Source organism: Musa acuminata, chromosome BXJ1-1, assembly GCF_036884655.1.
Source record: "Musa acuminata AAA Group cultivar baxijiao chromosome BXJ1-1, Cavendish_Baxijiao_AAA, whole genome shotgun sequence".
NCBI lineage: Eukaryota > Viridiplantae > Streptophyta > Magnoliopsida > Zingiberales > Musaceae > Musa > Musa acuminata.
The window spans coordinates 15,147,114-15,219,202 of record NC_088327.1 but is presented as its reverse complement, the minus strand read 5'-3'; the positions used below and the strand labels follow the sequence as shown (position 1 = coordinate 15,219,202).

Sequence of the window (72,089 nt, the reverse complement as noted above, 5' to 3'; positions counted from 1 at the left end):
CTCCCCGGATCACTGGCTTCAAGCCCTCAATGAAGGTCGTCAATAGCTGTTTTTGAGACCAATCATGAGTTTGATTAGATAACTTTTCAAACCTGGTTTGGTACTCCTGAATGGTGGAGGTTTGTCGGATCTTTGCTAATTGTCCGTCAATATTCTCGTAATCGGTTGGTCTGAAGCGGATCAGCAATCCTTCTTTGAATTGTCGCCATGAAAGGACTCCATAAGTGTATTCAAACCAGTCAAACCACTGTATGGCATCCCCTTCAAGATGTATAGCTGCAATTTTCACCATAGATGCATCCGCGGTTTTATGGTATGAAAAATATCGCTCCACACGCGAAATCCAACCAATCGGGTCTCCTTCTTCCCATCTAGGGAAGTCCACCCTCATGCGTGGATAGTTGGGATCGATCATAGAACCTCCCCTCTTTTAGAAGTCATCTCTTCGGGTTTGGTGCGATTGGGCAGAGCTCTCTCCTTGATGTGATTTCTTCGGGCTTAGTGGTCATCCCAATCTGAGTTCAGTAAAGAGTGTCCGAATCGTATCCTCCATTCGTGCCTCAAAGGCTTCGAATTTAGCATTGATTGCCTCCTCAAATGTCATAGTATATGCCTCCAAATCTGTGATGTTATGATCTCTCTTTTGTTGTCAGGTTAAAGGTGTGTATAGGTTGAGAGAGGTGATGGTCGAAAGGGTTGGTGGATTGGTCGATGTAGGCTGCGGTTTAGGCTTGTTTTGTGGCTGTTTTGGGTGCAGTTTGAGGGTGTGGTTTAGTGGAGTTTTAGGGCTGTGGATAAAAGTTTTGGATCTGTGATAGATGGTAGCAAAGGTTTGATAGAAATAAGTAGAAGTTGCAGCAAGTATGTGCTGTCTTGTAAGAGTAGAATTGTCATCGAAGAAACAACGGTTTCTCGACGTAATTTCTACCAAAAACTTGAGAGAATTGAGGAGGGAATTAATAAAAAAATCACAGTTTATATGACAGTAAGGATGACTAATTTAATCAAGAAAATTTCGGCAGTATAACAGCAAGGAAATTGGTGCAAATTGCGATAGTAGAATTCTCGTCGAAAAATTTCAGCGGGTTACGATGAAAATTTGCAGCAACACAAAATCGTATTTAGAGATGAATTCCTCAATAGATCAATCTTAGATGGAAGCCAAGATGATCTATAAAGCGTATAAGAAATTTCATTCAAAAAAGATTGCAAATAGATGGGTTACGGCAACAATATGCGGCTGAAATTTTCTGCAGCACAGATTTTTAAATATAGCAGATTGGACGTAAAAGATCAGTAGTTTATATTAAGAATTTTTTGATGAAACTAAAGGGAAATCTACTACTAAGAAGTGTCAAAGCTATCATAAAAATTTTATAGAGATTTGGACAGAAACAACGAAGTATCAAGATCAAATAAACAGTGCTATGCGGCTGAAATTTTACGATGCAGATTTTCAAGTATAGCAGATTAGATGTAAAAGATCAATGATTTATATTGAGAATTTTTTGACAAAACTAAAGGGAAATCTGCTGTTAGGAAGTGTCAAAGATGTCATAAAAATTTCGTAGAGATTTGGATAGAAAAAATATAGTAGCAAGATCAAACAGACGGTGCTATACGGTTGGAATTCTGCAATGTATCTTTCGTCATAGAGATGAAAACTTTATGACAAAAAGTTTATGCAGTAATATAGGAATAATTTTTTTGAGATTTTCAAATAATGATAACTAAATTGCAGCAGCAGTAAGGTAGAAAACCATAACCTGTTGCAATTCACGGGGAGATCAAAGGATGATCCGCGGTGGTGGAGATGACGACGGAATTTGACGACGATCTTTTAAGCAATTGTGGGAATTGCTTTGGGCGGTTGTGGAGGGTTGATGGATGGCTGCGGAATGGCAGCGAGATGCCAAGAACGCTGCTCTAATACTAGGTGTTAGAACCCTTGCAGATTCTAAACTTGGGGTTGATCTCTTTAGGGGATCGGCCTCCTTGGAACTCTATAGGGGTTCCTCCCTCCAAGTTACTGCTCAAAGGCTGCAGAAAAGATTCATCTATTGCTTATCAAAAGAGGAGGAATACATGACTATTTATAGGGCTTCTAAACCCTAACTCCTAATAGGACTCCTACTCAAGACTCCTATTCCTTTACAACTCCTTATTCTTCTCTAAGAAACAACCTCCTAACCCTAGCCAGCTTCTTCACCTCTTTAATAGGGGTCAGCTTAGGTAGGTTTTACATGAATGTCCCTCTCAATTAGGACTCTTCTAGCTAGAGTCCTAACAGTTGCCTACCTTTTAGGCTTAGTGTGATTGGTCGAGTCCCTCGAGGTTACACTAAAATGTTGATTGGATCCTGATCCCCACTAGAAGTCTGCCGGAGACTTCCGTTTCACGTGCTGAGGGTGTCGCATGACTCATTAGTAAAATAGTAGGAGCATATTAAGATAGAAGTCCATATCTTGATAGTTTATTTCTTACAAAATCTACATGTTATTCATTTCTGCTGCATCTTTATTTTCAGAAAATATCGTTTTCAAATCCCTTACGTGGCATACTTGATGTCAACCGTCTCACTAGTCCAAATTATACGGATTGGCTCCATAACTTGAGAATTGTTCTCAAGGCGGAGAAAATCGTGTACGTCCTTGATACAGTGATGCCTGCGCCCGAAGAAGGGGCAAGCGATGATGAGATCGCTCGCTACGTGAAGTACATTGATGACTACACTCTTGCTCAGTGCTATATGTTGGGCTATATGACTCCTGAGTTATAGAGACAATATGAAAAGATGGATGTCAGATCCATTCTCCTACATGTCCGTAAATTGTTTGAGGAACAGGGAAGGACTCAGCGATATGAGATATCCAAGAGCCTCTTCCGTGCTAGGATAACTGAGGGGACACCGGTTCAGAACCATGTTCTAAAGATGATTGAGTGGATAGAGAAACTCACAGGTCTAGGAATGGTCCTAGAGGATAACTTGTGTGTGAACATTGTACTTCAGTCCCTACCAGATTCCTTTTCACAGTTCATATTGAATTTTAATATGAACAAGCTTAAGGTGACTCTTGTTGAATCTCAGATTTTGATGATGAAACTAATTGATTTTGTTTAGATATTTAAAAGCACTTTGAGTGATGCAGGTCTACTCGATCAGGATTAGACAGTTGACGCAGGAGGAATTGACGTTGCGCCGGAGGAGATCACGTCAGGATATTGGACGGCAGAAGGCTTCGGATGTCGGGCATCGGGCCAAGGAGAGCGGAATTGCGCCAAGGATATCAGGGTTGCGGAGGTCAACCACCGATTGGGCAACAAGCCGCAAGAGAGGACGATGCGCTGAAGAATCGGACGAAGCGCCAACCAATGACGTGCCGGGCAACAGAATGTCAATTCGCGTTGTAATAATTATCTAGATCGGAGTAGAGTTTTAGTTTATGTGTGCAGGAATAACTACGATAACGACAAAGATATAAAGCGAAACAAAGTGTCGGAGTTAAGCGCGAGGATTCGTTGGGAGTTCGAGAGTTCGACGGAAGTCCGAAGGTTCCTCGGGAATGCTGTTGGAACTAGCCGAGAATGAGTAGGGAGCTTGCTAAAGGGTTTTTTGGAAGCTCGCTGGAAGGTTCGTTGGAAGTTTGTGGAGCTCATTGAGAAAGATCGGAGCTTGCCGAAGAAGCTCATTGGAACTCGCCAAGATCAAATCGTGAAGTCTAGGAGCTTTCCAGGAGTCCGCAGAATGGTTTCCGAGAGTTTATCGGAAGACCGCCGGAAATTCACTGAAAGAAGTCTTGACTTACGGACTTTGTAATAGCTTAGGAAATGTCTTTAAATTCGTAGTTAGTACGTTAATTAGGGTTAGGATTAGGTGTTAATCCTATAACCCAAGTAGGGGCCAATTGGGCCCGAGTTCAGACTGGTTTGGGCCAAGTTTGGAGCCCAACCAGTGAGCTGAAATAGTGTAGGCGGTGGCACCGCTCAGAACCCGAGAACTGAGCAGTGGCACCGCTGGACTGAGCGGTGGCACCACCCAGCACCCGAGAGGTCCGGCGATGGAACCACCAGCCTCGGAAACCCAAGAGAATTCAAAATTTGGAGCCCAAATTTGAATCCTCTTGGGGCCTATAAATACCCCTCAATTCTCAGCTGAGATTACAACGAGAAGCATTAGATTGAGACAAAAGCCTTTGTAAAGTCTTTAGCAAGTCGTTTTCAATTGCTTGAGTGTTCACCTCCTTCTTTCTCTTTGAAAATTTGTAAGAGAGTGAACCACTTGTAAAAGGTTGTAAGAGGGGTATTTGTCCTTTCCCTTCAAAGTGATTTGCTAGTGGAAGTTGGGAGCCTCATCGAAGAAGGCTTCGCAAGTGGATGTAGGTCGCATGACCAAACCACTATAAATCGGTTTGCATTTATCTTATTGTCATTTATATTACTGCAAACCATCTTCACTTTGATGCTCTACTTCTTTGTCTCCTTCTTACATATGCCTTCAAGTTAAAATGCAATCGAAACGGTTTCAAACGAAACGTTGCTTTTATCGTACGAAGTTTCCAGAAGTGTTTAAATTATCGAAAGTTTATCGTACTTTACCACTACACTAATTCACCCTCCTCACCCCCTTCTTAGTGTTGCTCCAGTCCTAACAACTCTCCCAGAGCTCCTCAATATGTTGAGGGAGGCAGAGAGTACTATTAAGAAAGAGAAGCCAGTTCTCTACACTGGTAAGACCAGAAAGAAAATGAAAGCAGAAAGGTCCCTTAAGAAGGGAAAGGGCAAGGGCAGACCAGCTAAAGCAAAGGTTGCTAAGAAAGACCCAGCAAAGGACAAAGGCCAGTGCTTCCACTGTGGTAAAGATGGGCACTGGAAGAGGAACTGCAAAGAGTACCTTACAGAGAGGGCGAAATAGAAGCTTGGAGAAGCTTCAGGTACATTCATGATCAATCTCCAATTGTTAGATTTTTGTGATAGTGCATTGGTATTGGATACCAGTATTGCTGATCACATCTATAATTTATTATAAATTCTAGCAAAGCCGAGGGGAGATTGGCGAGAGGAATATTGCATAAAGGTTTGTTTATGCTAGACACTACTCCACATATCATGAATGTAAATGTGTCCAAGAGGAAATGAGATGAGATGAAAAGTGCATACTTGTGACATTGTAGGCTAGGTCACATCCATGAAAGAAGGATTCAAAAGTTGCTAAATGATGGATATCTAGATCCATTCGACTATGTGTCATATGCAACTTATGAGCCTTGCCTTCGTGGAAAACTGACCAACTCTCCATTTTGTGGAACTGGAGAGAGAGCCACTGAGCTGTTGGAACTCATACATAGTGATGTATGTGGACTTATGTCAACTCATGCCATTGGTGGTTACTCCTACTTCATTACTTTTACTGATGATTTCTCAATGTATGGATATGTTTACTTAATGAAGTACAAGTCCGAGGCCTTTGAGAAATTCAGAGAGTATAAGAATGAGGTGGAGAACCAGACTAGAAAGAGTATCAAAACTCTTCGATCAGATCAAGGAGGTGAGTACTTAAGTACAGAGTTTACTCAATTCCTCAAGGACCATGGGATATTATCCCAATTGACACTTCCTTATACACCTCAGCTCAATGGTGTCTCTGAAAAGAGAAATCGTACGCTATTAGACATGGTACGGTCCATGATGAGTTTCGCTGACCTACCCATCTCATTCTGGGGATATGCCCTAGAAACCACAGCTTACCTTCTGAACAGAGTTCCAACTAAGTCGGTAGTGTCTACACCATATGAGATATGGAAAGGGAAGAAGAATGATCTTAAGGTTGTTAAGATTTGAGATTGCTCTACCCACGTTAAAAGACACAACCCCGATAAGTTAGAATCAAGGACAGAGCGATGCAAATTTATGGGATACCCCAAGGAAACTTGTGGGTATTATTTCTATCATCTCGAGGACCAAAAGGTCTTTGTAGTTAAGAGAGCAGTGTTCCTTAAGGAAAACATTCTTGGCGGAGATAGTGGGAGAATGATAGAGTTGAGCGAGGTTGGAGAACCATGCTCAAGCACCACTCTACAGCCCGAGTCTGTTCAGGTACCTAATACACAAGTTTTAACTTTACGTGGGTCTGATAGAGTATCCCATCCTCCTGAGAGATATGTGGGACATATTAGAGGAGAGGATGTTAAGGATATTGATCTTCAGACCTACAAGGAGGCTATTATGAATATAGACTCCGGGAAATGGCAAGATGCCATGAATTCTGAGATGGATTCTATGTACTCCAACAAGGTTTGGAACCTAGTTAATGCGCCCGAATGTATTGTACCCATCGGTTACAAGTGGATCTTTAAGAAAAATATCAGAGTAGATGGAAAGGTAGAGACCTATAAAGCAAGGCTAATGGCTAAGGGGTATCATCAAAGGTAAGGTGTTGACTACGACGAAACCTTCTTACCCGTAGCAATGCTAAATTCCATTAGAATTCTATTGGCTATTGCAGCACACTATTATTATGAGATCTGGATATGGATGTGAAAACTGCATTCCTCAATGGGAACCTCGAGGAGGATGTGTATATGATGCAACTTGAGGGATTCATGTCCAAGAACTACCCAGATAAGGTGTGTAGGTTGCTTAGATCTATTTATGGACTAAAGCAAACTTCTCGAAGTTACATAAGATTTGATGAGGCAATCAAATCTTATGACTTCGTTAAGAACGAAGATGAGCCTTGTGTGTACAGGAAGGTAAGTAAGAGCGCTATCACCTTTTTGGTGTTATATGTAGATGACATTCTGATCATTGGAAATGACGTAGGAATGCTATCCATAGTAAAGGCTTGGTTATCTAGATACTTCTCTATGAAAGACTTAGGGGAAGCATACTATATCTTGGGGATTAGAATCTATAGAGATAGATCCAAGAGGATGCTTGGCTTGTCCCAGTCTAGGTACATAGAAACCATTGTCAAAAGGTTTGACATGAAAATTTTCAAGAGAGGTCTCAAACCGATGAGACATGGGATATCGCTTTGTACGAGCATGTCCCCAAAGACTCCAAAAGAAAGGGCGAACATGGATATGATACCGTATGCCTCAGCAATAGGGTCTATCATGTATGTCATGCTATGTACTAGGCCTGATATAGCGCATGCTCTGAGTGTCACGAGCAGGTATTAGGCAGATCCAGGCTTGGAGCACTAGAAAGCAGTAAAGTGTATCCTTAAGTACTTGAGAATGACTAAGGATCTTTTACTAGTATATAGAGGTAATAGCCTTAAGGTTGAAGGCTACACGGACTCAAGTTTTTAGACTGATGTCGATGATAACAAGTCGAATTCAGGGTATGTGTATACCTTGAATGGAGGAGCAGTGTGTTGGAAGAGTTCCAAGCAAGATACTACTGCTAACTTGACCACAGAGGCGGAGTACATTGCTGTATCAGATGCAACAAAGGAGGGAGTCTTGGTGAAGAAGTTGATCACAGATTTGAGAGTCGTGCTGGGTAGCGAGGAGCCGATCTCCTTATATTGCGACAACAACGGGGCGATTGCTCAAGCGAAGGAACCTAGGTCTCATCAGAAATTTAAGCATGTTCTGAGGAGGTTCCATCTTATCAGAGAGATCGTAACTCGAGGAGATGTAGCAGTGGAAAGTGTTCCATCCGAAGATAACATTGCAGATCCACTAACAAAGTCGTTGTCTCAGATTATCAGACACATAGGTGATTGGCTTTAGGTCAAGTGGGAGATTGCTAGTCATAGGTGCCCAGCAAGCCAATCATGTGAGTGATGACACTTATGACTTTATACAGAATCTTTTTGCTTATTATATTTTGGCATATATCACTTTATAACTATTGCATATATGCATATATATATTGTGATGTCCTTGGATTTGTGCAATAGGAATCGGATCGTGATGAGATCAGGATAATGAGATCGATTCACCTTTAAACATAGATCCTAAATAATCCCGGTCATAAGTTACTCGAGAGGGACATCGTGATAACCGACAGACTAGTGTGCTGTATATCCGTCCATATGATGGATGCAACTGGTCTCATAGTTGCTCGTGTAGGGACACTAGGGATACAATACAGGTACTCATTGGAGAATGAGTTCACTGATTGATCCGCTTAAGGAATGTTGAATGGTTGATGATGTCTTATTGTCAGACAGCGATTTCGTAGTCCTAGTAGTGTATTTGGTCCTTAGACTTGAGTCACCAAGGATGTCCTGTATGAGTGCTCCACTCTTTGATACCAGACTTATAGGTTTGGCTGTCTCAGATCTAGTACAACTGGTCATTGGGAGTGGTAGTCGACCTTACGAGGGCTATTGAGTGTCGATAGAGGATCATCCACTATCGGCGTCATGAGAGGAATATCCCATATGTTCTTCCTCAGACAAATCCCTGGCCAGGGTCATTCAGGTTGAGAGAGAAAGAGTTCTCCGGGAGAATCCGATTAGAGCGAGACTCAAGTAGACACCGTATGGGTCTGACAGCACCATGCTCGATATACGGTCTCTGGGATATTAGATGGATGAGGGACTATAGGTACACAATAACTGAGGATAGACATGTCCAATGGATTGGATTCCCCTGTATTGTTTGGGGACTACGGCGTAGTGGCCTAGTACGTCCGTAGTCGATGAGTCAAGTGAATTATTACAGAGATAATAATTCACTGAGTTAGAAGGAGTTCTGACAGGTATGACTCATGGCCAGCTCGATATTGGGTCTAGAGGGTCACAAACATATGGTAGGCATTGCGATGAGTAGAGGTTCGGATATGAGATATCCGACGGAGCCCTTGTCTTATTGGATATCCAATAAGCCCCTGAATTATTGGATCTCGGGATTATTGGATCCCATGGACGAGATCCAATAAGAGCCCATGAGAGATTATTGGATAGAGATTCACTAATCTAAAAGGCTTGGGTTATTGGATGTAGATCCAATACCCATTAGGGGAGGATCCATTAGGGTTTGACAGGGGACCCCTATAAATAGGAGGGATTCAGAGCCTCATAGGCTAGAGCCTTTGCTTGCCTCTCCTATTCTCCTTCCCCTCTCCACCTCAGAGCAGGCTTGGAGTTTTGAGGAGCGTCGTCGCAGCCCTGCTGTGTGGATCACCGCTAGAGAGGAGGACGCTTGACCTCCTTCACCCTCTCCTAAGGATCTGCAAGGAAACAGGGATATACGATCTCCCTATGTAACACAATCTATTCTATACGCAGTTTTTTCAGTTTCGCGGATTTTGCGCACCAATCTTCGCACAACGATGAACATCTTTTTGGGAATCGGGGATTTTATTTTTCTTGTTCTTCCGCTGCGCATCTGATGTCGCCCCCAAGATTTCCCAACAATCTGGTCCTGGCCACCCGATCAGCGGAGTTAACCCTTCCCAAGGCACGGGGCGCTGCCTCTCCAAACCGCCCCACGATGAGCCAATCTAGCTTCCCCTCGCAAGCAATCAACACAATCGCAGCATTCCGACCCAGGCATGCCTCTCGCCCCCTCAGGGACCCCACGGCATGCCTTGATGGGGGGGGGGGGGGAAGTGATAAGGTATATTTTGGGTCCGAGACACGTCATAGCCAATGCCACGCCGTGCTACAGCCGAATCAGAAAGGGGAGCACACTCACACGCCAAGTCAGAATCCATATCGAGGCGCTGTTTGGTACGTCCACCACGTCAACCCGCGTACCACCACGCCAACCCTCGTACAACCGACCCTTGTATAGTAGTATAAAAGCCCCTGGCCGACATCAGGTCAGGGGGGACAAAACAATTCAACCCACCACTGACTTGCTCGTCGGAGGGGCCAAAGTCGAGAATCACTCGACGAAGGCCATTTTTGTAGGCAAGTGGTCATCCCCGAGCCACGAGCACCTCGACCTGGGAATCACCATCTAGCGAACGAATGCGAGCTGCTAACCAGCTCGGGAAGGGAGAGACGTTGCTCAACGCAGATGGTGCCCAAACCGAGAAACGCTAATCAACACCCGTCGCGAGGGTCCGGCGCGTCCAACTCAGCCGATAGAGAACTCCCGACATCGACCCGTGAACCGAGCCATGCTGACTCACTAGCCACGGTATATTTGTTTACCAACAGATGGAGTATAAAGATAATTCTTCTCAAGAAACGAAGTTAAACAAGGATTTTGACAAGGTACATTTCTATATGTTATTATCAAGAGGAGAGTTGTTGTAGGGAAGAGCTGAACTTTGTGATTTGCTTAGAACTACCTTTCTACCTGAGATAGTTCCAAGTTCAAGAGCTCTCTGGGTAGATATTGTGATTGAACCAGTATATCCAATCTTCTCTGGTGATATCAGTTGTTTTACCATATTTGATTTTGTATTGATATCAGTTATTGTACTGTTCGTAATTATGCAATATATTTAACTCATATGTCAATTTGGAGTCTCCTCTTTTTCCAAATTCTGACTAGACTACATGCTTAACTTCCACAATATCTATCAAATAGGCAACTAAATATATCACCCTCAACTATCATCTTCTTCAGTCTGAAACATTTTAGAACAGTAGCATTTTTTTTCTGTTTTATGAGATAGTGAACCAACATTCAGACATCTGTTTTTTTTCTCACCTACATCATTCATTTGTTTATATGATCCCTTGACCTATAACTTTGATATACAAATTTTTTTATTATAGTGTTTACTGATCATTGATCTGAAAAATTATTTTTTTGAGTTTGTGTCATCTAAAAGGTTTCAATTAATTTTGAAATCAAAAATTTCCCCCCTAGATAATGAACAAATTATCACCAAACTAATCTTTTTTACACTAGTTTATCTGTCAGGCACTTTGGAACTCAATCATTGCTATCTTCTTGTACAGGTTGAGATGATTCTTCAAGCTCTAGAATATGAAATGCATGCACTGATATACGCAAATCGCATCAAGAAGCTAAAGAGAAAAATAACGAGGGATGATATGCGCATCAATGACTTCTGAACTCGTGCTTCTATTTTTCATTCATACGTAGAACAATGTCTAACATATCTTATTTTTCATTGATATGTGGAACAATATCTAACATATGATATAAAAGAAGGTCATTGTGAACATGAAGCATGATGCTCCATGACATAGGTGTTATCACCAAACTAACCCATACTTAAACCCTATATTAAAAATCAAACATCTCAATCTCTATATATATAACACTAAAGTCAAAGGCTCTGTTTGTTGCCGGCTGTCAGTTTTCATCAACTTGGATGAAAAAGATGATGATGATATTTAAGTAAACCCATTTCATTATTCTTGAGATACAAGTCTTGACTTGGATATAGACCAAGTCAATTAAATCCCACTAAGTTGGGTATACTGTAGCTTAATCATTTTTGTCGCATTTTCCCTAGCTCATATCATTTCTTATATTGGATGCCAATTTACAGACTATGTTATCCTCGTCACCCCTGTTTGGTCAATGACACATTACTCCATCCTGGCTTTCATATATAATAAGGGTAGCGTGGAAGCAGTGAATAAACAAAATGCTTTGTGCTAAAAAAGTTTTCTCCATCATTTGCCATTGCAACAACAATGGCAAGCCTTCCGATGTAGATGACGAGAGCTTGATGGAGCTTTACGAACCCTGGGTGGATCCAACGGTTGAAATTATCAATATGTTCATAATAAATTGGATATATCAATGTGTATATATTTTATGTATATAATAATAATAAAATCAGAAGTCCAAATTGTATATTTTATGTTTAATATTTATAAAATTATGATTAGAACTCTCGAACTAAGTTAATAGCCTCGTCTATATTTTAGATACCTAACGATTACTCTCTTTCAGATCGAAGCATATTAATCTCACCAAATCAAATTGATTATCAAATTTGACGAAATCAAAATATTATATAAAATCTATTAATAAAAAAGAACCAAATGCATATACTAAAAAGTGAGAAGGATGAGTTGCTCCCGAGGCACGTGCCTCCCAAGAAAAGTCTGCCGGGAGAAAGAACTGGAGGGCTACGAGGTCACGTGACATGATGACACTAGGAGGGTCCACTCTGGGGCCCAATGGATCGACCAATAGGAGCCTCTCTGCTCTCCACCGTGCGTAAATTTGAAACCTCTCTCTCTCTCTCTCTCTCTCTCTCAATGTATATTTACTCCCTCTCTTCCGACCCCCATCATAAACTGATCTCCTCTCTCTCTCTCTCTCTCTCTCTCTCTCTCTCTTCAACTCTTCTTCGTCCCCTTGGTTAGAGTACGAGAGGGGAGAGATGATTCGCTTCCGCGACGTGTTCAACAGCATCATGTTCGTCGTGACGATCCCAATCCTGAGCGCCGGCATATGGCTGGCCGTGCGAGCCACCATCGAATGCGAGAAGTTCCTGCAAGGGCATGTCATCGGCCTCTTCCTTCTCATCGTCTTCCTCACTTGTGTCGTCGGCACCTGCTGCCGCAACTCCTGCCTTCTCTGGCTCTACTTCTCGGTTATGTTTATCCTCATCTTCTACTTCATCGTGTTCGTCTTCCTCGTCTGTAACATTATGAATTTTTTTTTATATAGGATCAAAACATATTTTCACAAGTATGTACAGAGTTAAATAAATAAACATCATTTTATTAATATACATAATTTATAAATATTTATTATAATTTATTTATTCATCAAATTATAATTTAAAAAGTAGTCATAAGTTTTATTAAAAAATATAATAATGCTAACTCGAAAATAAATCCAAGTAACTCTATTTAGCGATTGAGAAAGGTTTGTTGTCCATTGAAATATACTACTTGGAGGCTATTTTAAAAATTTTAAAAAAATTCAATAATACTAAGTAGGAACCCCTATAAATCAACTATAAAATGATTGCATGATCAAAAGTCAATAATCATACTAGTTTATATCAAATACCCGAAAAAACACTCCCTCAATAGTAAATAAAGAGGCTTTATCATGTAAGATAAATTGTGTTCTCCCAACAACGATGGAGATAAACTCATATCGCACTCCCAACAACGGATAAAATAGTGCCCCTCACCCGTTAAAGTGGGAACACGTTCATCCTAATAGTGAATGGAAAAAACTATCTAACAAGCATGTCTAAAGGCTTGTTAATCCTCGAAGTGAGTCACACTACCTACCATTGATAGGGAAATAACATTATCTTATACTAGTCATGTTTATATCAAGATGAAATATCACATTAAAATATTTTTTAAATATCATTAATATCAAATAATATCAATTAACTCTCAATTGAAATGAACCCTAGTTCAATCGATCTAATTAAACTCGATTTAACTAAAATATGCCTGAACTAATTTCTAATTCTTATTTAACTAATTTAGAATCACTTTAGACTAATATAATTTGGACTAGATTGGGTTTAATTTAGGTTAACCAAACTTAAATAAGAAAGATAATAAAACATACCTCTCCTCAATAGGATGTAACTTCTTATTCCTCTTATTACTGTGCCTGGTTTAGTGAGGAACGGAGTAAGGAATCCCTCTCCTAAAATAGGAGGAAGTAAACCTTCCGTATAAGGAATTTTATAATTTTTATATTTATTTATTATTTAATTTTATTAACAAAAATGATATTGTCCTACTTGAAATGTTAAATATTTATTTTCTAAATTTCCTTAACAAGAAAGGAATAAAAAAATTATGCTTAAATTTGGGATTTGGTTATATTTCTCCGATCCTAAAGGAAATTTGATCCTTAAATATAACTTATCTCAAGAAAATAGGTAAGGATAATACTCTATCTCATCTTTTTATCTTTCCAAATGGTATTATTGTCGATGGATCTTTACTAAAGGTATAATTTTATTCTTTAAAACATATTTTTTCTTTCCAAGATATTAATTTGTTGCTCTAAAAAGGTGACATTGTTTCTTATTTATAAAGGTTGATAAGATATGATATGAGATGAATCCTCGATATATATCCAGAGTATAGAGATATGAATACATCATGGATGCCAACCAAAACAGGGGGTAATGACCATATGTATGCCACATGTTTAACCTTCTATAAGATTTCAAATGTATAATGAATCTAGGGGCTAACTTTTCACGTTGGTCAAATCTCATGGCTCTCATGATTGGTGACACATTCAAGAAGACAATCACTAACTTTGAACTTCATATCTCTTCATCTTTGTATAATTTTTTTTGGGCTATTAATAATATCTAACATATAGTTCGAATATTATCATCATCTATTTGAATCGATTAAGGTCTCAAAAGCTTACATTCGCCCACCTTATCCTAGTACATAGGTGATCTACACTTTCTTCCGTAAAGAGCTTCAAAATAGGGCCATTTGTATATTATAGTAATAATCATTATCGTAAGCAAACTCAATTAGGGGCAAGTGTATATCCTAACTTCCACCAAAGTCCAAGGCATAAGCTCTTAAGAAATCTTTAATAGTTTGTATTGTTTTCTTAGATTGACCATGGGTGAAAGACTTTATTAAATTTTAATTGTTTGCCTAAAAAGTTTTGTAGGCTTCTTCAAAACTTAAAGATAAACCCTGGATGGATCTGCTAGTCATAGGTGCCATGCAATATAATCACGTGAATAATGACGTGTGACATGACATATAGTCTTTTTACTTATTATTATTATTATTATGATATTTTCTTACTTTATATTGTTTGATGCATAAATATATTATGATGTCTATAGATCTGTGGAATGTAAATCAAATCGTGATGAGATCATGATAATGAGAACGATTTACCTTTAAACATAAACCCTAAATAATCCTAGTCATAAGTTACTCGAGAGAGACATCGAGATAATCGGACAGACTGATTGTTGTATACTCGTTCATATGATTGAGGCGGCTAGTCTCATAATTGTTCATGTGAGGACACTAGGGCTACAGTGTAGGTGCTTATTGGAGAATGAGTTCACTTATTGATCCGCTTACGAAATGCTGGATGATTGATAATGCCTCATTATCATACAGCGATTCCGTCATCCCAGTGATATATCTGGTCCTTAGACTTGAGACACCAAGAATATCCTGTATGAGTACTCCACTCTTTGATACCAGACTTATATGTTTAAAAGTTTCAAATCTAATACAATAAGTTATTGGGAGCTACAGCCAACCTTATAATGACTATTAAGTGTTGATAGAGAATCATCTGCTCTCGGTGTCATGAGAGGAATACCTCATGTATTCTTGCTTAGACAAATCTCTGGCTAGAGTCATTCGGATCGAAAGAGAAAAAGTTCTTCGGGAGAATCCGATTAGAGCAAGGCTCGAGTAAAAACTGTATGGACCCGACAACACCATACCCGGTATACAGTCTTTGAGATTTTAGATGGATGGGAGACTATAGATACATGGTAACTGAGGACAAATATGTCCAAAAGATTGGATTCCCTAGTATAATTTGGGGACTGCAGCATAGTGGCATAGTATGTCCGTAGTCGATGAGTCGAGTGAATAATTACGAAGATAATAATTCACTAAGCCAGAATGAGTTAAGTTGACAATAAGGAAAGAACCAAATCGTCATGAGCTAGACTTTTTGGCTGTTATTTTCTCCTCCCTTCTCCTCCTCAGATAGTAAGTGTGAAATTTTGGAAAACGGTTCGAGGAGCGTCGAAAGACATTATCATGACGTCAATGTTTTGTTATCAGAGAGATTTTGTAATGAATTAACTCCATCGAGATTGGTCATTCGTACGATGACTTATCAGTTTGGATTACCCATGAGACTGTAGTTAAAGATAATTATTCTTTCTACAAACAGAATAATTGTGTTCTAGATTCCAATGGATACGATTGTCATACTTTATGAAAACATTTTATTGGTCCTAAAATCTACAACTATTCCACAAACGGTTGCTATAAACCCCATCAACTACAATTGCAACTCATCAAACCTACCTATTATGTTGTAATACCCTTGAAACCATATCACGCTTGTTCTTTGAAGTGTGGGATTGCTTGACTCAAATTCTCCTAACCTAAGACGATGGCTTCGAGTTCATGATTTATGATCAAAATGACATATTGAAAACAAATCACTTATCCATTATGAAGCATTGACACTTAATCTACCATGCATTTGGACAACGATGAATGACATAAAACCCTTCTAATCTTAACTGACATCATTCATAATTTTATATTATTTTTATCAATATAATCAGGTAATCCATTTGTAGATAAATCTATCTTTTTATGATTAGATATCTTGAACTAACATGAATTTAGATAAATCACTTTCATGATTAGATAAATCTATCTTTTCTTTTGAATACAAAAAAATGACAAACATGAATTTAGTAAACCGTCAAATGGAGGAATTAAAATTGTTAAATTTAGTAATTATCAAGTAGAAAAATAATGAAAGTGACCCACTAAAAGTTGATCATAGGAGTCACCTTAAGTCTCCACAGTATCGTCCAACCAATCAATTGATCTAATAGGTGCAATCTTTGTAGTGACAGTACCAATAGGATGAGGCTACTAAACCTTGTCATTTCGATAATATTAATAAAAATATATTATATATTCTCAATATTAATTTATATATTCTCCCAATAACATATAGTAAAATCATATCTCAATGATTTAGTAAACCTTAAGGAAAAGACATCAAATAATTAATTGGGGAGGGAAAGAAAGAAATATATAGTAAAATGTGAAATGGAAATAAAAATGATAATATAATTGCACCAAAGATGCCGTGAGACATTTCATGTATAGATAAATGGCGGCTTCCGCGATGCATGCGCGCTTATCTAAAGCCTAAAGAGGGAAGGCTGGAAAGGAAATGGGTGGGAGAGGCATCGTCTGCGCTAAGTCGCTGCTCCCTGTGCTCTCCACCCGTCTCAGTCCCCTCCGTCGGATCTCCCATCTCGCGGTCCGCATGGCCTCGCCCGATCCCCCCGCCCCTCCCCCCTCCTCCTCCTCCGCCGTCGATTTCCTCTCCCTCTGCCACCGCCTCAAGGTGAGCTCCCCTCTCGGACACTCCTTTCTTTCTTGAACATGGCGTTCGCTTAATGCTTGGGGGTCTCGGCCCGGTGCTCCTCAGACCACGAAGAGAGCCGGATGGGTGCGGCGCGGCGTGCGAGAGCCGGAGTCGGTGGCCGACCACATGTACCGGATGGGCATCATGTCCCTCGTGTTCCAGGACATTCCCGGGGTTGATCGAGATAGGTTAGGGTTTCCACTATCCGAGAGCCGCCCGCGGGTCATGTTTCCATGGATTCTCTAACACTTTACGTGGCTCTTCTTGTTGATTAGGTGTGTAAAGATGGCGCTCGTGCATGATATCGCCGAGGGTAAGACGGTAGATCTTTGGTTTTGGATAATCCCTTTCTTTTGTTGTCATTTTTGTGCCATTTGATTTTTATTCGCCTGTTCAGATCCACCAATTAGTAACTTAGGCGAGCCCCAAAAGTCTGCAACTACATTGATTTAAAGATTATGAACTTTTCTTTCTTGTATACTTTCTACGTGGTGTAATCTAGTATTTGGGACCTTATGATTTGTTATTATTGTTGGTATGCTTAGAATCATGGCACTCTTAAATCATGGCTCGGTTCATTTTCCTTTAGTTATATGTTTGTACTTATTCTATTGGAGGATATGCTATACTATGAACAATCTTACTTGATAAAAGATTTTAAGGTTGGTAGTATTTAAACAATCTGTAAAAAGCGAAAAGGAAACTGACAAAATATAGACCACAAATACCAAGGTATTTTTGCTTGATGCTTTTAATGATACAATGTTGCCTTGTATATATATTTATCTTGTCAAATTGGTAGATACTAGTCTTTTAGTGGTCAAATTGATGATTTTGAAAGTAACAATGCTAGGATCTTTATTAAGACAGCATTTTGTTTTATTGACCTCTACTGGTCCTACCTTCAAAAACATATTGCTTTCTTTTTTGCTTTATTTGATTTCTGTTGTTTTGATCAACTTTTCCATTAGCTATTGTTGGCGACATAACTCCAACTGATGGTGTACCAAAGTTGGAAAAGAGTCGAAGGGAGCGCGAAGCCTTGGACTACATGTGCAAATTACTTGGTGGGGGATCTAGAGGTATATGAAGGTCTTTTCCCTTGTTACATATAGAGATCTAAACAGAAGCTATGGTTCCAAGTCACTATTTTCTTTGTGTCTTCTTTCTCAGTGTTGATTCTAATTGAAAATAAAGTGAAGTCAGCTTTGACAAGCATTGCTCACTGATGTATGCATGCAAAATTTGTTGAAGCAGTTTCAGAAAATGTATTCCAGTTTTATTATCCAATATATATAACCACAAGTTCTGATCATATATGTTCTCAGTAGTTTATTTTTTTCCAACTTTGGATGGGGTACCCATGCTTTCTAACAACATCGGTTGATCCATATTCTATGTTTGCTTGTTTGGCAAAAACTACCAAAATATCTGGCCTGCAACAAACTCACTGTCCCCGCTGTTAGCATATAATGTTGAATGTCCAAAATGTTACAAAATGGCAAAACATGGTTCACAAGTATGACCAAAGACCACTGTTTAACCTATGCGAAATAGGTAAATGGTGTTCTTGACCAACTCGAACACACATAAAAGCACTGCATTGCCAACACCAAGAGAAGGAGAAAGATTGATGCATGGACTAGTGATGAACATGAATCATAGGACATGTTAAACAAGTCTGAAGAGGAATATCTCCAAGCAAAGCTCTTGTTGACATTCTCTATAGTGAAAGATCTTTTAGTCCTCTATTGCTTTTGGTTGCATGAAAACATGATGCAAGTCCACCATATGATAAACAAACAATACAGATAGTGACTTTGTAAGAGCAAATTGCATCATCCTCTATCTCATTCTTAGCATGTCAATTGCAAGTAAATGTTGGTTTGATATGAATAACGCAAATTGCCTTGTGGTATACTTTTTCATGCACAATGTTGAATGCCTTTTTTCTGTCAGCTGTACAACATAATAACTAGTCTGCTTTTCATATCCCTCTTATTTATTTTAGCACCCATGACTTGGTATTGAGATCAACATTATATGAACGTGTGAATAAGGTTTGTTGTACTGTAATGTACCACTCGGTATAGGCGGTATATACTGGTCCGATAGGAGACTGGTATAGGCGGTACATCGGTATACTCCCATGTATCGTGTGTCGTTATGCTCGGTATGGCTCAATACAGCTCGGTACATATCGTACCGACAATCGGTCGATACACCGGTATGGATCGGTTAGGCAAACCATGCGTGTGAATGCTCATTCATCCTTATATACTTTCTCATCTTGATATTTTCAAGTATATTGTGGAACATACTGTCACGGCCTTAGCTGGAATTGCCTAAGGCGTGAGGCACCCTTGCAGCCAAGACGCGAACTTAGCTTGCGTTGCCTAAGTCGCGAGGCACCCTTGCGGCAAAGACGCGAACTTAGCTTGCATTGCCTAAGTCGTGCTTCGCCCTTGCGATATTGCTTCGCAAAGATCAGCCCACTTGTAACCTCTCGCAGGTCCTGAAGGATCTGTAAAAGAGAAATTTGATTAGTTCGAAAGAACGAGCGACGGACAAGTCCCGATATCTCGCGAAAAGAGGGGAAGCTTTACAAGCAATTCAGCGAGCACCTTGCGTGCACGAGAGAAAAGAGGGAGAGGGGGGAAACAAGGACTTTAGAGGGTTGAACGAATAGCTGCAAGTCCACAAACAGCTGCTCACCGGGTGTCGGGCGTGACAACAAATTCCCGTCAAAGGTAACGTGCGAACTTGCGAAAGGTTGTTCAACGCCCGACACTATACCGAAGCCCCATCCAGCCCTGTGCCACTCGGGGGGTTCAAAGGGGCTGAGATGGTTGACGTTTTGGTGAGCGGAGGCGGGCTGTAGAAAACAGCCCGCGACACACGAAAATGGAGCTGTTTTGGGGTTGTTTTGCTCGGTTCGGTGAGCGGTCGCTTTGTAGCGCTGCAACTTGTTTGAACTTACATTTTTACAAGCAAAATGACTCAAAACCAAGGCAAAACAGGCTGCCAAGTAGCTGTATATGTAGATGAGAGCGACGAACGGTTCGTTGAACGGAGTTGTTGCGGGTGCGCGACGACCGTTCGTGACAATACATTGCTGAAGGTCCAGAATTCATTTTTGCTTGGTCTTACAAACAAGTTGAGTGGTAGATCTAATTCCACAAAGAATGTTTTCATTATTTATTTTTTAAATCTAACTTGTTTCAGTGGTATGAACAATATCGGAACAAGTTCTCCCCAGCATAGTGTTCTAAAGAATGTTATCATATTTTTAAGTATGATTTTAACTTGTTGCTTCAGGTTTGCAGCAAGTTCTTGTGTTTACATATTTTCTTATACTTTGCAGCTAAAGAAATAGATGAGTTGTGGATGGAGTATGAAGATAATTCTTCTCCAGAAGCAAAGTTAGTCAAGGATTTTGACAAGGTACATTTCTACATGTTATTATCAAGAGGAGTGCTGTTGTAGGGAAGAGCTGAACTTTGTGCTTTGCTTAGAATTACCTTTCTAATAGAGATAGTTCCAAGTTCAAGAGCTCTCTAGGTAGATATTGTGATTGAACCACTATATCCAATCTTCTCTGGTGATATCAGTTGTTTTACCATATTTGATTTTGTTAGGTGTCCTTTGTGTTGATATCAGTTATTGTACTGTTCTTAAGTATGTAATATATTTAACTCTTATATGTCAATTTGGAGTCGCCTCTTTTTCCAATTTCTGACTAGACTACATGCTTAACTTCCACAATATCAAATAGGCAACTAAATATATCACCCTCAACTATCATCTTCTTCAGTCTGAAACATTTTAGAACAGTAGCATTTTTTCTGATTTTTGAGATAGTGAATCAACATTCAGACATCTGTTTTTTTTCTCACCTACATCATTCATTTGTTTATATGATCCCTTGACCTACAACATTGATATACTTTGCTTGTAAAATTTTTTTATTATGGTGTTTGCTGTTCATTGATCTCACTAGTTATTTTTTAGAGTTTGTGTCATCTAAAAGGTTTCAATTAATTTTGCACTCTTAAATTTTGAATTTTTTCCCCCTCAAGGTGTGTATGGTAGCTCTTAAAATTTTCCCCCTAGATAATGATCAAATTATCACCAAAGTAATCTTTAAGTTCATTCTCTCACTACTTTGTGCACTAGTTTATCTGTCAGGCCCTTTGGAACTCAATAATTGCTTTCTTGTACAGGTTGAGATGATTCTTCAAGCTCTAGAATATGAAGATGGTAAGGTTTTGCACATTTGTTCTGGTAATTGAATGACTGTTTGCACTTTCTTGTGGATCACAATATTCATGTACTGAACAATTGACCTGAGAGGAATATGACATGTTAATTATAAAAATGAGGTGTAAGAGGTTGAGGATTTTTGTTAAGCTTAGAACCGATAGGTATGGGGAAACTGTTTGTGACTACAAATTTAATAGGGACTATCTCCAACAATGTTCATTAAACCAGCCCAGTTTGAACTATATGATATTCATATGTTATTTTATTGCAACAAATCATTTTGGACTGGAATGTTGAACTTTGAAGCTATCATCTTCAAGTCTCTTTCAACTTCAAGACATGCATAAATTTTGTGCATCATGTGAAATTTCAACGACATTGTCAAAGTGACATAAAGCTTAGAAAGGAATTAGCTCTTTCTCCTTGGCTTGCTCACTGGCAGCTTATATGTTGTGCTGCACTTGCTTTTTGTGCAAGTCTATGCAGCTCTTGTATAACTTCTATTTAGTGAAATCACTTATCCGAGTATGTTTTTTTTCATTATAAATAAACAATATTATCTATCCTCTAAATTTGGTTGAACTTTTCTGATTTGTGTTGGATATTAATCAATGCAGAGCAAGGAATTGATCTGGAAGAATTTTTTGAGTCTACTGCAGGTATGAGCTTTGTGCCCACTAGAGAAATTTTAACAGTTAAATACTTTTGTCAAGACCTGTACCATCCATGTTCTTTTCTGGCATTGGACCAATTTATTTTATAATAAAGGCAAACCTTGCCAAAAGAAACCTTTATTCTTCCAAGCTTTTAAGAACAAATCTCTTAGGAGAACTAATAAAATAGAAAAAAACAATAGCAAACCATAAAGTCTAAATTATATGGGTTGGCTAATGGATGTTTTCTGGTGATTGAAAGTTGTTTAGGGCAATATTACCAATCAAACCGAAAAGCAGCCATATGTTTTTTATGGACTCTTATAGATTTTCTTTGGTGTTCTCCTACTTTCTTTGCACAACAAATCTTAATTTAACTCACTCGCTTCGTCTTAATCCGAGAATCTGCATCTCCTCGCATATATCCATACTGTTTAAAATGATTTCTCTTATTTTTATTGTTACTTTAATAATATTATTTGTTATTAAAATTATGCATGATTCATCCAGTTTCAGTCCTTGATATTTTAAAATTGATAGTTTCTAGTGTTTGTTTCATATCTTAAATTTAAGATTAGTCCCAACTTTTATCAATCAGAACACATATTTTATGCAACTATGAAGGCCAAACGACCAAGTCTTTCCGTACCGAATGCATTAGTTTGATCTTAATGTACAGCGCTCAGTTCTTAGTAGTCTTTATGTATAGAAAAGAATATGGGTTGATCTTTCTTAGACCATAGTGTGTATTTTAACCCTCTCACTCCTTTGGGATTTTACATGAGTCGGTTTTTGGAGCTGCAACTCTCCTAAGTAAAAGATGCTTGTTGAAATTGTCCATCCTAAATTTCTCTTCCACACTAAAATGTCATATGCTTTGCAGGTAAATTTCAGACTGATATAGGCAAAGCCTGGGCATCAGAAATCGCATCAAGAAGGAAAAGAGGAAAATAATGAGGGGGATGATATGGTATCAAGGACTTAAGAGCTCGTCTTCCCCTGTTTTCCATTGATATGTGCAATCCTCTGACGTCGTGGTATTCTGGCCGATTAAGCCGCTCCTGTAAAGACAGCTGAACTGAGGAATTTGACGGCAAATCACATTGGATCCCATCTACCCTATGTACGCTATTTCTTCTGTCTCGTCACATATTCTGAACTCCTACATCACCTAAACCACAAGCAAAAGAAAATGATGACTTATTCTACATCATGGAGCTTAGAGATAACCATCTAAACATCTACATTGAATTCTACATCAGAATTCCCTCTCCTGACTTTAATTGTCTTGAATTATTATCTGTGGAAGTCGCTTTTGTTCATCTTTCAAGTTTTGACTAGTAGAAAATGCAACCAAGTGTACTTGGATGAAGTGAGAGCACATGCCTCTCCATGTGCATTTGAATGGACCTAGTCATTGTGTGTTATGGCGTTTGGGAGAGCCTTTTTTGCTCCTCAAAGTATGTGTTGTTTTAGGTTTGCAGCGTAGTTGAACAGTATTTGAACACTTTATCTTTTGCCGAGTCTCAACTTGATGTTAGGCCTCAAGATTCTTGACTAAAATAATTATTTTTAGTTTATATAAATTAACAAATAGAATAAGATTCTCTACATATGATATTGTGATAAAACAAGCCTATCTATGCGTGTCATCGTGAATATGAAGCATGAGGATCCATGACATTGATGTTATCACCAAACTAAATCATGCTTAATCCTTCATTTAAAATCGAGCATCTCTATCTCTATCTCTATCGCACCAAAGTCAAGACGGTGTTTGTTGCCGGCTGTCAGTTTTCATCAACTTGGATGAAAAGATCATGATATTTAAATGAAGCATTGATTAAGTCGTCGCTCTTTAAATTTATTTTTGTAAGTAAACCCATTTCTTTAATCTTGAGATACAAGTCTTAACTTGGATATAGACCAAGTCAATTAAATCCAATTACGTCGGCTATACTTTAGCTTAATCATTTTTGTCGCTTTTCCCTATCTCGTATCATTTCTTCTTTTTTATGGCAATTTACACTCTGATATCCTCGTCACCCCTATTTAGTCAATGACTCGTTACTCTATCGTGGGCTTCAGATATAATATGGGTATCGTGAAAGCGGAGAAAGCAGCCTACTGACGTCTTCCAAAGCGCGCGGTCAACGCCAACTCATCTGACCCAAATCCATGAATAAACAAATTACTTCACAATAATGGCAAGCCTTCTGACGTAGATAACGGGAGCTTGGTGGAGCTTTACGCATCTGGGTGGATCCAACGGTTGAAATTATCTATGACTATTATCTCACGCAGTTAGCTATGTTGAGCATCCCGATCTTTACACTTTAAAAAATTATATAAGAATTTCTATACTTAAACAAGTAAAATATTTAATCCTATTTTTTCTCACGTCGACGATTCTACTAATGCAAGATACTGCAAGTATGCAAAAAATGATGTCAAAAAGGAGATTAAAAAGTAATTTTACGATTGCTATTTCGTCCTCCCCTCAGACTTCGTTATCCTCAACTATCTATTGCAAGGAGAAAGCTTCGATTAAATCTCAAAAACTTATTCATCAGAATAAGGTCATTGAGGGTGGCTGTCATCTTGCCGATGCTACTTGGAAAGTAGCCATGGTTCTTGTTGCTGCCAATGACGACGACGAAAGCTTTGGAGTTAACAAAGTTGTCGGGTATCTAAAAGCTAAAATAGTTATCATTCAAGAATATAATGTCGAGCTCTTTGTCGAAGAATGCCGACGACAATGCTCCCTCAAAGTCATTGAATTGAAAGTCAAGATACTTAAGTGACGGCAAGCGAATGGCAACGTCCCGAAACGAGTCGACGAAACGATTATTGCTAGCATCAAGGTCATGGAGGAGTTTGAGACGGGAGATATTTTGAAGGATAATGTCACAAAAGTGATTGGAGTTGACGTAGAGGAGGGTGACATTGGTCAAGAGGCTAAGCTCCGTAAGGAGATATAGAGCAATATCGACACTGTTAAGGTCAATGTCAACGATGATGTTTACACAGGGATCACCAAGCGCTACGATGCAAAAGATATCGTGATAACCACACACGTTGGGGCTGACCTAGTTGTCGATGAAGTTGTGGGGGTCGAAGCATATAGCCTTCTTTCATGCTTTCAGAGCGATGTTGGTGGGGATTGGCGATGGTAACATTGATCTTGACACTGAACTCAAAATCATCGAGGAGGTCTCCCTTCTCCAAGATGGCTAAGAGTCGATGGTGCATGATGGAGGCAACCTCAACGTTGAAGATAGCTAAGGAAAAGGCTGTGAAGAAAAAGAAGTATAGTAGGATAATAAAACCAAATGAGAGGACGAAATCAAAGAAAGATAACGAAGGATGCTCTTATGTAAAATTAATATCTTTGGACGATAAGAATAGCAACTGTAAAATTATTTTTTTATTTCTTTTAACTTTATTTTCTGTGATAGCATGTGATATTTTTCATCAGTAAAATTGACGATATGAGAAAAAATATAATTAAATGTTTCATTTTCATAAGTATAGAAATTTTATTATAATTTTTTAAAATATAAGGAATGAGACGCTAAACATAATTAACTATACGTGGTAATCTATAATTAACCTTGTAAGATTCCCTTATAATAAGCTGATGTGTGCTTAATTGGATTGGGTAAGACTAATTCTTTGTTCACTTTTTATCTATCATTACCTCAGCACTACATTAGCGGTCGTACTAGATACATCCAATCAAAACATTTTGTTAACATTATATCATAACATATTGGAATGCCTCGTCTCATTACATTACAAGGATTGAAATGATAAGAATGTAGAGATATTTAATAATTTATTTTCATTTTCGTGGCACTTCCCATCAAGAAGAAAGAAAAAGGAAAGTTCACAGAATAAGAACTCAAATCTTTAATCCAATGATAATAATAATATCATATATCTCAATTATATATTATATATTTAATATTTATAAAATTATGATTAGAACTCTCAAACTAAGTTGATAGCCTTTTCTATATTTTAGATACCTAACGATTACTCCTTTTCAGATGTGATGGTAATCGAAACATAAATGCGGTCGAATCAATCTCACCAAATCAAATTGATGATCAAATTTGACGAAATCAAAATATTATATAAAATTTATTAATAAAAAAGAACCGAATTTATATACTTAATTGAGATGGATGACTCGATCTCGAGGCACGTGCCTCCCAAGAAAAGTCCGCATGCGTCGTCAGCCGGGAGAAAGAACAAGAGGGCAACGGGGTCACGTGACATGACACACTAGGAGGGTCCACACTGGGGCCCGATGGATCGACCAATACGAGCCTCTCTGCTCTCCACTCCGCGTAAATTTACGACCTGCTCCTCCTCCTCCCACTTTCTTACCTGCACGCACCAACCGTTGCCGCAGCATTCTTCGCTATCCATCGCACAGTATTCGAACTCTGAAACCTCTCTCTCTCTCTCTCTCTCTCTCTCAGTATATATATATATAGACTCCCTCTCTTCCAACGCCCCATCCTGAACTGATCGCCTCTCTCTCTCTCTCTCTGTCTCTCCGACGCTTCTTCGTCCCCCTTGGTTAGAGTAAGAGAGGGGAGAGATGGTTCGCTTCAGCAACAACCTGATCGGGGTGCTCAACATCATCACGTTCGTCCTGTCGATCCCGATCCTGAGCGCCGGCATATGGCTGGCCCGGCGGGCAACCACCGACTGCGAGAAGTTCCTGCAGTGGCCCGTCATCGCCCTCGGCGTCTTCCTCCTCCTCGTTTCCCTCGCCGGTGTTGTCGGCGCCTGTTGCCGCAACTCCTGCCTCCTCTGGTTCTACCTCCTCGTCATGTTCATCCTCATCATCCTCCTCTTCTGCTTCACCGTCTTCGCCTTCGTCGTCACCAACAAGGGCGCCGGCGAGGCCGTCTCCGGCCGCGGGTTCAAGGAGTACCGCCTCGGCGACTACTCCAATTGGCTCCAGAAGCGGGTCGACAGCGACAAGAACTGGAGGCGGATCAAGAGCTGCCTCCAGGACGGTAAGGTCTGCCGCAGCCTTCAGGAGAAGAACCAGACCTGGGATCAGTTCGTCAACTACAACCTCTCCCCCATTCAGGTCTCCCCCTAAAACTCTCGTCTATGATTTTGTTACGATTAGGAAATCTCGATTCATGCCGATCGCCATGTTCTTACTGTTGTCGATCTCCATTCTTTATACCCTTTTCCCAAGAATCTATGATTCCACCATGAAAACTCACCCTGTTCTCTCTATTTTTCGTCAGAAAATGGGATCTTCTAATATGCTATCTCTCTTCTTGCTTGCTGATTACATCTCAATATTGCTCTGAGATCACTAACAAACTCTGAAAATTTGCTGAAGAAAGAGAAGAAAAAAAACAAAAAAGTAGAAAGCATGGAACTCGTCGCTTATTTGATTTTTAGTTCCATTTATTATGGCTTCGATTTCTGTTCATTGAAATTGGCGTTTTCTGAAGACGGGTTCTGTTTTCTTGCTTCGTTAATTGTTCAGTTACTAGTGTGGTTTAATTTGATTAATTGAATTCGCTTTTTTATGCTGTTTCTTTCCTTGTAATACTATTCTTTTCCATGATATTTTCCTTACCATGTCATTTATTATTTCTGATGCATCCTCATATTCCCTTTTTTTCCCCTTTTATATGTATTATTCTTGCTCATTTGTCTATTTTGTAATGAAAATTTCTCTTTTTTCTTTATCTTATATGAGTGGGTACGATTAATTTGGTAAATCTAAATCAATCTACAATATTTAAGTATCTCAAAGCCAAAAGTGCACTTATAAATCAATTCAATTCTCTTTATACTTCTGACATAAATTAAATTGAAGATGTGCTCTTATTCTATGATTATGATACCTAGGATCAAAATTGCAGCTTTCAATTGTGTTTTCAACAAAAATGAAATTATTTGGATGCACTTTCAATCTAAGTGCAGGGCAACTTAGATTAATCTGTCATAAAAGACAGTCTTGCTATTGTATCGTTTAAAGGAAATCTAAAATAATGAAAACCTTATTGCTTCTTCAACTTTGGTACCTAATGTCATTTTCTTTAATTTTTGCGACAATTATTTGGATGCACATAAAATGCTTTCCAGAATGTGCACATGTTAATGTTGTTTCCATGTTATTGTATTCTCGACCTTTACAGTTATAGTTCTCCAAGTATACATTCGAACATTGCTTTCAATTTTTTGATATGCTTGGCCCTTCTTGTCATAAATGCTACATTTATCACCCCTGCTTATGTTTTCGCATGTTTGTAGTACCGAATATAATGTCCTTTACACTCGTTCAGGTCATTTTGGCTCTACCTGCGTGTTGTCATCAAGATTTAGGTCTGGAATAGAGATAGGGTCTTCTCTTTTGACAATGGAGATAGAGGGAGATTTTTTTTTTTTTTTTTTAGCGTGGAAGTAGTTGTATATTGACTAAAGTATTTTGGATTATTTTCGGGGAGGAGTTACGTATTAAGTTAATGTGTTAGTTATTATTGGACTAAATTAAGTTGTGAAAACTTATTTAGGATGTGGAATTGTGAAAAACTATATATAATATGTGCTAGGGTTAATTATATATTACTCTTTATAGTTAGATCTTTCTAATATCTTAGTCTTAGACTTAAAAACATTATATTGAGATTTTTATATTTATATATCTTTATATCCCAATATCTAGATTTCAAAAATTTATGTTGAAATTCCTATAGTTATAAAAATGAAACATTTTATCTCATTTATCTAAAAGCCAATGATTTTACCGACGAAAGATATAACACGTGATAACACATAGACAAAAGATGATGAGCAAAAAGATAATTTTAACTCTATTTATATCTTTAATCGCTAAAATTTATGATAAATAAGGTTAAATATTTTATTTTTATAATTATATAATTTTTTTTAAGTCTAGAGATTGAAATACTAAAGAGGTCTAACCATAGGGATTTCAATATAAATTGTTTAAGTCTAAAAACTGTTATACTAAAGAGGTCTAACTATACGAAATAATTTATAATTAGTCGTATATATTATGTTAATATGTTATTAGAGTTGCACACATGATACCTATCTTGCCAAGTTAATGAGTAAGGAATTTCTTCAAATCTAATTATGACATAATCAGATGTTAGAAATTACGGCAGGAGAAGATAAACTAGACAAAATGAGATGTTAGTCTATACATCAATTGTATCATATTCTTTGCACTAAATGAAATGGGATCTCTTGTCGTAGTCATACTCACATGGTGTGTTGTGTTGTCCTGTTCGAACAGTCTGGGTGCTGCAAGCCTCCTACAGCTTGCAACTTCAGCTACGTGAATGAGACTTCCTGGACCAAGCCCGTAGGCTACAATACATCCGTTCCAGACTGCAACGCATGGCAAAACGATCAATCGGTCCTCTGCTACGACTGCCAGTCCTGCAAGGCCGGCGTCCTCGCCAACATCAAGAGCGACTGGAAGAAGGTCGCCATCGTCAACGTCGTCTTCCTCGTCTTCCTCATCGTCGTCTACTCCATCGGATGCTGCGCCTTCAGGAACAACAGGCGGGACAACGCGTACACGGGATTAAAGACATACCCTTAGAGAATCTAATCTGCCTTTGGACCTCTCCAATTTTCTCTTTTGGATATCATTCCAGGAGAGTGAGTGTTAGGATGATACATTTGCATACTTGGTTGCTTGGTTTTCATGTACATCATTCCAGGAGAGTGAGTGTTAGGACACATTCAGATTTGACTTTGCAATGATCTTCTTCTCCTCGCATACTTCAACCATGATATTTGTAAACTAAAAAATATGTATACAAGATTTATGCAGTTCAGTATTGCCTACTTATGTTCGTGTTGAAAATTAAACTTCTTAACATACAAAAAAAAAAAGAGTAGAGATTAATTTTATTTTATAAAATATATGTTTTTTAATACTTAGATTCCTAATCCTTTGGTAATTATTAGTCACCCATAATAATTATCAAACACATCATAACTTTAGAAATTAATCTCAACATAGGTTGTGTGATTAGGTGATAGCTTCTTATTTGAGGAAGCAAGCGTGAGGTGGTTGGATCAACAAAAAATGTGTAAATAAGTTTCTTCCATCGAGTCGTGTCACAGTCAATTTTAGCAATTTAAACCCCATAATTGCTATAGTAGCTTATACCTACCTACATCATGCAAATAACCTCTTTAACTGTGCATATTGTAACCATTGGCATAGTTACATCAACATGTTTCCTTCAAAAAAAAAAAAACCAGATCAAACTTTTGTGTTTTTTTTTTTCCTTAATGTTCAAACACTTGCAAGTTTGTGTTGGGTACACCAAAGAATAGATCACTAGTGAGCTGCCAGGCCAGAGTTTGGGCCTCCTTTCCTCATGTCTCCTTTGCACAAGACAGAGGTATAGATTATGTCTTTTCTCCTTATTATTTCTTCACTCGTGCATTGGTATCTCATTATAACAATATTTATTATTACTATTGATAAGTTAATATTTTTATCTGGCACAAACAGATTCACGAGGAATTATCCCTTTTAGATGAATACACATGATTTTATCCTTTCAAGGTGAGCCTCTCAAAAAACATACGTAAGGATGTGATGTTAGAGGTTTATAAATTATTGATTCTTTTATTCCTCAATCAATATAGAATTAAATATTTTTATCGATTCTCATATAAGAAAGGTCGTGATAAATGTCCTCAGCTCCTCCGTTACGGATATTGATAAGTAAATTTAGTCTCATATTACTTGAAGAATAAGAAAATTAAAGATTAATAAACCTTAACATCACTTTTATCACAAAATTATATGGGTTCAATCAAAATGGATAAACAAAATATTCACTTATCAACAATTATTATAATATTTAGTCTTTACGATGACACTTTAATTATCCATAATACTTGTAAAATGCAGCAGAAGAAGTGTGTTGCCTAGTTTTTCATGCAATGGGTAATGCATAAATACAGGTTATTATTGTCATTCTGTCGGCCACCACAAACATATAATGCACCAATTTCTCTCTTCGTCCGTCTGCCACACACATTAAAAAGAGAGAAAAAGAACCCTCAATGCTCCATTTAATTTGGTCGGTTACAGTTATCAGCCACTTAATGACATTATGGTTGGGTTAACTGTTTGGGCTGCTGAAACTTCAATGCGCTGATGATTTTGCTATTAATAATGCAAAGGGATTTCATAGATAATAATTTTATTCGATAAAACTTATTGCATACACTGATATGATATGATATGATATGATAGTATATCAAACATGGAGACCTCATCTAATTAATTTTATAAAAATATTGACGATTAATAGTAAGAACCTCGTGAACACAAACATAAAAGATATTCGAGAATATAGAATCGGTATAACATGAGATCGAATCTGATCTTTCTGACATGGCTAAGATGCTGATCAGAGTCAAACAAAAAAAAAAGAAACAATGCTTCTTCTTTTCTCCACGAGTTTAAATAAATAGATGCCTTTCTCCACAATTGAGGGCGTGAAAGGATATTTTTTTTTATAAAAAAAAATAATAATCTAAAATTTTAAGGTTTTTTAAAAGTCTTGGAGATAGATATTCACAGATGCCATCTTTGATACTCGTTAATGCCGATTAATTTGGATAGTTGGTAATAATTCAAATTATTTTTGAATTAATTTATAAATTATTTTAGACACTGTAATTTTGTTCCAAAATACAAAAATAGAACTCAAAATTTTGATCTTTTATTTTCAAAATACTTAGATATCCGTAGATATCATATCGTTAAATGTTTGGTTTTGCCTTTTGAACTCGACTAATAATCTCGATCGTTTCGTCGGCCACACTAGTTTAGTAATAATTCAAATTATTTTTCAATGAATTTATAATTTTTTAGGTACCAGTTCAAAGCATTATAATTTTGTTTCAAAAAACAAAAACAGAACTCCGAATAGTTCAAATCCTAACATACTTAATTATTAACCTTATTATAGATTATAAGGTTTCATAAAATGATTTGTGTGAGTGTTGTGGTCATGGAGAGAGAGAGAGACTGTGTGTGTGTACTATCTATCTATTATTATATTACACATCCAAGAGAGAGAGAGAGAGCGAGAGAGAGAGAGTCCTATCTATCTATTATTATATTACACATCCAATGGGGCATGTCCATCACATCTGCAAGTGAGTGAGTGGATGTCCGGGAACAATGTTCTTCACCTTTGATGTCGGACCAGTACAAGGGATTAAAGGTGGACGGTCACCCTCCCCCATCCCTTGCAGTCACGTTTCCCCCCATGAAACAATGCCCGAAGGCAGCATTACGAGAGGAGCGGCTCATTGATTCCTCTCCACCACCGTACGAGTGTGTCTCCCTCACAAAGTTAGCATCGCGCCCCCCCCCCCCCCCAAAAGCGTTTCACCTTTCTTTCTTTCTTTCTTTCACAAGCTAACGCATGGGATAAGATGCATCGAATCCCCTTCTTCTCTTTCTTTCTTTCTTTCTTTTGCACCATCCACCGCTCTCATTCAATTCGGCATCACCATCACCGTTTGCTTTATTTTGATTTATAGTCTCTTTTATCTATATATTCTTGAGTTATCACATTCGACATAAATTTTCTTTCGTGTCTCGAAGAATTTACATTTACAGAAAAATCTAAGAGTACCAAAAGAATTTATCACGTTTTGCTTTCTTCCATCAAAATTTAAAGATATATATGATATTTATAGAAGAATTAAATCTTGATTAGCAAAGTATTCTTTCGCCACGATGTCTTCTTTTCGTACTATGATTCTTTATACTATAGGGACACTGGTTATAGGAATTCTAAAATACTTATTAATCCCAATACAATATAATCTTAAATAATATAAGATTGAAAAAATAATTGATTAAAATAATATTTCTTTAACAACTTATTAAGAATTTACTAGAATCTCTTTTTCCATATGGGTTTAGAGTTTAAAAGGCTCACACGAAAAATTAAAATATAATCTCTCATTGGGACATTGGCTATAGAAATCCCAAAATACTTATTAACACAATATAATCTATCTTCTAATATCAAATAATATAAGATTGAAAAAAATAATTGATTAAAATAAACATGATTTGAGATTTTCTACACGTCTTCTATATTGTGGCAACACCAATATTGGACAACAAAATAACGTGAACACATCTTAATATCGTACGTTGAAAAATAAATGAGAATTTACTATAATCTCTTTTTTGCATATGGGTTTAGAGCTTATTATAAGGCTCATAAGAAAAACTAAGCAAATAAAAAAAAATAAAAAAAAATAAAAGCTAAAGGTTGACCACAACCAAGTAATAAAAATGGATTAATCACCCTTATTAATAAGAGAAAGATGATTAAGACATATATGAAGATAGGGAGATGCTAAATGAAGATTTATGCTAAGAGTATAAATGATGTACATTGACCGATCGGATGCATGTTAATCTTAACTAGTTTGACTTGGATAGATGATCCAAGTGGTGCTCTTCTCGAAGAAAAGGGATCATCTTCACTTTACACATGAGGTAGCCATGGTGACGGAGTTGCATCCAAGTGGTCTTCTTCTTGAAGAGGCAGGCAGCTTCGAGCTGCAACATCAGCTGGCATTAAGAGATGACAGTTGGAGTTTTCGATCGATTCGGTCCCCTAAGCTATTGGGGTAGAATGAGTTCTTCCTCCTATCTGGCAGTTCATTTTTCGAGAATATGCTCCATTGTTGACGAGCATCGAAAGAAAGATGCCATCTTGATGGAATCCAGTTGAAGTGGAGCTTCTCACCACTTCAAGTGGGTCTAAATTGATCGATGCCGATGCTGAGGTGTTCTTAGTACTTTCTACGTAAATATATGGAGCTTTTGTGTGGAGTATCGGTAAGGGCGATTATTTCTTAATTATTTCTTAGTTATTTCTTAATTATTTCTACGTAAATAGTTATTTAAGTTGTGCGGATGATTCTCATAATAAGAAAGACTTATTTTGAGAAATTTTTTTTAATTTTGATGACACAATGTTCTTTTAAGAAGTGGACTCGACTTTGTGATATGAATCTCGATAATTAATTTTGATATTAATAATTTATGATTTTGGCATTGATAAAAATAGAATCGCAAGTCTTAACTATTTAGAATCGACACTATGCATTTTTTTATTATCATTGAGATCTTTTAACACCAACAATTATTTTAATAAAATTTATAAAATACTTACCTAACATTTGCTGGGACTATATCAATTAATTATTTATGTTAATTTATAGTTAATACATCACTCAAAATTATATCAATGGATCATGAAAACAAATTTATTAGCTAATAACTTTTGAAAAAAAAAAAGCATTGTTCTTTTTATCAGTAATATGTATTCATTATTGAACATTTATATTACCCAAAACTTATATTATATTTTTTTTTCTATTTTCCTTGTTCACCATAAAAAAAGAAAAGAAAAGGAGAAAGGAAAAAAGCAGTTTTAGAATACCACATACCAAACTATAATATAGTTGGGAATCAATCTACCTTTTAGATTTCTCTTGCAAGATGGTGAAACTTTAGGAGGAAGGAAAAGTTAGCTTTTTGGACAACTTTAGAAGAGCACTTTTGCATTTGCAAGACCTGACTGCAAGAAAGGTGGCATGCTTGGGTTTGAGTTGGACTTCATCCACTCTACTTTTGTTCATTCTGGGCACTGAGAAAGGATGGATAGAAGTTATAGGCAACTTTTGGAAGACTCCAACATGCTTCATGAGGTGCAATTCTTCCATGCATGATTAGGTTTTAAGTTTTTGGTCTGAGTTGAGTCAGTGGTAGAAAATGATTCCATCTGCACTTTGTAGGATAAGCCTTTTCATTTGCACTTTCCAGTTGAGAGCTTTCTTTCCCTTTGTTGCTGACAAGCTTTTAAGGAATCCTAAGCTTGACAGGGAAGTAAACAAACAGTGAAGAAAGGAGGAGACTACTAAAAGACTAATTCAGAGAAACAATAATAAAATAAAAATTCAGAATAATAACAAACATAAGATTTATATTATTATTATTATTTCAGAGGCTATATGATGAAGACAAGATTTAATCTCAGAGTTTTGCTATAAACAGTTACTTAAGGTGTTTATTATTATCTAAGATAGGTGACATCTTCAAAATTTATAGATATAAAATTCAAAGTTAGGATAATAAATCATCATACTAAATTTTTTTTTTTACATATTTTATATAGGTTCAAACGAAAGAAAAATCAAATTATAAAGGTTTTGAATCAACAAAGTTGGTATAGTTAGCAAAATGTACTTGAAATTTTTGCATGTTTTTATATAAATTAAAGTAAAAAATAAATAAATTGAAAACGAATTACAATAAAGCTCAAAATTCAAGCATAGATGCTAATACTTCTCTCCATAAAAAGAAGAAGAGGAAGAGAAGAGTTCATGGTCTTTTCACCAAAATCAATTCGTCTCCGGAGAGAAGGAAGCGAAGCGAAGCTCGCACTGAGACGGGATGAGTTCAATATTCGAAGATCCAAATAACAATCCGAGATACTGTAAAATGTCAGCTTGTGTTGTATATCTTATTGCCCGTCATTACCACATCACATTGTGTTTGTGTGATCACACCACTTCATGTCTTTATCTAAACAATTATTCATCATCGTTGGCTTTCCAATGGTGTACGCTTCCACCGAGGAATGGTCCTCAAAACATGCATAAAGCTCGATGGCATTGACTCTCCATTAAATATTCGATGAGATATGACACCTGTTGATGGCATACAAGGCGGAAATCTCATGCTTTGCTTTGAGGTGTGGATTTGCTAGAGAGAGGATGAGAAAGGAACAACCGACAACACTTACCTCCTCCACATTGCGAAAACTACAAGAGTGCATTGGCATGCACACATACTGGCCACGTTTGTTATGTTTTAATACTGAGTTGTTGTTTTTAGTTCTATGGAAATTGTTTGTGTGATGGACAACAACACACATGGCAAGTCCATTCATTTATTGCTCTTCTCCTCTTTTTGTGACATGAGGAGAAGACACCAACCTTATTTTATTACAGATCAAATTATATATATATATATATATATATATATATATGTCTTAGTTATTACAGATAAAATTATTATATAATATGTCTTAGTTACAGATCTATTATCATTTTTTTTATTATGGATAAAATTATAAATAAGATATTCGATATAATACTTATATATTCATATATTTTTTATTTTATTCATGTTTTACATAATATATAAAGAGTGAGTTTACAGTAAACATTTGATAACTATATTTTGTTTTGCTTTTGTGATTGTTTTAGGTTCATAAAAATTAATTTATAATGTAATCATCATAGAGAGAAACAAATCATCCAAATAATCATTTTGAGGGTTTTCAAACTTTATATAATAGTTTGAAGTATCAGTCAGTATAATATTTAAGAGTTACCCGGGTAGCACATGATTAGATGAGCCTTTGAGATAGTATTTAGGACTAGTTCGTTGTTTTATTCCATGGTAATATCATATAAACATTTATGGAGATTTTTGGTTTTGATGGACTATCTTAAATCTTTTGTTATGTGATCGTTCAAAGTTTGTAAAGTTTATATTTGTAATTTATATTGTCTATCAACTATTGTTGCTGAAATGATTGTTTGTGGATCTCGAGTTAAATATTTGTAAGTTTGTAAGGGACTAAAAGGATTTCAAGAAGGTTGGTTTTTTGTTTGATAAACATGCAAGGAAGATACCGTGTGACTTAGACAAAATTAACAAAGTTCATAATATTTCGATGAATGATAGTTTTGTTGGTGACTTTAATTTTAAAATGGGCTACTGTCAGTGAAAACAAGACATTTTTGTATATGTATGTTTAAGATCTGTTTACGACACCAACAAGTTAACATCGACATGTTGGTAAAAATGACAATTGGTGTAGTTTTTGATAAGGTCAAACTTCAGGAAAGATGACTGAGTTTAATCTATATAGATAAAGTCAAAGTAAATATGATGACTGTTACATTAAATTAGATTTTGTTTGCTATCTATTTGATAGAAATAATAGAAGATAAGAACAATAATTGAAGAAGCTTTATTGTAAAAATGAAATAGTTTTAGCTTGAATCTATTAACATGTTCCCTCTCCTATTTATACAAATTAGGATCATGCCCCCGCAAGATGGTGCTCCTGACAAGGATACCAATCTTAGATCGATGCAAAGAATTGTTTATAAGCGAGAGGCTTCATGAGTAAGATAAGTGTAGATCGCTGCTGCTGCTACTGCGATTGCTGTTGCTGTGATGGCACAGGCATTCCCTTCATTCTCCTTAAGTCTGTCGAATGTTGACAGATCAGCGAAGACTACCACGGTGAGGAAGATAAGGATTGACCACGGAGCCTCTTAGGAATGCAACGGCATTGGTCGCTGGCCGAAGGGTGAAGCTTCACTTTTCTCAGCGACGTTGGTCGCTGGCCGAAGGCAAGAGCGAAGCTTCGCTTTTCTCAACGACGTTGGTCGTGGTTGCGATTACGACGACGGCGACGGTAGAGAAGAAATCTACAGCAATGTTGCAGTGATGCTACTACAACAAAGGAGAAAACTGTAACAGAGGAGGAAGCTGTAGCAAAAGGAAGCTGTAGCAAAAGAGGAAGGAAAATAACTACAAGAAGAAAGGTGGGGCAGTGCATGATAGAAATAATAGAAGATAAGAACAATAATTGAAGAAGCTTTATCGTAGAAATGAAATAGCTTTAGCTTGAATCTATTAACATGTTCCCTCTCCTATTTATACAAATTATGAGGAAGGATTTCCCTAACAGAATAAAGGATTTTCCTCAACAGAACGAGAAATTTCCTCGTATAGTTAGGAAAATCTTATCTTCTATCACTATTAACTCCTATTTTTAGATCATTGAGGTGGATTAATTATGCTGTCATCTCATCTCATCTCTCTTGTGTTTAAACATCTTATTTCGATAATTTGAGTTGAGATGGTATATTTATTTGCCATCATCAAATAATATTTTGATGATACTTGAGACCATCAATCGATGAAATTTATTTTCACGCACATGACGATTTTTCGAGAAAAGCCTAACATCTTTTTCTTCTATTATCCATAGAGAATTCTATTATTTATCTAATGTTTCGATTTATTATTATTATTATTATTATTATTATTGTATATATGAGAGTATTCTGATCATTGGAAGAAGATAGAATTCTGTGTGGAAAATAGGCCTATAAAGAATAATTTTGATGGTTGAAACGAAATATATTGGACTAATTATCCAAACAATCCCTGCTGCTAACGTCATGAAGGAGCACCGGCATGGCCTGCTGTGTTGGTGGAGGGGTGCAGAGTGAGAAGGAGACCCGCACTAATGCAGGTGGCTTTTCCGGGTTTGTGGCCAACGGAGGCGATCTCTGCGCCACAGAGATTTCATCCCAAAAGAGGGCATGCAGATGGGGAGTTGGGAGAGAGAGGGAGAGAAAAGCGAGGGAGTGAGGAAGGAGGAGGAGGCCACTAGACTTGGCCGTGAAAAGCTGAGAAGATGGCAGTCAGTGGGGTAATAAAGACCAAAAGATTTGCACGTAGCCTTTTTACCACCGAGCCACCACTCGATGGAGGCGTAAAGGGGAAGGCGAAAGGAGCGAGTGAGTTGGTGGGTCTGAGGGGAATAATGGCGACGATGAGTTCCTTGTTTTGACCTGCCTTCTAAGCTTCGGAAACGAGTGGACAATGAGGCCAAGAGAGGAGACGAAAGACGATGAAGAGGACACCTAACCACGTTCACAGTCAAATCCTCTGTTCCACTGTTAGCTAATCGCCCTTTGTGGAGAGAGAAGTCATTTACAAGTGTGCATGAGATTTTGCGCTCAGATTGATAAGCTGAGGAACGGAAAGGATGGGAATATGATGTCAACAGTGCTCGAAACATTAACCATATCGCAAGGAGACAACCAAATTGAAAGGCCAAAAGATGGACCAGACCTGATCGAAGAAGTAATGAGGGGGAAAAGGATGAGAGAGTTTTACTCTCGCGAGTTGAGGAGGTGAAGTGAAACTCCATTCCCGTCGTAAAAATCCTCCCTTTCTCTTTCTCAATCCCACACACGTATACCCTTTCTTATCTTGCAGTTCACAACGCAAATCCCATTCCCACAGTAGATAGGGGAAATAAAAATGAGCAGCGGAGGAGATGGGAGAAGAAGATTCTATTCGCTTCCGCTCTCGTCGTCCTCGTCTTCTTCCTCCTAACTGCTGTACCATCTCTTGAAAGAAAAGAGAAAAATTAGATATTTCTCCCATCCCTTGGAGCTTTCTCCAGCTCTCTGTTTCTTCTCTCTGTTCTAGCTGTTGTTCTCTCGGTATCTTGGCATGTTGAGCCATGGGTTCTTCTGGTTAAGATTCTTCACCAGGAGCAATATCTTTCGGTGTCTCTCATCTAACAAAACCTTTCTTCTTTCTGTTTCGCGTTCGTTTTTTGTTTGTAGGAGTGAGAGCAGAGTGAAGAGGAAAAAAAGACTTGTTTTTGGTGGGGTTGTAATGGGTTTGAGCTGGGAAAGGTGAGATTTTTCGGAACTGGAAGTTTCCTCCTATGTGTTGGATTGGGTAGGGGGAGAAAGAAAGAGAGAGAGAGAGAGAAAGGATAAGAGATGAGGGCGGGGCTGAGCACGATCCAGCATACGCTGACGCCGGAGGCGGCGAGCGTTCTGACCCAATCCATCGCCGAGGCGGCGCGGCGGAGCCACGGGCAGACGACGCCGCTGCACGTGGCGGCCACCCTCCTCGCCGCCCCCTCCGGTCTCCTCCGCCAGGCCTGCATCCGCTCCCACCCGCAGTCTTCCCACCCCCTGCAGTGCCGCGCCCTCGAGCTCTGCTTCTCCGTCGCCCTCGACCGCCTCCCTGCCTCCGATTCCGCGGCCGCTGGAGGCAGAGCCGGGGCCGCTGTGCTCGCCGAGCCTCCCATCTCCAACGCGCTCATGGCGGCCCTGAAGCGCGCCCAGGCCAACCAGCGTCGCGGCTGCCCTGAGCAGCTGCAGCAGCCGCTCCTCGCCGTTAAGGTCGAGCTGGATCGGTTCCTCATGTCGATTCTTGACGATCCTTCCGTTAGCCGCGTGATGCGCGAGGCCAGCTTCTCCTCCACCGCCGTCAAGTCCGCCCTCGAACAATCCGTCTCCTCTTCATCATCCTCGTCTTACGCCGCCTCCTCCGCAACATCCATTGCTTCTCTCCCCACCGTCTCTCCTGCACCCCCCGCCTCTCTGGTTCTCGGTCTAACAAACCGTGCCGCCCCCTGCCGCAACCTCTACATGAACCCCCGCCTCAACCAGCACCAGGAAAACGATGGCGGCAGCGCCCCGGCCGCTGCCGAAGGTGGCAACGATCAGCCCCGGACGGAGGACGTGAAGCGGGTTGTAGATATCCTCTTGCGATCCAAAAAGCGAAACCCCATCCTCGTCGGGGACTGTAATCTTGACGCCGTAATGAGAGAAGTACTACGGAGGATAAAATCCATCGATGCCCCGTCCCCGCTGCGGAATACCCAAGTCGTCCCCTTTGCAAAGGAAATCGCCACCGCCACCCCCGACCATTCCCAGGTCACCGTAAAGATCAAAGAGCTCAGCAGCTCGATCGAGTCCATGATGCGCGGCGGCGAACTTGGTGTGATCCTCGATCTGGGGGACCTTAAATGGCTCGTGGAGTGCCCCAGCTTGTCGACGGGCTCTAGCCCAATTCACCCGCCGAAGCCGGTGGTCTCAGAGGCCGGCCGGGCGGTGGTGGAGGAGATGGGGAGGCTGTTGAAGAAGTTTGAAGATGGCGGTCGCGTGTGGCTCGTCGGGGCGGCAGTTTCCGCGACGTACCTCCGCTGCCAGGTGTACCACCCGACAATGGAGAACGATTGGGATCTGCAGGTGGTACCGATCGCGCCAAGGTCATCCCTTACCAATATGTTCCCAAGGTGAGATTTTTCTTCCTCTCTTTCCCCCAAGTTCTTCTGCATCAAATGAATTGTACCATTTTCATTGCATTTAGTCTCATAGTTTCTTTATCTAGTAATCCATTAATGAGCAGTGCCCTGTTCTTCTTTGACTGATAGCCAACTTAACTAGAAGAAATATTTATCTTGCGGGAAGAATTGGACAGTGGCAAGATCTGGTGATTGTTCACCTAATCCAATGTATTTTGAGTCACTGTCATGGATATTTCTGAATGAATTAAGAAGCTCAATGGCAGTAGTTTTTGTAGCCTCTTTTATAGATAAGCTGCTGCTTCTCTTGCCTTTCTTTTCGAGGTCTTGTATGAGGTTTCAGGACCAACGTGCTTTCCTTGAAGCTTGAACTAAATCTCTTCTTTATTCAAATTGTAGGCTTGGGAGCAGTGGTATACCAATCAGGTCTGTCGAGACTCTAGCACCGATGAAAGGCTTAGGACCCCTGAGACGGCCACCCGAGAATACTGACCCTCCTCGAAGAACGACCCTCTGCCCTGTCTGCACGGAGAGCTATGAGTGTGAATTGGCCAAGCTCGTTGCGAAGGAGTTCGAGAAGTACTCTACGAAACGGGAGGCGAGCCAGGCGTTACCTCAGTGGCTGCAACTAGCGAACCTCAGTAATGGAGGGAGCACTAAATCTTCATCTGCTCCTCTTCAGGTCCTGATTTGAGTGGTTATATACTATGATGCACAATCATATGAATTATTTATTACTTATTAGCTGAACAGTTGAAACGCTGTTTTTATGTAGTCCAAGGAGGAAGAGCTACGCTGGAAGCAGTGCACTGAGGAGCTGCTGAGGAGATGGTGCGGGACTTGTTCCCGCCTTCATCCTAGCTTCCATCAATTGCACACCAAGCTGCCTTCAATAACTCCAGCTCTGTCAAAGCCTTTAAGTGTGTTGAGAACACATCCACCATCTGAGCCCAAGTTAAATCTTTCTCGGAGCCTCTCTCCCCTTCGGTTGGAAAGCAACCAGGACACACCTGCGGCTAAACTTCCTACTAGCCCTCCTGGGAGCCCAGTGAAGACTGACCTTGTCCTCGGGAGCTCAAAGGTTCTCAATTCTTCCTCTGATGCTACCCGTAAAGACCGCCTCAAGGATTTCACTGGGTGCATGCCAAACACATTCTCCAGTCAGCAGAAGGCTAAAATTGGTGGCGTTTTGGATATCGACGAATACAAAAGACTATTTAAGGGGCTTACAGAGAAAGTCAGTTGGCAACAGGAAGCAGCATCAGCCGTTGCGACTGTTGTACTGCAATGCAAGTCTGGTAATGGAAAGCGGCGGAGTGGTGGTACCAAAGGTGATACTTGGCTTCTTCTTGTTGGGCCCGATAGGGTTGGTAAGAGGAAGATGGCAAGTGCCCTATCTGAGCTAATGTTTGGCATTGGACCTACAGTCATTAATTTTGGTCGCATTTCATGCACCAACAGCAATGATGGAGAGTCCAATTTGACTTTCCGTGGGAGGACATCCATGGACCGAATCGTCGAAGCAGTTTGGCAGAACCCGTTCTCGGTGATTGTGCTTGAAGACATTGATCAAGCAGACATGCTTTTGCAGGGTAAAATTAAGCAGGCGATAGAGAGGGGCCGTCTACCTGACTCATATGGTCGGGAGGTCAGCTTGGGAAGTGTTATCTTTGTCCTTACTACTGACTGGCTGCCGGAAGAGTTGAAGAACTATTATTCCCTCCTCCAGTCTGAGAGAAAGATACTGGAGTCAGCGTATTGTGGATTGGAATTGGAGCTTACCACCGGGGAGAGGCCTGGGAAACGCCGTCCAACTTGGGTGTGTGACAATGATCAACTAACTAAGCTCAGGAAGGAATCATATGTTAGCACCGAACTGTCCCTTGATCTGAATTTAGCTGTGGGAACTGATGTTGAGGCTGGGGAGGGATCATGGAACTCAAGTGACCTCACCACTGAGCATGAACATGACAAAAGAAGGCTCGCTATGAAGTGTTCGACATCATCGTTGACCTCAGAACTAGTGGAACTCGTGGACGAAGCTGTAACATTCAAGCCGGTGGACTTTGTTCTGCTGAAAAAGAATGCACTCGAGTCCTTATCGGTGAAATTTACAGCCATTATGGGCAAGGGGCAAGCGATAAGGGTTGACGAGGATGCTCTTGATCGAATTGTTGGCGGTGCATGGCTCAGCGGTGCAGCTTTCGATGATTGGGCCGAACGGGTGTTGATTCCTAGCTTGAGGCAACTAAGAGATAACTTCAAAGCTGATGGTGAGGTCTTAGTCCTTCGGCTGTCCACGAGAATGGAGAACCGAGCACAGAGAAGCAATGTCAAGGATTGGTTGCCGACAACGGTGGCCATCTATATCGATGGTGGCCACGACATTTGATGGTCTACAGAAACTTGATGGATACATTCTTTGAGCAAATATGTATATATTACATGGGGATCTTTTTTCTCTAAACTTCTTTTGGGAAGCTAAGACCATGCCGAGAGGAACTTAACTACCGATAGGTATAGGTTGGAGAAGTTAACACCCATATAATTCACAATGCTAAGAATACTTGTAATATGTTCCTCAGTATTCTTTTAGTTTATTTTGTTCAGAACATACATTCTTTAACTTTTCTTTCTTATCCAAATTGCTAATCTGAATACGAAAATACACCACTCGGACTATCCAGTCATCTGTTTGATTGGTTCCAATAAATGATGAGCACCGGTTTTGTGCACAGTAGTACTATGTTCAGGACTTGAAAGCTTTGATGGTCCCAGGGAAGTGCTACTGTTTCACAGTATGGATCAAAAGTGCTGCTATGTCTCTCAGCTAATAGTCCTATTGTTTGTGACATTCTAACCACAGGCATGGTTGGGCTTATATGAAGAAGATCTCTTGGTTAACTTTCTTATATCCTACAATTACAGTAGAAGATGCTCCTGTAATTTGCTGTGATTTGTTCATGTCAAAGATCTCTTTGTTCTTTCAGAAGTATCATACTCTTGCATCATGTGGGTCCAAATCTGGTTCCTAGTGTATGTCTGAGATAACAATGAAACCAAGTCAAACAGGACATGAGATGCTGCCATGCTATGCTAAAAAGAGGTGCACCTGCAGGTGCATGTCTGCATTAATGGTGTTGCTCAACAGGGATGTGGTTGGATTGTACATCTTGAAGCAGCAGATGAATATGTGGAGATCGATTCAAAGATTACTGGATCAAAGAAGAATGATATACATGAAGATATCTTTTTTTCTCATTTGAAGCAGAGTATCATAGATCAGAATTATGTGATCTTAGCAAGGAAAATACAGAGCATCTCCTGAGCTGAGACATATTTACACCGACTCCAAGAGGAAGAGAGTCTCATAAGATATTCTTGCCTTTTAGCACATCAAGAGCATTAAATAAGCTGAGGAGAAGCCACCCTCAATCATTCAACCATCCCCCACGCAATTAAAGAGGGGATAGAGATGACACCAGACTTCTCAGAAGGAGATTTTTTTTCTTGTGTTGGGACAATTCGACTCACCTTCATCACCCACCGAAGTTAAAAGTTGCACAAGCTTCTCGAAGATGTCAAAACCTAATAATGCAGAAGAGATCTGCATCTTCAATTCCAGAAACGAAGATCAAGAAACTTAAGCAAACAAGCTCAAAGTCCCAAGACATCCTCATATCCTGGTGACTGATGTCTCTTTCCATCTCCATGGTAGGTCACACAGCAGTGGTGTGATGGATTAGGCAGGCACAGAGGTAGACTTGTGACCACACATCAATAAATAAGCAGTTTGAAAGGCCAGCTGAACCACCATAGTCTCAGACAGCTGATTCCTTCCGAACAAGACAAAGTCCTTTAGACATTTCAATCTGTGATGCATGTGCTTCCATTCATTGCCTTTTTGCCTCCTCTCCACAGTGCAAAGGTAGCAATATCTTAGCTGAGAATGTGTTATGGGGAAAAGTTCATGGGTTGACTTTCATGCTTACTTCTCTCACACAAGATTAAGCTATTAGTTGATGACCAAGTCTGAGACAAATATTGTCTATATTACATGCAATGCCTATATTATCCTTGAACATTCATTCCCACTAGAATTTGAATTCCTAAAAAGAAAGAGATCAAACACAAATAACTCCCAACATCATATGCACAGCCAATTGAACTCTCAGCCCATCCCGAGTCCATCAATAATGTGAGGCTTGAATTCCAGTGGTCATTGTCATCAGAAGCATGAGATCACATGCACACACTGTGGAAGTCATTGAATAATGCGTGTGATGCACGTGACGGGGCTTACTTGGAACTCGCTATCTTGTAAGCATACGGCCGTCCCACGTGATGGTTGCCTCCTTGGATTGGGACTGTGTGTTAGTATTGCCACTGAAAGCCATGAGGGTGAGCTTGGAAAGGGATGAAACAGTTCATACCTATTCTCCTTCCTACCTAATCCCTGAGAGAAGAAGGATTGAAATAGATCACGTTAAATGTATATCGGTTGAGATTATCATAATTTTATCATAATTAAATTATTAATATTATTATAATATCTTATTAGTCCCACATCGAAAGTGGACAATATATATGATTGACTTATATGATTATGATGAGTGTATTATATTAACTTTTGCTTAAGTATTTTGATCCATGGTTAAATGATCAAAATGAAGTTATTGATCGGTTGGCTAATCAGACTCGAGTCGTGATAATTATTTTTTGAAATCAATAGGTTAGGGTTAGCGTTAACATAGATGGTGAGAAAAAAAAAATCCTATTCTCTTAATTTTTATTTTTAATCTTTCAATAAATTAAACTACTGTTTGGATCTATTTTGTTCATTTGGCTATGGCCAATTGATTATACGATATTAGAAATCGATACGTTTGAGTCAAGGTTGACGTACCTAAGTTCGACACAAAAAAAATCAAGTCTATTAGGTTATGGATCAAACCCAATATATATCATCTTTTCCATCTCTATGTACACAAATATTTGTTCATAATTCCCATATCAAATAAAATCAATTGATTTGACTATTGTTGTAATAAAATATGAGTTGGATGCTTATAAAAATAATAATAACCATATAACTTTATAATGGATAATGACATGTATATATATTATAAATTAATCCTCTTTTATCTCCTTTGTTGGTTTAAATAACTTGACTAATTAATTAATTAATTAGATCAATAACTTGATAAAATAAGAGGACTATAATCAAACAATTGAAACAAAATTGTTTAACTAAATTATCAGAATATTGCCTATGGTGATATTCTAATGAGATTAAAAAAAATAAGCTTCTTCCTTTGATCTAAAAGTCCTTATGTGCAAGAAATATGTGATAGTTATGGGTTTGTGAAGTAGATCAATGAGTATGTTTGAGTGTCACTTTGCTTGAATTCTTTATGAAGTAGAACAATAAATAGAGACTGCTCGTAGCCAATTCTTCTCACAACTATGATTGTAGAACTCAAATGTGTGGTGATTTGAAAGGAAATCTCATTTATATTTGCACATCTCAATATTCCTTTTATTTTGTTCTTCCTTAATCACCAATCATCTCAACTTAGCCATCCAAATATACAAATCCAATTCATTCTTCTCTAAGTTTCCAACTTTACCATCATATAGCCTAACTCGAAATCCAACCCGAGCTAATAGCAAAGCCCAATTGGAGGACTCAACATGAAATATTTCTTGGTCACCAAATATTACATGCCTTCTTGCGTCCAATGAATACTTTATGATACTAAGGTCCATCTTATATACTAACGTCACAAATTAATCAAGAATAATATCATCGACAAATGATATTTATCGGATCAACAAGAATAATATCATCGCCTAGTAAAAGATATGTGTTGATCATTTTTTAATATTTTTCTAGTCTTCTTTCGTGATGATTTTAAGACTATGTATATACTATCGTATCTACACTAAATGCATTACTATAAATCAATACCATGTCGATTTGAGCCTTAATCAATATATAAAATTTTAAACCCTAAATATATATTTTTTTTATCTTAACATTGTCTCTATCCAATTCTCATTCGATTTAGATAACATGTTATTGATTTATAAAATACCAAACTTGAATACATAAGTAGATCCTGATAAATTGGGCAATACCCTCGATACATGGTGGTCTGTATCATCGATATGCTACACCGACATGTATCATTAGGTATAAGACATTTGCTAAGTAATTTTTTTTATTTTTATTTTTTTAGATTTTAAAGATTTTTTTAAACCTTGATACTTATGAATATACCAACACTAAGATACAAAAGTAATTTAGTATTAGCCTAAGCCATGACCGATAGAGACTCTACAAAATTACTATAAACCTTGAATATAATATTTTTATCATAATATTATTTCCATCCAATCTTATACTACACATATACGTAAAATTGAGAATATTGAATATAGTATTTTATCTTAAATAGTGCCTAAAGAAAAATTGGATGGAGTTTTTTTCTTTACATCATTGATATCATTCAAAGGCGAGTGACATTTCATGAAGGCCACAACGGGCGATTGAATTCTTCTTCGGCCGTATAGAACTCGTGATTTAGAGTCGTTATATGGCCTCCTCCGACTTCGTGGCAATCCTTTGTAATTTAAGTCAAATTAGGAGGGCGTATGCGCTTCCGTTATGTTCGTCGCGGGAACTGCTCGTCTTCGCTCTCTCCACAAACCTTCCAAATATACACACAGACACAGAGAGAGAGAGAGAGAGAGAGAGAGAGAGAGACGGGAACGAAAGACGGAAGCTACGAGAATGTCGGGGATGAAACCGGCTCCGTTCTGGAAACAAGTTCGTCTCTCGTTCTTGAATTCCTCCGATCGAGGAGCCGATCGATTGAGGGAGGCGTCGCCGCTGAGGGCTGCCGAGGAGGAGGAGGATGACGAGGAAGATACCGCGCTGGTGGCGGAGGTCGAGTCGGTGGCGTCATCCTCGACGCCGTCGAGGACGGCCTCATCCAGTTCCTCGATCGTGGAGTCGATACGTGGGTGCGGGCTCCCGGGTCTGAGGGTCGGTAGAGGGGACCTCCGGCGGCGGGTCTTGATACCGGACCGGTTATTGGCGGGCATGGTGGAGGCCGTCAGGTCGAGGAACCTCTGCGCCGCGGAGGTGGCGGCGTTGGAAGGCGGGCATGGGGAGGAGGATGCGCCGGAGGCGCCTCTGGTGGTGTTCGTCAACTCGCGGAGCGGGAAACGCCATGGCCCCGTCCTCAAGAGCCGGCTCCAGGAGTTGATCGGCGAGGACCAGGTCAGAGCATCCAGACTAACGATCTTTCTCTTCCTTCTATTCGTCGCTCCTGTTTTAATGATCTGAAAGATTTACAAACAATGAACAGTAAACAAATACATACGAATTATTCTGCACGGATCGGATACCACTAGGTATATTGTGGAATTCGAATGAGGGAATGCCAGTGTTGAAGCTTTATTCCATTGGATAACGAATTTGGAGTTGGGCTTTTGTGATTGCTACTTTTACTTGACTAATTACTGAGAAATTGTATTCTTCATAAGGCCTTCTTATTGAATTGTAATGTTCTGATGCTTCCGTTGCAATTATGATGTTCATACTCTAGGAATCCGTAATAAGAGACTTGTGAATGCAGGTCTTTGATCTTTCGGTCACGAAGCCTTCGGATTTTGTTCAGTATGGTTTAGCCTTCTTGGAGAGGTTGGCTGACCTAGGCGATTATTGTGCAAAGGCTACTCGTGAAAATTTGAGAGTCATGGTATGTCGTTTCAAATTAATGAGGGATTACGCAAGCTACATTTCTTCTTTTAGTGCTGGTCTATTGCAGTGTGTCACAATGATAATCAAAATTTTTTGTTTTATTTATCTTTGCTAGGGTATAGCAATTGTTTTTGCATTTTTTTTAGCTAAGTTTACATAATTCTGCAAGAAGCATGCCATGATCATCTGAAAGTGTTTTTGGTTAGGATGCCAATGATCTTTACAAGGATTAATTAATGCCGTTGTTGTGGGAGTATGTGTAACCGTGAGAATCATCTTTCTTCTTGGTAGGTTGCAGGAGGGGATGGTACAGTAGGCTGGGTGTTGGAAAGCCTCGGAGAACTTTATGTGCAAAACAGAGAGCCGGTTCCTCCAATTGGTATCATTCCACTTGGGACAGGAAATGATCTATCTAGGAGCTTTGGTTGGGTATGGAGCTACCTTCTCTTTTCGCTTTGCCTACAAAATATGCAAGGTTACATTCTAACTTGTTTGAAACATTTATACTTAGGGCGGTTCATTTCCTTTTTCATGGAAGTCAGCTGTGAAAAGGTCATTATATAAGGTTATTACTGGCCCAATTTGTCGGCTTGATAGGTAAAATTCTCCTCGTATGTGCGATTGTACCATTTTAAATATGATGGATAAAAAAATCCATACGTAGGATTATTGTTATGGTTATGCATTCCCTATTCAAATCTATATATCTTCTTTAGAATCTTGATCTTGCTTCTTGGTTCTTTAAACCTTCATTTAGCAAACACTACCATAGTATTGTACAAAGATGATCTTTGTTTTCTTAATATTATGACTTATTAGATCCTTATGTATTTGCTAGATTTGCCATTGTCATGTCAATCTACGAACCATTCAAAGATCATAAACGGATATACTAAAAGCATAACTAACTGATCAGTATTGATCATACTGTGGAAAATTGTTTGTCCAAACATATAACATGATGCACCCTTCAACTCACTAATATCTGCAAAATTAGATTAATAAATGTCATGGCGTTTTTGACAATTTCTAAAAGGTGGGACATAAAAAAAGGTTTTCCATAGGTCTCAATATGTATAGTCTGAATTGTTCCTTGTTTTTAAAAGATGTTCTAGATACTATTTAGGAATTCAAAAGCAAGGTAAGGAATATGATAGCTTTATCTGTTTTTGGTAGCATTAGATATTCTATGAATGATATCTTAACTAGGGTTTGTCTTATCGATCCGAATTGGTGTATTGACCAATCAACAATATAGTATATATTACCTTGTACTAATGTACCATGTGTCGGTACGATCGAGTGTATCAATGGCACAAGAAAATAGCAAAAAATAGCTTCAATTTTTTTTAAAAAATATAAAAGGTTAGATTAGAGGTTTTATGTTAGGAATAAATATAAATTTAGTAAAAATAATCTAAATTAGGAAAGAATAATGGTATATATGTTTTTTGGGCTTTAAGAAGTAGTTTTGTGGTATTTTTCAAACCATTCCTTAGTTGATATTGAATTATTTGATTATGAGTTAAATAACTTAAACTTTAGAATTTAAATAAATCAAGTAATTGATTGATGGATATACTTGATTTTACTACAAGAAAAATAAAGAGAAAACTCCACGGGCGGTGGATCAGGGTCATCGATCTTATGTATTTATATATAAATTTGATATGTTTGTCGGATCTAATCCTGAAATTGATCCCATGATATAATATACTGATACACTATATACCACTGGTGTATTAATATGATGATGGTCGTAGTCTGATCGTCGTGAACCACACGTGTCTGCGGCGGCTTCTGAGGCAAGTACAATTATGGCAAGTATTGATATAGAGGTTGGAGGATGCTAGAACTTATACTTTTGCCACTGATTTGCTGCTTCGTATTATAAGATTGATTATCATATTGCTACTCGGAGAAGAATGATCAACTATCAGCGTATTTCTAATAGCCATAAGATTCTCCATAATATGTTAGCTCTGAATACGAGCTTCGCTCTATGTCTATGTCATGTAGGCTCTATCATATCTACTTAAAATCATCCACTACCTTCCCCTTTCTCTTCCATGTATAAAATTGACCAGTACCTCATCGAGCTCCATGATCTGAATTTTAAGTGGCATGCATAAAATACTGCTCCTTGGTCTACGTACGACCATCAAACTATGCAGACAGGACCATCGAATCCCCAATATCATTGCTATCATCGATCGCGGCACTACTACCCATGTTGTCATGTCTCTGAACCGAGTGGGTTGCTGAATACGATTGAGAAGGCATCTCCTTATTCTACTTGATTCTTTCCAATAGTGCAACTAAAGCTACTGCCTTCCCCTTTGCCTTTACCTTTGTACATTGGGCAAACGACTTTGACGGTTGAGTGTCTCTAGTTTCTCGAATAGTCTGACTCGATATTGTTTGGTTCCTTCCATCACATTCTGATCGAGGGGGATCTTCCCCCGCTAGGGATGTGTTTCCTCTTCTTCTATTGCCTTAGTGATAAAATGTGAAGGACGTGGAGGATCTCCTGTCTCATCAAGTAGAGGATCCTCTTAGTTCTCCACTGCTTTGACCCACACTAACATCAACTATGAATATTCGTTGTAGTATTTAATGTTGATGGGATCAATCTCTGGTTTCTCTAGCTCCTTGTCTAGCTCGGCACACCATAACTATAGCCACATGTTGTAGTAGATATATACTAGTTTTTTTAATCGTTTATACGATAATCTGTTGCAGACTTTTGTGTGAATCAATATGAACGTTGACCAATTACGTTCACAACCACTCGATGTCGTCGTCTGTTTATGTACACGGACAACAACCTTCCTTAAATTTGGTATGTCCCTTTCAAATTATAGCTACCACTCAACTACAAAAAGATATAAGATTTTATTAACATAACAAATAATTAATATGAAATATAGTTTATAATCAATATGTGTGTAATTTTCTCTTACTAGGAACCATATTGTAATGACACAATACCACTACATCGTCGAAGAATGAACCGATTGTTTCCTAGAATAATTGATGCTACATAATAACATCGACTACATTAGTAGTGTTTGGCAAGAGTCGATATATAACATTTCTTAATGTCGACAATAAATTTGATCGAGTTCCAAAACTATACCAAAATTAAATGGTCGAAATTTAGATACTACGTTGCAAGACAAATAATTTTATTAGTAAAATAATTAAATATTAAAAATTATGAATTATATTATATTAAATATGAATTTACTGACATTATAGATATCTTGGTCCATATAAACTTTGATCCTGCGATCAGTGATATGTAAGTATTGCTCAGTCTTAAAATTATTTGTGAATGCTTTCTTGACATCCTCTTTTGTTGTAATCGACATATGTTTAAGATAAAGCATTTAAGGATGCTTATCTATATCAACCTTCTGAAAGACAATATAAAGTGGTTCCACTCCAATTATAATTTTATTCACGACATCTCAAAGTCTAGAAGAAAGAGTGGTATTTTCTATCTTTTTTCTATCGCTTGATCTCGAATACCAGGAATCGGATCATTCCTATGAGATAACCATTGTCTTGGGGCCTTGCCTCTTTTGTTGTATTGACCTTAAAGCAATGAAATTTGTAGCAAGCCGAGTGATTCCAAGTCAGAGTATCTCACCATTTGTATACTTTTGCATCAAAAAGTAGACTCAATAATAATTATATATAAATTTTGTGATCGATTGTATTCGAGTTATATATTTGCCGATTGATGATAGCTTGCCAAGATCCTTCAATATTAGATTCATGCAATGAGCTACACATGGAGTTTAAAACAATATTTTTCTTTTTTCATCAATTATAAACTGACCTTCTTGAAATTAACTCTATAGTCGGTGACTATCTGGACAATGTACTGTGGTCCAATCTCCTCTGTCACGATGTCCATCAGGTTTGCAATATAGTTTACATCTTAAATCTTGTTGGAAGCATTAAGTGACTTATAAAAAATTACAAATTTGTTGTTGATGATACTCATTCTTATTGGCCCTGTTCAGTTGTCGCATATCAATGTCACCTCATATTCGTCCTGCTATCTCTTGAAAGATTTGATCCAATCATTCAATTCTGCCACCTCTTCATCTAAATACATGTCGTGGATCTCCTTCGGTGTTGGAGATTGGAACCTCATGCTACACTTTTAGATAAAGTAGACAATGCTTTGATAATATTGACCTTGAGTTATGTTCGTTAGAATTTTATAAAATTTGAACCATTTAGCTATTGTCTTCCCAGTATCCCACTTCTTTTCTTTTGTATATACATTGTCAATTCATGTTTGATTCACTGTTTGTGGAGGATAGGCTTGCGGATCAATATCAATAATATTTGGTGCTGACCGCCTATCAAGCCCTCTAATAAAATCACAGATTCTATCCCGCCTTATACTACCAATCCAGCTCAACCGAGGAGGGGCCGTTGGTTGCCTCATGCTGGTTGACCTCTAGAGTCGATGTGGTGCAGACCCACTGTCATCGCCATGCTCCTATTATGAGTCAGGCCATCAATGCCTTATTTCTTCCTAGTACATGTACTGATACTCCAATAATGTATGAAAACCAGCTCTAAGACTCAGATCGATATCATCGTCGTGACCCTCATATTCATCATAAATCAAAGTAGCCCTATAATATTCTTCCTTAGCTCTTTCTTCTTTTAATTGTATCGTCCCTTGCCTGTAGTAACTTGTTTTGAAATGATTTACAGACCTCCGTTGGAACCTTCTTGCATTTTATAATATCGGGATACCTGTTGGCCAAATGCATATTCACCCTGGTGATTCTTCCACTCTTGTCGATGTAGTCATAATAAATGCACTACCAATGATGACAGTTCCCGTATATCTTTTGGGTATGTTCTCAAGCATTATCATGTGTCTATTCCTTTGGTTGCATATTCCTACCAAAATTAAATCAAATAAGCAAGCTGTGATTAACCCTAATTTGGAATAACAAGATACAGATGAACCCTATTTTACCACTATAAATATGTTAATCAACATATTTGACATTAAATATATAGAATTGACTCAATATAGGTTAAATTACGATGAATTCATAATTAAATACACTAATCACAATATTAAAAATACTAATTACTCTATAATTAGCCCTCTTTTATCATAATAAACATATCAAACACTCTAATAAGTAATAACTATTAAACACATAAAATTGACCTAATAAAGGATCAAATAACGATAAATTTATCATTAAAGACACTAATTACAATATTAAAAAAACTTAATTAAACCCTAATTAGCCCTATTTTACAACTATAAATATGTCGAACACATTAAAAGGTATTAGATACATAAATTTGATCTAGTTCAAATTATGATGAAATCATTATTAAATACACTAATCACACCATTAATATGGTTAATTATTCGCTAATTATTCCTCTTTCACCACTATAGACATGTCAAACACTCAAATAGGCATTAAAGATATTTAGTTGACCTAATGTGGATTAAATTTTAATTAAATTAGCATTAAATACACTAATCACAATACTAGCGTAGTTAATTAATATCTAATTAGTCCTTTTTCACCACTATAAATATGTCAAACATTTAACAGGTATTAAAGACATCAAATTAACCCAATATAGATTAAATTTTGATTAAATCATCATTAGAAACACTAATCATAGTGTTAAAAATTTTAATTAAACTTATTATACCATCACAAACATATAAATCACCTTAATATGCATGAAATACAAAAAATTAATCCATTAAATAATTTGACCTATTAAGTGTCTGATTTTAAAAAAATCAACATTAAATATACTGATTATAACATTAAAGACCTTAATTACTCCCTAATTAATTCTAAAAGACCATCATAAAAACTTCATATAATATGTTAGACATTGAGAATATATAATAGGCTTAATTACCTCATAAATCATCAAAAATCGAGAAAAAAAAATATATCTTTGATTAGAGAGTTTTTCCTCTAACTTAGGTGTTAATCCTCTCTAATTAGCCTTCCAAGCTTGATCTAAACCATAAATTATAGCTTTATAAAATTTTAAGAGAGTGCAAATGTAAAAATGAGAGAAAGAAGTAAGCAATAAAGAGACCAAGAGAGTAGAAGAGTTTAAGAGAGTGAAAGACGGTGAGAGAGGGGGAGGGAAGGGTTTAAAAACCCTTTTAAATAGATTTAATCATTGGAACTGGTCAGATCTGAGCCATCCATCGGTAGCGATTTAAATTTGATTGTTACTAACCGGTATAGGTCAATAACACTCAGATTTCAATCGTTTCAACTAGCACAGACCCTTATCGAGCGATATAGGGCCATTTAGCATATACCACTTGGTACAGGGTGGTCCATGTACCAATCCCCTATTGGACCGATATGCACAACTTATATCGGGCAGCAAAGATTGAAATTTTATATTGTATCGGTGTACCGAGCCTTGCTCGTTACGATACGGTACGGTGTACCAAGTGGTGCGTCTAATTTAGGCGTAAAATCCTCCGAAAATACTTGAAAAATAGAAAAAAAAAGTTACGATATCGTTTTTAAGTTAGAAATAAATATACATTTAGTATAGGTTTAGAAAAACCAATATAAATTAGGTAAGAATAGTGTCACATATTTTTTTCGAGCTTTAAGGAATAGCCTTATGTAAGGTTCGTAACTTCAGTCCGTTACGGATCATCCTTCTATTAATATTGAATTATCTACAGAAAAATTATTTGAATTGTTAGATTATTTTATTACAACATAAACTTTAAGGTTCAAATGAATTAAGTAATCACATATGTAGATATACCTGATTGCTAATTCTACCACCAAAACGAACGATGGGCCTCCACGGGTGGTGGATCGGGGTCTTCAATCCTATATATCGGTATATTAATATGATATGTTTGTTGGAATCAATCCTGAAATTAATCCCACGATATAGTGTATTGATACACTATATGCCATTGGTGCATCAATATAGTGATGATCGTAGGTTGATCATCATGAATCATACGTGTCTGAGGTGGCTCCTAAGGTATGTATTGGTGAATGTCAGAGCTTCTACTTTCACTACTGATCTACTGCTTTGTATTATACTATTGCTTGAAGAAGTATGATCAACTATCACCGTACTATTGTTGGCCATAAGATTCTCCTTAATACGACGATTGTGAATACAATAAGCTTCGTTCTATGTCTACATCATATAGGCTCTATCGTATCTGCTCAAATACATTAATTATGTAATTAGTATATTTTAATGATGATTTAATCATATCTGTCGATTAAATCATCATTAAAATCACTAATCGTAGCATTAAATAACTTTAATAAAACCTAATTAAATGTATTTTACCATCATAAATATGTGAAACATATAAAAGAAACATTAAATATTTAATTTTGATCCAATATAGATCAAATTATGATGAAATCATTATTAAATACACTAATCACAAAATTAACATAGTTAATTACCCATTAATTACTTCTCTTTCAATACTATAAATATGTCAAACACCCTAATAGGTATTCAAGATATTGAATTGACCCAAATTCGATCAAATTTCTATTAAATCATCATTAAGATCACTAATCGTAGCATTAAATAACTTTAATAAAATCTAATTAAACCTATTTTACCATCATAAATTTCTTTCAATATTTAATATGCATGAAATATAAACATTTGACCTATTAAATGTCTAATTTCGAATAAATTAATATTAAGCACACTAATCATAATTAATTACTCTCTATTTAAATAAAAAGAATACATACCTCTTGATTAAAAAGTTTTTCCTCTTAATCCTCTCAAATTAACCTTGATTTAATTCACAAATCGTTAGTTTGTAGAGTTTAGGAGAGTGCAAATGTGAGAATAAGAAAGAGAATATGAGAAAAAAATGAGTTTAAGATAGTTTAAGAGAGTGTGAGAGTGAAATGGAGTGAAATAGGGGGGAGGATGAGTTTAAAAACCTGTGAGAAAGGGCTCCAACGATCAAATTGACCGTTGGAACACAGTTATAGGTTGGTAACGATCAAAATTTCGACTGTTACCGACTGTACCAAGCGGCAACGGTCGAAATTTCGATCTTTACCACCCAATACAGCCCTGTATCGTCCGATACGGGGCTATATCAAACGTACCGCCCAGTAATGGGCGGTTCGCGTATCGATCTGCTGGTGGACTAGTATTGGGCAGTACAATTCGAAATTTAAATCCCTGTCGGGCAGTATGCCGCGACATGGCAAACCTTGATCTTAACAAATTAACATGAAAAAGTTGACTTGTTTTGATGTAGACAAAAATAAGTTTGATTATGTTCGAATTTCTAACCTATTTGTATCATACCATTGAATAAATATAAAAGTTGAAGGACATGTTCTTCTTCTGTTTGTGGGCCAAATAATTCAACGTGACACTGGTAATCAACTGTAATGTGATGCTAAGGTTCCCATAAAATATTAAATGGACATGTAGAATATATGCCTTGGCAATTATGAGGTGGGTAGTTCCAGTGTCATTCTTTAGCTACAATTTAATTCATTTATATCCTAATATGCATCACCATTTTTTTTAATCTTACAGCACAAACGTGTCTGATCTTGCAACTTTATCATGATGTTGAAAAGCAACACTTTTTTGTTGATGTGTTTTTTGTTTGACTGAACCTGTTGACAATATTGAATAATATGCTTCATCTAAAGGGAGTTGCTTTTGTATTTTGAGGATTATAGGTTTCTCTTTCTGTAATGTCAAGCATATTTATAAGAGCTTTGCACATACTTTCTTTTGGAGTATCAAACATTAATAATATTATTTTGTTAAACTTCTTAGTGCATATCAAAATCTTAATGGTCTAAATGCAGCTGGCACATCACTGTCTCAGTTCCTGTAGAAGACATGATAGAACTGCCACACTCTCTCAGGCATCTGGGTGAAAGCACTTTTTTTCCAGTATGTTTCTTCTGCTGCAATCTTAGCTGCAGCTTTTGCCAAATTCTTTTAATTAATTTTTTTAATCAATATTTTATTTTGTTGTGATAATATTTAAGAGTGATCCTTTGTAGCCAAATGTTTCAAGTTGCATGCGTCAATTCAAAATAGAGACAACCAATTCCATTAATTCTTTGACCTGAACATATATCAAAAAATTCTACTAATTCTATTTCTGACCCCTCTAGCCAATGTTTCAAGTTGCATGCGTCAATTCAAAATAGAGACAACCAATTCCATTAATTCTTTGACCTGAACATATAGCAAAAAATTCTACTAATTCTATTTCTGACCCCTCTAGCCAATGTTTCAAGGTGCATGCCTAGTGAATGAGAAGAGCTGTAATTACAGGACTTATCTTGTATATCTTCTGTTTTCTAGGATCAATTATCAGCATCTCTTATTTATTCGTTTTTGACAAAGACAAATAATACACGATAGAAATAAATATCTTGTAGGGTTTGAAAAAACTGTTGATCTCTCTTTGTATTCATTCTCTCTTGGATGTCTTTTTTTTTTTGGCTTTGCATTTCTTGTTTGCTCAACACCATTATTCTTTTACTTTTACCTAATGCTTAATAACAGTCAACGCATCTGAAAGCATGCACACGCTAACACTGAACTCCATTTACAGAAATGAAAATTTTCCTTACCCCTCATTTTCCTTTTGCAATTGAAGGAATTATTGACTTTGGGGTTCATTAATTTGATAGTCAACAATTTAGAAAATTTTTTAGGGTTTCTTGAGGTGCTTGATTTTTTTTGGATCTTTATGGGATCTTCGTTATCATAACAAGCTTATCCTAGCATTTTGCCTTTTGATTTATTCTGTGTGAACTTTTTGATGAATTGTAAACTAAGTTTAGCCTCTCCAGCAAATGTAGGAAAAGAACTCATTTCCCCAACTTCTATGAAAATACTTGTGCATAGAAAGTTGATTCATCATAAATAATCAATCTTCAATTGACAACATCATTAAGTGTTATTTCTTTCTGCTGCAAGTTTTCTGTCCCACAATGTGTTGCTTTTGTTTCTTATAGGATGGGGATATCGAGGGGGTGCTACCTGAAATGATTTCTTGCTTTGATGGGGTCTTCTACAATTATTTTAGCATAGGTATTGATTTTTTATCCCATGCGTAAACATTTATAAACTTCTATCAGTGATGCCTATAATGAAAATATTGAACTTTTCCCTGAGTGTTAATCATGACATAATATAATTCCAGACTTAATTCATCCTTTGATGATGATAAAGAGTAAAGACTCTGGTTCTGGCACTAGTTCAACAAGATATTTCATCTTTGCTGGGAAAACCAAACTATCTAGATACCTTTTTTATTTTATGTGAAGGCTGAGTATCATATACAACTTGTTTTTCCATTTTTAACTTTATCTGGCTTATGTATGAATATGTGTTCCTTTCTGTAGTCATGTATGCATTGTTACATAGATTATGATTTCCTGTATTTAATAAACTGTTGCTTGCAAAGTTACCATATGTTTCCTTATCTTTTAGTTTCTGTGCTGTAATGATCAGTTTCTTTTCTGAAAGACACTACTTTTGTTCTCATATTCTAGGAATGGATGCTCAAGTTGCTTATAGTTTCCATCATTTACGTGATGAAAAACCATACCTTGCACATGGACCATTAGCAAATAAGGTATGGTTTTTATACTTCTGTTCCATTTAACATGTAAACAGTTTGAATAGTAATTTTTTTGGATCAACCTCAACATTGACATGGTTTATGCATAACTTCCTAATAATTGTACCTCTGAATAACTTAGAATATAGTGATCGTCATGAAGATTGTAGTTTACAATTTTGCCCCCATACTACCAAGGTTTTTAATCTCGTATCATACCGGTGTATTGAGCTTTGCTTGGTATGGTATGGTATGGCTACCGAGCGCCGAGCGGTACACCTAAATTAAGCATAAAACCCTCCGAAAATACATGAAAAATAGAACAAAAAAATTTATGATAGGATTTTTAAGTTAGAAATAAATATGCATTTAGTATAGTTTTAGAAAAACTATTATAAATTAGGTAAGGATAGTACCGTATATTTTTTTTGGGTTTTGAGGAATAGCCTTATGCAAGGTTCGCAATTTTGGTCTGTTCTGGATCATTCTTCCGTTAATATTGAATTGTTTATAGAAAAATTATTTGAATTATTAAATTATTTTGTATACAACTTAAACTTTAAGATTCAAGTGAATTAAGTAATCACATGTGTAGATATACTTGATTCTACCAACAAAACGAACGATTGGTCTCCACGGGTAGTGGATCGGGATTCTCGATCCTATGTATCTGTATATCAATATGATATGTTTGTCGGACCTAATCCTGAAATTGATCCCACGATATAGTGTATTGATATACCGTATGCTGTTGGTGAATCAATATGGTGATGGACGTAGGTTGATTGTTGTGAATCACATGTGTCCGAGGCAACTCCTGAGCCATGTATTGGTGAATGTCCGAATTTCTACTTTCACTACTGATATGTTGCTCTGTATCATACGTCGTGATTAAAATGTTCTTCCTCTTAATCTTCTCAAATTAGTCTCCTAAATTTGATCTGGTCCATAAATCGTTGTTTTGTTGAGTTTAGGAAAATGAAAATATGAGAATAAGAGAGAGATTGTGAGTAAGAATGATTTTGAAAGAGTTTAAAAAAGTGTGAGAGTGAAATGGATTGAAAGATGAGGGAGGAAAGGGCATAAAAACCCTTTAGAATGCCTCCAACGATCAAATTGACCATTTGAAAACCAATATAAATCGGTAATGGTCGAAATTTTGACCATTGCCGCTTGGTAGCGGGTGGTCTGTGTGCCGATTTGCTAGCAGACCGATACATACCGCCGATATCGGGTGGTACAATATGGTATTCAAATCCTTGCATGTTACCATTAGCAAGAACTTGTTTCAGGTGCTTATCATAAGGAATTTGAACTACTGCTTCAAATGCAGCATCAGACTGCTTGCAAATCTTCAATATCCATGGTTTTATTAGCTAAATGACAATTGGCATATAAAATTCGTCCCATTGCTTGTTGTGGGTTTTCATGACCCTGCTGCACAAAAATGGGATATGGTAAGAAATGCAGGTACAAATAAGTAACTGCAGCCTCAACAAACTGTTAGGACTGCACTAGTTCTGGCTTTCTAATCAACATCAGGGATTCAAATAACTGCTTCAAATACAATATCAGGTAGCACAGCTTGCCAAACTTCAATATCTACAGGTTTATTAGCTAAATGGCAAAGGACACATGCATTTCATCTCATTGCTTCTGGTGAGTTTTTGTAACCCTGCTGTGCAAAAATAGGATATGTCAAGAATGCAGACACAAATAAGTATCTGCAGCCTCAACAAACTGTCAGGACGCCAATAGTTCTGACTCTGTTATCACCATAAGGGATAATTATGCGCTGCTTTTTTTTTAAATAAGGAAATGACTGCCTATACTTTAGCACATTAGTAATGTATTAATACACTATCATGTGGGCAAGCATAAGAATGTTAATTGAAATCATAATGAATCACATTTATAGTATGCAAAATTGATAAGTGCATATTCTTTTCAGTAGATTGGCAATGGTAGTGAGTTAACTGTGATATATAGTTAGCATAGTCAGACACAACCAAGAAGTTATGGAAAATCCAAGTGAGGAAAGGGTAATAATTGAAACATAGACCATCTTTAAAACTTGACCAAAGAATTACAGATACATAGGAAGTATGACTACTAGACGCTAGACCGTTTTATGCATTCTGCCATAAGAATTTGCTTTATTAGGATTTAGGAGCCCAAGTGATCAATCCGATTTTGGTGACTTGTGGGCAAAAACTGCATAAATATGTCTAGTTACTCAACATTCTTTGAGAAAAATAATACAGACCGTATTGGTGATGGTACCAAGAAATGGGTGAGTGACATATGTAACTTGTCTCTAGCATAGTACTTTAAGTGATTATCAAAAGCTGCTGGCAAATTAACTAGCTTTTTTGCATAATTTACAAGGTCTTTGGCTGAAGCTTAATAGTAATTTTTATTTCTGAATTCACATAACTCGCTTTTGGACCAGTCATGCTTTACCTTTATGTTTGGTATTGATTTTAATGTTAAATGAGATTTTCCTAAAGAATTGTGGAAACCTTACCTTAAATGCCAAAAGTTGCTTTCTTCATCCTTTTCATGGGAAAACCAATGTGATGACACTTTGGTTTACCATCTTTTGCATATTATAGTGCCACTAATTCTTTATGTATTCTGTTTGAATTTCTAAATTATAATAGTTACATCTTAACTTGATTTCCATAAGACTATTCAGCATGCTAGATTTCCTTTGATGTTTGTTTGACAGTTGATTTACACTGGATATAGCTGCAAGCAAGGATGGTTTTTTACACCTTGCATGAGTGATCCAAGTTTAAGGTTTGTGTCTGCCTTGTTACCAGCAATAACGATGCTTTCTTTTGGAAATATTGCTTCCACTAGATAATTTATTATGAAACTTTAAGTTGAATTATATCAACCATTAGTTACAGTCATCATGTATTATGCAAACTTGTCACAAAACAGCCATTCTTAAGTATGATCTATGCAGGCCACTTTGCTTCATATTTTGACATTCAACACAAGTACATAAACATTTTATTTTGAATAATTGGAATTGGGTTTAGGATTGTTCATAGGATTTAGGATCAGATCAGCTTGTATCAATTAGATTGCTTGGGAATTGTCTCATCTAATAGGATTAATGAGATCAATAAGAAATCATTTTGGCTGGAACAGGCAGGACTTGGCCTGATTAATCGGTTGAATGGTCAGAAACTGATTTGTAGGAAGTCGGTTAAGTTCAGCAGAATAAAAAGATATTGGTGATTTATCTGACAATCTTCAAAAATATTCAAGGGCTCCTATTTGGTTGATACGAATACCAGATCAGAACAAGGTTGTCCAATCATGAATTATGGTCTTATTTGGATTAACAGTGAAATGCTTAACTATTTGATCACTCAGCTGCCCCAAGCTTCCCTGGATATCTCCTCACTCCACTGAGGATGATCTGTGTATTTTGCTTGTTCTTTATGCTTCTTTTCCCTTGTTCAAGTAACCAAAAAGAGGCTTTTCCCTTGTTTAAGTAGGCAAAAAGTGGTGAGTAGGGAATACATACAGTGTTGATCATGAAAATAAGCACAATTTGTGACATTTTGACCTAATTAGTTTACTGATTTACCTGAAAAAATTAGCATTTACTGTGTGAGCTGGGTCAAGCACTTTAAAGTTAGCCTTGAATCAGTTTCAACTGAACCACCAAGTGAATGGTTCCATTTGGGTTCAGACACGATAAGTTAACTGATACAATATTTATGTTAAGTTGGACTGGCCCCAAAGCTCTCAAATACAGAGTTTTCTGAGGAATATTTAAATATTGTCAGCAAGATAGTATGAGATTCTCATAATTTTGGCAATTTAGGCTAATACCACCAACAGCAACAATGACTTGAGGAACATCATGTTAGTCTTCCCTGCATATTGAAGATTTTAGAGATGGTAAGTCAGTAACCATATTTTTAACTTTCATCATAGTGTAAAGTTGTTTGTTTTGAAGTTTAGAAAGAGAATTAGCTGAACTGTTACCTAGATAGTTAATTTTTTTTCTCCAAGGGTCATATCGCTGTGGTTTTTAGTAATTTGGAATCCTTTAGCATGAGAGGCCATCTAATAGTGGATTTCGGTGGATGTATATGAGAATAACTACAAAATATAAGATTCAGATGTTGGAAGATGTTTAAGGGAACATCATTTTTTAAAAATTATATTCCTTGAGTGAGGAACATTCTAGTCAAATTCGACATCCATTCAAGGCTTGTTTGCAAAGGATTGCTTTTTGTTCATCCTCCTTTTGAATGGATTGTTCATCCTCCTTTTAGTGGAGAGCTTCCTTTGTTCTCACCTCTTCTCCATTCTTATGTTGCCTGTGATGCTACATCTCAATGCTCCCATATGTTATTTATATTTTTATGTGACCTGAGAGTGATGGTACTAAAAGCAACACCTTGTGCTCTTGTTGGCAAGTATACTAAAAACTGTTTTATAGAAAGGAAATCATACAAATTAGTCTAGGTTGCACACATACTTGTCCTTTCCTATATTTCCTTTTCAGAGCAGGTCAAATTATTTAGGTAATTAAGAGTTTATGAAGTAAGGGGAGTTGTATAAAGGTTATGTATATTGTATACCAAGCTGATTTGCAACAGTATTTTTGAATTTAGATGGCTTAAAAGCTTTTTTTTTTCCCTTCTGTATCTTTAGATAAATGTCACTTAGATCTTTTTTATAGCTTCTAAACCATTCTATTTCTCCTTCAGACTGTTGTTATCTCCTTTCCTTACTTTATAGGCAACCTAAAATTGAATGTTGAAAGTTGGTGTTGTATGCCATTTCAGTTCTGCTTAAAATTTTGCAGAGGGCTCAAGAACATTCTTCACTTATCCATTAAAAAGGTTAACTGCTCAGAATGGGAACAGATTCTTGTTCCATCAAGGCAAGTTCTTCATCTTATATCCGAATCTCTTTCATCGATCAAAGTTTACTTTAAAAATTGATATACATCTGTTTTATTCATACTTGTAGGCTGTAGCATGATTTCTTTTTTCTTTTCTTTTGGTATCTACTGCACAAATGTTTCTGTAAAGGCATTGCAATTTACCCTTAGTTGGAAATTAATTCAGACTAAGTAATGGATGCAGTGTTCGGGCCATTGTTGCTTTAAATCTTCACAGCTATGGAAGTGGGAGGAACCCTTGGGGTAATCTAAAACCAGAATATCTGGAAAAGGTGAGTAGACACTTGAGCCTCATAGAATGACGTCATATCTTTGATGTTGCTTCTGTGAGCTTTGTTTATAAAGTCAGATAATAGCTAGATGTTCCAATGCTTTGAAGTTCTTGGATTTTGTCAAATAATGTATCTTTATAAGTTATTCCAGTGTGTCTGATGTTTGTGCTTGATCATTTATTAAAATAATCTTACAACAAATATTCTCTTTTCCATATGTCTTGTCCTGTCATCACACAATTCAGTAATAAGCTTAATTAATGATGAAACAGAACTTCCATGCAAAAACATACTGCTAAAATTTTCAAGTCTATGACCTCTTTCCTATGCTAGCTTTCTTTGTTGTTTCCAATAATGTATTATCATTGTTTTTCTGAGTAATGCAAAATTTTGGAAACTGAACAAAAGGTTTACTTTCTTTTCTGTTTTTCCCTGCAATTTGGTATGGTTTCAGCTTCTGTTTGATTTAATTTGAAATTTTTCCTAAAACAGAACTTAACCATCATGCCATCATGTGTACCTACTCATCAATGGCTGAAGAAAATGTTAGGGGTATTTCATGCCCCTGATCTTTGGAGAAAGAAAGGATAACTTGCACATAATTCTTTAGCCTGTCAGCACCCACTTGCTAAGTTTCATAATCAAATGGTTTCACCAGGCAAGGAAGAGAAATACTGGGTGCTTGGCTGATCATAAATGCTCACTTTATTCATCTCCTTTTATCTATTCACTATATTTGGTTTTACATATACAATTACAGTTCTTGTTTCCAGTTTGGCACTTGTCGAGAGGATCTGTTAAATGTCTATTATCCCACTTTTGTGTTGCTTCCTGTTGAAATTTTTTTGTGGTGTTGTAACTAGTGTTCAACATATAGAATTTGTTTTTTGGAACTATTTATGCTGTTTTTAATATAGGTCTATTAGACAATTTACAGGTACTTTTTTTGCTGCATGGAAGGTAAATCAACTTCTATATGTTTTACATAATTAGGAGTTAGGAGTATCTACAAACACTTTGGCACTTTATGAATTAATTACTGTATGAATTAATGAGCAGGTTTGGTGTCATTTGTCACAACTAATAAGCCATGCATCTCAATTTTTATCATTATCCTCATTGTCATCCATTATTCATGTCAATCATTCTTTATTTTTGTTACTGTAATTTTTGTTATGTTTAGAGGCTTTGGAGGTAGAGTTTATAGTTCCAATTTTTCTGCATAGTCGCATGAAATTATGACTACATTTTGTATTATCCATCTCTTGCATTTCCTTTCCAGAGAGGCTTTGTTGAGGCCCACATGGATGATGGCCTGCTCGAGATATTTGGCCTAAAGCAAGGGTGGCATGCATCACTTGTTATGGTTGAACTTATATCTGCAAAGCACATCGCACAGGTATCTACGATATCTTGCCATTGTTCCTTGCATGTCATTTTCACCTATATTTTTTTGATAAAGTAATTACACAATGCAAAAAAGAAAAACCATCCACTAGCATTCTGCTTCAGTGACTATTTTTCTTTCACTGAAATATGCCTTCATGTGTCTCATCCTGCCGGTAAAAATCATTCATAGGATTTTTATTAATGAAACATGAGACCCAGAATTATCTTTCTTTTCTAAAGAAAAATAATACACCAAGAACTGTCTTAGAGTCTTTTTTGTCCTTATTTAGTTTATTATAAAAATGAGCTGAGAGTTTGTATAGAGAAATATAAACTCACAATTAACTAAATCTAGCAAACCAAAATCTTTGGAGGATGTTCTATGCATATACAAATGATTAATGTCTTAAAGTTGCATTTAGTTTGTCACATCTGTAGATATTATAATTACCGTTGACATATCAACTTTTATATGAGATGCACTTTAGACTTTGATGTTTGTAGTTTGTACTCTTATAGTCCATGCAGTTAATATATGATCACAAGTAATTCAACTCCAACTATCTAAAGAAACCTTTGGTTTGATTAAGTAGAAATTATACTTTAATTAATCTATTATTATTTTTCAGGCTGCAGCAATTAGATTAGAGATCAGAGGCGGTGAGTGGAAAGATGCATATATGCAAATGGATGGGGAACCATGGAAACAGCCACTGAACAATGAGTATTCATCATTTGTGGAGATAGAGAGAGTGCCTTGGCGGTCACTTATTATAAATGGGGAATGAGCATTTTGATATATTGGGCCAGGTAAGTAAATGCACCAAAGAAGTGCTGGGAAAGAAATTTTTTAAGCATTGCAGATTTTCTTTTTACTTTATCAAGCATCAGATTGCTCTTTGCTCGAGCAGATTAGTAAATATTACAAATTGTAAGTTTGGTGCCATAAATAAAACAATAAATAAATTCTGAAAGATCATTGCTTTTTGTGCAAATCTTGTCTCATTGTGAATTCTTCAAAAGAAGCTAAATATAGAAATTCGATATGTTATTGTGGATAAACATGTTTTCTGCTTTACCTTTGCAGATGCATAATAAAGTTAGCTGTGGACTTACTAAAGATTGGATCCTGATCCTCTTGTCTTTTATCTCAACTATCTGAAGTTTTTTCATCAAAAAGTGAAAAAGAGTGACCCATTAAATTCCTATTAACTGTTACTGCATAATTGTTTCTGCTTCTCAGGGGCCTTCAGCAACATAAATGGCATCTTTCTAAAAGAAAGCATGTTGGTTGAACGATCACTCTGTGTCCAGTTGTGCAGTTCAGTCGGCCAGGTCCGACTCATGATTGAATAAGTGGGTGCCTGCTTGTAATTTATATTTTTTTCTGTTCATAAATCTAATATATTCAGTGCTAGTGTAAAAACTGGAATGTTGATTCCAAAGGGGCTTCAATTCTCCATTCCAAAAGGAAGCTGTAAGAAATTTAGTAACAGTTGTCATCAATGAATGCCAAATCAAATGTTTGGTTGGAAGGAAGTTGTACTTTGTAGGATTGTCCTCAAAATTCCATTCACAGCAAAGTAAAACAATCAGTGCTATCCTGCTCCTGTGTAGGCCATATCACGAGCTTCTCGAATCTTGTTCCGGCCATATGCTAATCTTTCAGCTGCTCTGTTAATTGTATAAATGTGGTTTTTTGCATTTGAATTATTTATGTAGAAGTAGCATTCTTTTAGCGTGCAGAATGTTACAAATGGCTATACTTGGGGTGATGACAATGTCTGCCCCCAAGTGCCTGTATCAGTGACTAATAAATCCTGAAGCCTTTAATGGTCACCGTGTACAGTTGAGAATGATTTATTGTGTTATGAATGTTTCTTTCCCTCTGTAATTAACTGTTTTTTTTTCTGAGTCGATCAACTGGAATGTTTTTGTGTGAAATGAAAATATTGAGCTCAAAAACCCCTTTTCTTGCGCAGATCAGCTCTCATGAAGCCACAGATTAGGATGATCAAAGAATTCAACCTTGCAGGTACTTTGTGACATTAAACAGTCCTCATCTTTCTGATGTAAACATTTAAGTTTGGCTATGGAAACACTTATGGGCATTGATTGATCTAGTACACTCTTGTCTGGTACTGAATTTTTGGTCTCGGTTGCCCTTTCTAAACTGTTATCTTTTAATCCCAGTTACCTTCTTTTTCTATTTGCCAAGCTTGGGTTAGGCTGGTGGTGATACAGGTTAAAATTTAAGAGTGATGGAGGAGGTTTTCCATCTCGAGTGCCTAAACTATTTGAACTTCAAAAAGCTCTGTTTTGTTTTAGATAATGAACTTAAGGTTTATACTAGTCATTTTGGACTAATTCATCTACAACTGTGATCTCACAAGACAGCACCAGAGCTTCCTGCTTTTAGAATTGTTTATCTATGAGTGTTCATTCCCTTGGCAATCTATCACTTCCATGACGAAATCTGCCTCAGGATCTGAGATCAGGTGAGATGCATTCTAATTCAGTTTCGCACTACAGATGTCTCCATTTGTTAATGCAATGCAATCTCTCAAGTATCTGCAGCCTGGTCTTGGCAGAGGCAGGCGTGGAGCATCTGGCTACATGTGGCTCAGATGTTGCAAACGAGTCCAAAGAGAGGAGCAGGATCAGGTACACACCACCTTTCACCACCGAATCAAACTTTCCGGGTCATGCAAGTTTGTTTCCCTTTGCCTCCCATGCTTATAATATTTGAACTCGGGACACGTAGAATTCGAGAGCGATCTGAAACGATGCCAAAGTTTTTGGCTCTTTCTCTTTTAGATCATGTCGAATTCATGAACCGAGTGCCCGTCAACTATGGTGCCACGGTAGTGGCAGAGTAGTTGGCGGACGAGCCACCCATCTTTGTTTCTAATCGCTCCATCCACTTAACAAGAAACAAGAGCTGTACGAAAAGATGTTGGCATCATAGCTTTGTCAGCCCTTACCGCATCAAGAATTAGAGCTATGTTGCAATTGTAAACTGCCTTTGCCTAGAAAATGTGATGAGATGGATATAAGAACCGACTTCTGAATGGATAGATATGGTGAAAATTTAAGAAGATCATTTCGGATTTGTTTGACTCGCTTAAATTGACTGCATCGTTCAAAGGGATTAGAGTAGAAGATTGTATACTGATCTTTCTTAGTGTGGGAGGATGATAGCGAGTAGACTTAGTAATTTGCATGATGGCTCAACTGGTCCTCCGCAAACTGCGGTGTTCTGAGCCCATGGAATTATCGTGGGTTATATGACTACTTCCTTTTTCTCCTCGGGAAACTTGTTATGATGCCGATCATGATAGCTTAGCTTCTTATTTTTATGGCATTATCAAGGTGCACGCACCCACCCTGCACCAATTCCCCTTCACTGAAGGAACAGAAACTTATTGTTTATCGTTTAGTGCTCGCTCTACTTGGCGTGCGGTTGAGGAAGACACTCCACTCTTCCAACACAAGGAAGTCTCCAGGCACCATCACCTTTAGTTTTACTCCAGGAATAATTGCATACATATATAAATCCTTGATATGAGAAATTTAGAGTCTATGAAAGAGAACCGGCCTTGGGTACGATTGTCAGATTGTCCTCTTGCGATTTAAGATTAAGAGTTTAAAGTTTCGGAAATAGAATATTCATCTTGATCATCCCTAACCTCTTCCTTACATTGGTGTAGCAATTTCTCGGTTCGTGCAGGCAATGACCTTCCTTGGATTAATTAATTATATGCATTGTTGCAAGGACTTAGTGCAGTCACAACTGGGATAGAGGACGGACAGCTTGACGTTAACAATGGAATAGGTTTCTTAGTGAGTTCGTGAGCTGGGAGACCCCAAATGAGCATAGACTACTACTAGCTTATTAATTTAAGCATATCCAAGCTTAGCTAAGATATAACAAGTGATAGATACATCAAGTTGACAGCAGAAGATGAAGTTTGGGTTGATGCAGATAGATTGCACATAGGTGTTATATTATATACTCTTTTACGTTGTCAATATTTCTTTAAAGTATTATCCATGTATGACATGCATACATATAGGGATGCCAGTGGAAAAAGATGGGGAGTGTCTCTCCCATTTTGGTTCCTATCTCATCTTTCACCCCTAATCCTCTCTTATAAATATTGAATCCATTCGTCCTATAAACAAGTCATGAGAGGGGGTGTTACTATTGAATATTGATATTATTTCATCTGGTTCAACTAAACCCAATAGCTCATAATTGACTTACAATCGACTTAACTCAATATAATTTAATTTAGGTGTGCTAAGTGTCTGAGGCCTATTTCTAGGCTCACAAATTGATAGGATATTGATATATTAGCAAGTGCTCTATGTGTCCTCATCCTATATCTATATGAGTAATAAAAAATGCTTCCATCCCCGATTTTATCTTTATTTATTTCTCTTATCCTCATCCTCTAACTTTCTACGAGTACTCATAACTAAAGACATATTTGATAACATGAAGAAAATATGTATTAATGCTTTTAAGAATCAAATATTGATACCTTTGGTATCATTATGACATTCTTCATGAAGATGGAAGAGTTATTTTTAGGTGTCCATCAATATTTGATCCGGTCCATCAACCTAGTTATTTTGGAGTTTCATCTAAGAATCAAATAAATAATAGTTCATTGATGGAGATTAAAGAGTGGTATGTATGTATCTTTTTTAGTGTTTTGATGCCAAAGAATCGTGATGACAACCCATCTCATAAACATCATAATAGATGTATTTGGTCTTAAAAGAAACATTAATAAAGTCACTAGTTGAGCAATCCTTGTCTTCGAATCATGTACATCATAATATATAAGTCGTACGTGCCTACAATTAACTCTTAAACATGTGGTGATCAATGGTCCACCACTCTCGAAGAGGACATGCATTCCTCACCACCATAAAAGGAGAACATATTTCGATGCACGTCATATTTCCTTGGGAAAAAGCATCTGTTACTTTAAATCATCGTAGAAATTACCTATAATTATAAAGACTCTAATTATATTTTTGCTCGAAGACACCAATCGTCATCGCTTGCCGCAGTTAAAATCACAGGGATCCATACATAAAAATGATAGCTACAAATACAAATTCTTGTAGTGAGTAAGGGTTAAAGAAAGGGTTATTGAGCGTCTTTATTGGGACAGTATATATGGTTGTGGGCATGTGAAATATTGACGAGAAGATTAATTTTGGTCAACCATTGCCCTTACAACTTAATGTTGGGCACCAACTCTCAATCTATATTATATGGATGTGATAAGGTCTAACTATATCATAATCTATAAAAAAAAATTAAGACTATGTGATAAAGATGAGATTTGATTCCGTAATCTTTTTATCAATAGTCAAAATCTTTATCAACTAAGCTATATAATATCTTCACATTCTTATCAGATGAGCTAACTAATTATTGGATTATATTTCTAACCTCAACTTCAGATATATAGTTCTAATATATTACTATCCTACTAATGTTTTATGTTTCCTTAAGGAACTATTATTGTATTATGAAACTTACCATTAAAATGAATCAGATTGATTCAATCAATCACTTCCGATGGACAACTTACAAATCACTTCGAACCTTCTACATAAATTAATTAGTTAATTATTTTTGTGTCTTAATCTTTATCACTCTAACGATAGTTGTCCCACATAAAATTCTTAATCAAGAGAAGTTATATATACATACTATTCATCCATCAAGTGGTAATTGATAGGATATATTATGAATTACTCCACGAAGACACGATCCCCGTCACGTCAACCCGAGTGCGGGACCTCGAGAGGAAGATGCAGCACCACGTCAAGCAGTCGACCTCCTGACTCAAGCTTTGGAGGGGCCTAAGTCAGGATCCCCCTCTCATCTCGACCTAGTTCTGTGCATAGGAATTCGATAACGACAAAGGCGGACGGGCTCACGGAAGAGACGCATCCCTACCAAAACCGAGGTCGATCCGATCAGGCGAAACCTTCGTTCCTAAGATGATCCTGGACATCACTAGTCGGACCAAGCCATATTGACTACACCGCCATGGCCTCAGGTTCGCAGAACAG

At 37.4% G+C, this 72,089-nt stretch overlaps 4 protein-coding genes across 4 annotated transcripts; all 4 read left to right on the top strand.

The window, feature by feature from the left end:
* Window positions 1–16,778: 16,778 nt before the first annotated feature.
* On the top strand, window positions 16,779–23,261 carry LOC135676025 (uncharacterized). The gene is made up of 8 exons (XM_065186788.1): window positions 16,779–16,994; window positions 17,079–17,203; window positions 17,291–17,328; window positions 17,987–18,097; window positions 20,380–20,459; window positions 21,239–21,275; window positions 21,896–21,937; window positions 22,815–23,261. The coding sequence occupies exons 1-8, from the start codon at window positions 16,818–16,820 to the stop codon at window positions 22,883–22,885; spliced, it is 681 nt and encodes a 226-aa protein (XP_065042860.1). The 5' UTR covers window positions 16,779–16,817; the 3' UTR covers window positions 22,886–23,261.
* Window positions 23,262–26,402: 3,141 nt separating this feature from the next.
* LOC103995698 (tetraspanin-8) lies at window positions 26,403–29,804 on the top strand. The gene is made up of 2 exons (XM_009416355.3): window positions 26,403–27,044; window positions 29,241–29,804. Exons 1-2 carry the CDS (start codon window positions 26,544–26,546, stop codon window positions 29,550–29,552), a joined length of 813 nt encoding a protein of 270 aa, XP_009414630.2. The 5' UTR covers window positions 26,403–26,543; the 3' UTR covers window positions 29,553–29,804.
* A 9,318-nt stretch (window positions 29,805–39,122) lies between these two features.
* LOC135676014 (protein SMAX1-like) lies at window positions 39,123–43,576 on the top strand. The gene is made up of 3 exons (XM_065186758.1): window positions 39,123–40,941; window positions 41,350–41,632; window positions 41,726–43,576. Exons 1-3 carry the CDS (start codon window positions 39,635–39,637, stop codon window positions 43,340–43,342), a joined length of 3,207 nt encoding a protein of 1,068 aa, XP_065042830.1. The 5' UTR covers window positions 39,123–39,634; the 3' UTR covers window positions 43,343–43,576.
* A 4,156-nt stretch (window positions 43,577–47,732) lies between these two features.
* On the top strand, window positions 47,733–67,437 carry LOC135676018 (diacylglycerol kinase 4-like). Its single transcript, XM_065186767.1, has 13 exons — window positions 47,733–48,238; window positions 48,597–48,719; window positions 49,013–49,150; window positions 49,233–49,318; window positions 57,613–57,700; window positions 58,780–58,855; window positions 59,320–59,402; window positions 62,119–62,189; window positions 64,228–64,305; window positions 64,511–64,598; window positions 65,881–65,997; window positions 66,617–66,797; window positions 67,231–67,437. The coding sequence occupies exons 1-12, from the start codon at window positions 47,747–47,749 to the stop codon at window positions 66,773–66,775; spliced, it is 1,599 nt and encodes a 532-aa protein (XP_065042839.1). The 5' UTR covers window positions 47,733–47,746; the 3' UTR covers window positions 66,776–66,797; window positions 67,231–67,437.
* Window positions 67,438–72,089: the final 4,652 nt, after the last annotated feature.

Excerpts from the sequence above, each read along its gene's own strand:
- LOC135676025 (XM_065186788.1), top strand. The coding sequence starts at position 16,818 with ATGGGTGGGAGAGGCATCGTCTGCGCTAAGTCGCTGCTCCCTGTGCTC. Across the intron at positions 17,329-17,986 it reads CGTGCATGATATCGCCGAGG|CTATTGTTGGCGACATAACT; the intron begins GTAAGACGGTAG and ends CTTTTCCATTAG. Across the intron at positions 21,276-21,895 it reads AGCTCTAGAATATGAAGATG|AGCAAGGAATTGATCTGGAA; the intron begins GTAAGGTTTTGC and ends TAATCAATGCAG.
- LOC103995698 (XM_009416355.3), top strand. The coding sequence starts at position 26,544 with ATGGTTCGCTTCAGCAACAACCTGATCGGGGTGCTCAACATCATCACG. Across the intron at positions 27,045-29,240 it reads ACAACCTCTCCCCCATTCAG|TCTGGGTGCTGCAAGCCTCC; the intron begins GTCTCCCCCTAA and ends CTGTTCGAACAG.
- LOC135676014 (XM_065186758.1), top strand. The coding sequence starts at position 39,635 with ATGAGGGCGGGGCTGAGCACGATCCAGCATACGCTGACGCCGGAGGCG. Across the intron at positions 40,942-41,349 it reads CTTACCAATATGTTCCCAAG|GCTTGGGAGCAGTGGTATAC; the intron begins GTGAGATTTTTC and ends TTCAAATTGTAG. Across the intron at positions 41,633-41,725 it reads CTTCATCTGCTCCTCTTCAG|TCCAAGGAGGAAGAGCTACG; the intron begins GTCCTGATTTGA and ends GTTTTTATGTAG.
- LOC135676018 (XM_065186767.1), top strand. The coding sequence starts at position 47,747 with ATGTCGGGGATGAAACCGGCTCCGTTCTGGAAACAAGTTCGTCTCTCG. Across the intron at positions 49,151-49,232 it reads TATCTAGGAGCTTTGGTTGG|GGCGGTTCATTTCCTTTTTC; the intron begins GTATGGAGCTAC and ends ATTTATACTTAG. Across the intron at positions 58,856-59,319 it reads CTACAATTATTTTAGCATAG|GAATGGATGCTCAAGTTGCT; the intron begins GTATTGATTTTT and ends CTCATATTCTAG.